Raw genomic sequence first — 72,089 nt, forward strand, 5'->3', positions numbered from 1 at the left:
TAACAAGTGTAGCTTCCATCACACTGGGGCTTGCAGGGAATTGCATTGCATGAATTGCAACAGAAAGGGACACACTACCCGTTTCTGTAAGGCACTGGTACGACCCATCAACCAGGTCCCCGGCGTTGGAGCAAGCCCAACTTGTTATGAGTGCGGTGAAACGGGACACTTTAAGAGAGACTGTCCAAGGATAAGGAATGTTGGTGACGGTGGAAGGGTACTTATGATCACCGCAGGAGAAACTTCCCCAGAACCACCCGTGAATAATGGTACGCGCTCCCAACCACCACATGTAGGATTTAAATTTTACTAAAACTAGGGTCAATTTAGGGTTTATCAACCATAAATCTCGCGAACACGACGAACCTGAATAAGTCTTATCACGTATATAAAAACATAGGGTTTTTACTAGTGAATCTATGATGGCTAGTGTAAACGTTATGGTCATATATCATTAAGATTCTATGGACTTAGAATGTATAATTTCGCCTTACTTCCTGTTCCTTGTTTGGTTGTGGGCTTAAGGCGGAGTTACTCATTCGACTGCCCTTGCAATCTTAATGATATACGACCGGTTTACACCAAGCGATTATAAAAGAACTGGTAGGACTTATACTATAAATTTCGTCATAAATTATTGAAGCACTCGTACTGCTAGTACTCACTAATTACAACATAAATCGTTTGTAGTAGTAATAACAAGAATAAAACGGAGAGCCTAAAGGCATACATAGAATACACTATCTTTCCAAAACAATCACTCCTCTCTAGCCGACTTCGCTCAAGTTACGACAAGAAATTCCAAGATCGTCATTTAACATAGGGTGGATTGGACCTCACCATATCAATTTCTGGTACTACGAGGAGTACCCACATCTTTTCCCCCAAAAAAAAACTCTTCAGGTCCCTGTCAAAATGCAAATTTCGGGACGAAATTTCCTTCTAACGGGGGGATGATGTGACAATCGTCAAATTCCGGTCAAGTCAAAGGCAAATAAAGTCAGCAAGTCAAACCGGTCAACTCAATTAGCCCTTGTATACTAGGGTTTACGTTATGTAATTACTGTACAACTCGCTATTTTAATAAGAAATCATCATTTGGAAAATTCGTATTTTTAGATTTCTGTAACCCTAATCGGGGTAAGTGAGGTAACGAAACGATAAAACAATATTGCATACCCATCGGGGGTGTGTAAGATCCTTAAAGATGACTTAACGGGGTTTACGGACCTTGCGTTGCGAAGCCAAACACTCAAAAAGGTCACAAATGAAGCCTTTCCCAATCCCTTTCACTCTATATCTCTCTATTAAAAATCTCTCCCAAAATCTCTCTCAAAAGTTCCTTTAACTTTTTGTAATCATTCAGGTCATCCCGACCCTTAACCGGGTCAAAAACCACTTAAAACGGGGTAAAAATGGGTAAGATAGCCTTAAGGAACCGAAACCCTCTCTTAAGGGGCGAACCCTCTTAAGAATCGAAGTCCCCTATAGGGACCGAACCTGCTAAGGACCGAGACCTAAGGGACCGAACTGCTCAGAACCGAAACTAGCCTCTTAGAACCGAACCCGAAGTTGCTGAACCGAAACCAGGAGGACCGAACCTGAAGGTCCCTTCGGACCGAACCTCCTATCGGTCTATTTCGCTCCTCGCCTAGGTTCGCTTCTGACACTTCGCCTTCGCTCCTAGCCTCACAAGCCACTTCGGTCCCCACCTCCTTAGGACCGAAACTTGCCACCTTCGGTTCCCCAATGCGAGAAGCCTCACAGGTTCGCCATTTTCACCCGGTTTTCGACTAGTTTTGCGTTTTAAGCCCGATTTTAATTATTTTAACGCGGGATTTTCACCCAAAATCATATTTTAACATATAACACCCCATATTTCATAATTAATCACGTTTTTGGGGCATAATCCTTATCCAAGAAGAGTGGGTGGGATATTATTGGTGGAGTGTTGACTTTGCTTTAGTGTATGACACAAGCAACCACCCCATGCCCACTCCATGACCAACCCTTGTCCTTCCACCATACCTTGTCACTTCCATCGTCCTTCCCATCATTTTCTTCCAGCCATACACTTGAACAAAAGGTAGAATCATTATCTCTCCTCTCTCATTTCTCTCATTTTCCACCAAAGAACAAACACCTTTCTCTCTCACTTCTCTCTCTCTCAAATTCGAGGTTCAAGGGCTGATGATCAAGTTTTCTTCCAATTTTGGTAGGTGATATTATCCTCCTTATGATTATTTCACTTCCTTCTACCCAAATTATAGATTACTTACACAAATTCCATCACATTTGTGTTAGATCTTCGAACCTTCAAGGCATCTTCTAAGTGTTCTTGAGTTGAACACTTCTTTTCTTCAACATCCATCCACTAAGAATACACAAGGTGAGTTCATACCCCTATCTTTTCATGTTTTCTTAAGTTTTAAGGGGGGGAATACAAGTTAAAACACCAAGAACACAACTAAACGTTTCCAACAGCTTTCATCGGGAAAGTTTAACTCCATTCACGAACTGTTTTGGACAACTTAAACATTTTAGTTTTCTAAACTGTACTAGGTGCAAATAGTTCAAGTTCATAGCTTTAAAATGACTACTTGCACATCCCCATACGATGTTTGTACAATTTATGGTGATTTTGACAAAACTGCCTATCATTTCAAGAACAAATCCGGACCAGTCTGTGATTATGAACTTTTTCACACAAGTTGGAGGTCACTAAAAATCATGAGAAAATTTATGAACAAACTAGACATATTTTCTAAACTCTCAGAATTTACGGATTTTGATTTAGACCTTTGATGATTTTTCTATAAATTTTCTAAGAACAGGAATAGAAATGTTATCACTAGAAAAATGCCATCAATTTCATTCACACCTTGTAACTTGTTGAGCAAGGTGTGTATCATTATGTGATTATATATTATTACATTATATGTCATTTTATCTTGGTATGTAGACATACATCAGAAAACTAATGGGTTTTTACTATATTAAGGATGGTGAAATAATAAATTGTCATAAACAAAGTTTACATCCGTTACATACAAACATTTGGTAAGCCATGACAAGGATAGTACTAATTGAATACATGTGAATGATAATACATATTATTTACCTTATCTTGAAGGTATGAATCATATACCAAGGTTTGCCACTACTACAAGTAATTACAATAAACTATAATAAGTGTACACTACCAACAAATACGCTAACTATAGTAGGTATAGTTAGGTTGCATTACATTACAAACAATATGATAAACTATAATAGGTATAGTTTATGTTCTCTACCACCACCACTTTTGGATAAACTATAATATGCATAATTCATGTTCACTATCACTACCACTATTTGGTGAATTATGATATGTATAGTTTATGTTCACTACCACTACCACTATTCGATAAACTATAATATGCATAATTCATGTTCACTATCACTACCACTATTTGGTGAATTATGATATGTATAGTTTATGTCCACTACCACTACTTGATGAACTATGATAGGCATAGTCTCGGTCTTTGGTTTTTAAGACTACATTCTATCTAGAACTGTTAGTTTTCAGCCATAATTACTAAGTGTATATGCTAGAGTTATATAGAATTTAGTCGTGATGGACTTAGAATTGTTGGGTCCGCTTTATTTCCTGTTCCTTGTTTGGTTGTGGGCCTAGGGCAGACCCATTACATTCGATGGTTTATCTAACTTTAATTTTATATAACTTATATATACTTGGAGATTATAGAAGGAAACTATAGGAAATTCTAGGATGCACTATTTCAGAGATTCCTTCATCGTTTGACTCTTGAATCTCATCAAGATCATTTGTACTCCCACTTTCCTCTTTGGATATGAGCTCTCTCTCGCAAAGGACTCCCCTTCGTGCAACAAAAACCATGATGTCACTATGTCTGTAGAACAAATTGATGGGTTTTATACATAGCAAAAAATTCTATGTGTGCATGCAACCCTAATTTGAGGATCTATGTTTTCACTATTAGACATACAAGCATTGAACACAAAAACTAGAAACCCTAGGAGGCACATGTAATTTTCTAAATTAACATATAATTAGGGTTAGGATACATACCTTTATTGTTATATTATAATAACAAATAAATCCTTGAAGATCTTGAACTTTGGTAGCAAGCGCCACAAGTGTCGCGCCTCTAATGGCTCACAAACAAACCTAGCAACCAAGGATTACTATGGAGAGAGAAGTGAAGTGGAAAATTCGGCTCTAAGCCTTTCTTGGAATGCATGGGACGAAATCCAACCCTATAGGGGTTTATATAGTTGATAAGGAAGGTGTAGGATAAGGCAGGTGTATCTTAGATAACCCTAATCCCTTAACTTCCTCCCTAAGGCTTCCAAGGCACCCTTAGAGCCCAAGGAAACCCTAGGACACTCTAGATTTCGTTCCCCACCTCTAAGGGAGGTTCTAGAATTCTCAATGCTCAACTTTTGAACATTGTCACCTTTAGTCCCTGCAGTTTCAATTAATTCCTTTAATCCCAAAATTAATTCCATATTAATTTCAGATGAAATATTAATTAAACAATATGATTTCTAATTAATATATACATTAATAAATCATTTATCTTGATTTCAAATTAATTTATTAACCAAGTAATAAATTAATAAATCATTCTTCTCTTTCTAACATTTATCATATTCAATTGCCAGGTTTGAAGGCAACCCAAAAGGACATTGCTACTATCAATTCAAGTATACACCAATTATAGTTATGGGCTTAGATACCTAATCCAACAGTCTCCCACTTGGATAAGTCTAATAACTATAGTTCCAAGTATAACTTCAAAAATTGACTAGCAAATTTTAGCTACCAAAAGTCGCTGTCGAACTCTGACCTAGCCAGTGACGTGTCCTTAGATAAGGGATCAAATATTCCTCCATTCCAAATATCGTATAGACTGAGACATGGATTTTAATCATTCTCTCTGTCTATGTGTTGTTTCCCGATTTCCGATTTATGAAAACTAACAACAGACTACAATTGAACACATCAACTTAGTCCAGGCTTGGCCAAGCGCTTTTGGGTGTCATCACTAAATCATCGAGGGGCCCACATATATCGCTTTTATCCCACATTGGGTAAAAGGAACGGATAAACTTCGACTCAAATGCTCGCTTGTACCTACTCATCAAATCACACACAACAATATGTTTTATAACACCAAGTTACTGGTGCGTTTACATATTATCAAGGTGCAACCGACTTGTAAATTACAACTCACACGTCTCAGTTTCAAGAATATAAGATATTATCGTCTCACCAATCACTAGTGATAAAATCCATGAAGCGATCCAAGTGAGTGTGGGTTTAATCCAATGCTTAAATATTGATTCATAAGCACTCATGAATGTTGTAGCAAACTTTTGCTATTTATAATACACTTTAGACAATCTACAAGCCAATTCATGACAGTCTTCTTTCATACCTACTTCCAAAGTATGAGCGACTGTGGATGGTTTGAATAATCTTATTATTCGGGAAGTCAAAACATGCAAAGTGAAACACAATAATAATCGAATCCAATATGGCCCTAAACTTTTGAGTATAAATAAAACTCCTTTTATTTAGTCACCATATTGATTACACATCATTCATTGTATAATGTTTCGGTTAATCAACTTATTACTTGAATTATAACAGCAGTTGTCCCATGCACCAAGAATGCACACTCTGTTTACCTATGGTCCATACTTTGTGAAATAGATCAATTGAAAACATTTCCAATGATGCTCATTTCACAACTCCTAATCCTTATCGTTAGTGTAAGAACACAAAATTCTCGCCACTACTAGAATATGTTAGATTCCAACATTTTATGCAACGATCCTTTCGTAATGCCACATCACAAAGTCACCAAGACTCGGCCAATGGAATTACAAAGTGCTCTATTATGAAGTCTCACATTCAAAGTATATTCCTTTGAACATCCTTCTTGCATAAAAGTTTCTAATCTATACATAGATTCTTAACGTCCAACTCCCAATATGGAAACATTTCCATATTTGCCATATGACAACTCATTCTTAATAGAGTCTTATCTATTCATAATAATGTCAATATGTTCCATTCAATACTTTACTTCCAACTGCGCACAAGCGACCAATCCTTAGCGAACCTCAGATTGTCCTTGACAGTTGTTTAATCAATTTAGTCAAATCCGGTTCTGATCCTTTTCCCTCTTAATGCCCTAAGCATTTGGAAAATCAGAACAGTCGGATATTATAGCATATGCAATCGATCCTATGCCCAAAGCGTATGGGATGCGATTCATAATGTCTTACATAAAGACGTGATACTTTACCAGTCTCCTGCTATAATATTTCTAGTTGCCATATTCTCATACTTTTGATTATGTAGAGGGATGCCGTAATCATAACCAAATTTTGAGAACACAATTATCCTTTCCATATATGGAATTTCCTTACGCTGTATCATTTCAACATAACATTCATATATATTTGACTAAATTTGATTAAAATTTCTCGATCCAAGCTTTTAGATTTTGAAACGAAGTATAATATTCTCTCCCTTAATTTATAGCAAAACAACTATTCAACCCCTGCAACTTTGCAGAGTGAAAATTTTGTTTTCTATAATTAATATTGCTACATTGCAATCCTTGACATAATGATCATGCTCCTACTAACATGATGATTATCTTCTTACCAGCATAACACTTATGCTCCCACTAGCTTTGACACGTATTCAGAAAACAACTGGACTTCTAGAAATCAATACTTATTGACTTCTGAAAGTTCATATTTCTAATACGAGATGCTATGATAAGCCTTTATCTAAGCTTCTCAAGCTCATACACCTTTCCTTAGATATATCATACGTGTGTCTAAACAATTTCAGAACTTACAACAATAAGTCTTAATTGTTCAAACTAATTGCCAAATCTCACAATTCGAACTATGAAGAGGGATGCCGTAATCATAATCGAATTTGAGAATGCAATTTACATAATCGCTATCTCCTTAAAATCTCTCTTAGTGAAAGTGTTTCCTCACAATCATTTTTATGAAGTAGAGAAACCTTATGACACTTAGATTTTATGGTGTATGTGTTCCTATCCATGTGAATTTGTCATAACCATAATCATAAGATAATGTTTGTGACAAATTCAAACTCTTATGGACAGAACTTGTTCATTCTTAATTTCTTGCCATCAAGGGTCCTACCATTGCTTCCAAGTTATTTAGCAGCTCACATATACTAGTCAATACACTTTCATTGAACAAGGTGCTAGCCTTTATGCAGTCAATTGAGAACTCGTAGAACTTATATGCATAAGTAACTTTATTGGAATGGCATAGAAACAAGAATGTGTCAACACGATAGGTCACAAACCTCAAGTCGTGTGCTAGTGTTTAACAATAGGTTTACTCTTGATTAGTTCTTGAAACTTTTCAAGACCATTTAGACTCCCACTGACTTCTTGACATATAAGATTCTCTTGTCAAGAAACATTCATTGACAAACAAATATTCAAGATTTAGTGTGGGTTCTTATCAAGACAAACACTTCACACAATTGGTCCTAGTTGGTCTTTATCTTATCCAAGACATCACAACTTACTAATTTCAAATGCGCAGGAATAAGAAGGCATTTTCTATTCCACATTTGATGAGCGTGTTATAAACCTTCTTAAGATATGTCACTCAAATTGCAATCTTGGAGTATGACTCTAAGACTTGATTTTGGAACGAAGTATGATCCACCTTTTGATTAAACCATTTCAACAAATTCTGATTCCTCTTCTTAGCCATACTAGTGCACTAAGGTGTCCTTAGAGGATCAATTGTGATACGGTTTCATAATCACTAAGTTAATCATAAAACACGATACTTAAGTACTCTCCCATCTTTTCAGATTGGAGAAACTTTTATCTTTCTGCCTAATTGATTCTTCTTATTCGTTCTGCTATTCATTGGAACTTTTCCAATGAATCAGAATCATACTTAATCTTTTAAGCATAACCACATTTACTAAACTTTTAGCAAATCATGACGAATATTCTTATCGTTCTTTGTGGTGGACTTGTCCAATGCACAACAATGTGTACTAGATCTCCTAGTCCTTCACTTGACTCACATCTACATGCGAACAAGGAATTAGTCTCAATTTCCCAAATACGAAGGTTCCCATTCATCACACATTGCCAGTTGCATGATTCCAAGTTTCTGTCCAGTTGAGACTTAGGTGATGAGAATCTTTCCTTATTTTGGTAAATTTCTGACATTACCACAAATAACATAACTAAGAATCAAATCCATTCACAGTATTGCTAACAATAGAAACATTCAAACACCAATTTTTCATAAAATCCATCACAAGGAAACATAAATAAGACAAAAACAAAATTTATTTTATTGCGGAAAAATATTGTCCTTACAATGCGATTACAAATGAAAACTATGTAAATATTATTTAGCAATCTATCCTAACTCTAAAGCAGCAGCTAAAAATCCGATCTTTGAATTATGCGATCGAAATCCATTTCTTCGTGATCAGACTTAGCACACTCTTTCTTTAAGCTTCCTTTCTTTTCTTCGATCCTACAAAACATCAAAATGTAATCATATCACATCATGTAGTAAGAATCTATAAACAGGAACTTAATAGAGTTAGATAGTGGATTTTACCTGAAGCAGAATCATACATCTTGACTCTCCCATCTCTTAGATCTCTCAGGTAGTCAGGACAGCTTCGTGACTAATGCCCCTTCTTTTGGCAATAGAAACACACAGATTCTTTGGGAATGGCACAAGGGACTATCTCAGACTTAGCCTTTCTCTTGCGTAGAGAAAACTTTTCTGGACTTCCAATGTTGCCATTGTCCATGGACGGTTGAGACATTGATTTACCAAACAAATTTGCTTGACCAGTCCGCCAGATCATTTCTGATTCATCAGCAACAAGCAAATAAGTCAAATCAATGAGGGTCATGTCGTGGTCCATCATATAGTACTCTCTAATGAACTCACTATATGAGTCAGGAAGTGACAGAAGAACCAAGTCAACAGCCAGCTTCCTAGAGACTTCGACGCCCAACATTCCCAATCTGTCAATATGCAACTTCATATCCAAGACATGAGCAAATACAGACTTTCCATCTTCGTGCTTGCTCGCCAATAGGGCTTGAGTGACCTTGAACTTTTCATGTCTTCGAACACGTGGGTCAGGGAGAACTATTGGAGGAGGTGGAGGAAGTGAAGCATGATTTCCATTTCCACAATTCAATCGTGGAACATCATCTTCAAGTGGAAAACCTTTTCCAATGGATTCAGGATGACCATAGTTGTTAGATTTTAACATCTACAAAACGGGAGTAATTCAAGTTAGTTGATTGAGTCCTTAATAAAACACCCAAATGAGATATTAAGGCTAGGACCCAACACAATGTTCTACAACTTGGAAGAGGGATGTCGTAATCCAAATTGCAGAACATTTGAAGGTAGGTAAATGACGATTTACCAATTTCCACCATGCAAAACGAAAATTAAAGGTTTAGGTTTTAAATGAATTGAAACTCCTAGATCTTTTTGAGATTCATTGAACTTTTCAATGGCATGTTTAATCTCGATTATGCCCTTCATTTGTGACTGGGATGCCGAGGATCACAAATAAGGTGTGAATAACCATGTGAATGCATGTGGTGCCCTCAATGTCATTATCACCTAATCAATGTGTCGGTTAGCCACACACGCTCCATTGATCTATGACAAACATCGAGTCACCCTTTGCCACCAATGCCAATCCCAACTTAGTGTGTCGGTTAACCACACACGCTCCACTAATTGTCTCGGCAAGGGTACAAAGTGTCATTCCATGGAATTGCATCAAATTCACTTTTTCCTAAAGTAACTAAGATTTGGGAATTTATAAAAGCGTTTAGTTACTTCGTATTTCATTATACTTATAATGGAAGGTTGTGTCCTATCCTACCCATTCGGCTAACGACCCTCCACTAGTCAAGAGTGCGGTGGGTAAGAGTGGATACCCAATGACGGTCATTTTATAGACCGCTTCCTTAAACACCCCTTATAGACCAGCTTCGTGAATGAGGCATACTAACGGTAAGACTGACTCTTTACTCATACATATATGATATTAGACATTTAATTTTATATATAGTGTAAGGGTGTATTTTACACTTTTAAAATACTAGGTGGTCTAATTCAATAAATTATACTTTTAATTTAATTAAATATAAACCAAATTATTATGGATTTATTAACTCTCTTTTAATTATACATTTAATTAACTTAATAAAACCATAAGGGTGTAATTTGAACTTTTCAAAAAACTAGGATTTTGAATAATCATTTCAATTTCAAAAATTAAAACATTTTAATTTAAATTTAAAAGAAATTGATTTAATAATTATCTATTAATTAGATGTTTAATTAATTTATTAAACCAAATAACGATTATCCATTAAATTAATCAAAATAATTTAACCTAATCCCTATCCCCTAATTTTCGAAAAACATGGAAGGGATAATTCAAATTTTATAATTATCCAATTTATCACATAAAGAGATAAATACCAAAAATAAGAAACCCTATCATGAACCCTAAAATTTCGACAATGACCTATCCTTGGGGAGGAAGGCAAGGATTTCAATCCTTATCATAATTTCGAAAATCCCTAGGGTTAGGAAACCCTAAAATTTCGAAATTAGAAGGCCAAAGGGACGGGTTCAAAAACCCTAATCAATTTCGAACCTAGGGTTTTGAAACCCTAATTTCGAAAATCCAAGCCCTAGGGTTTATTTTCCATAAAACCTAATTTGTCAAATTCATACTTTTGTATCAAATCTAATTGAAAAACAACAACCAAAGGCTCTGATACCACTGATGGGTTTTATACATAGCAAACAATCCTATGTGTGAATGCAACCCTAATTTGAGGATCTATGTTTTCACTATTAGACATATAAGCATTGAACACAAAAACTAGAAACCCTAGGAGGCACATGTAATTTTCGAAATTAACATATAATTAGGGTTAGGATACATACCTTTATTGTTATATTGTAATAACAAATAAATCCTTGAAGATCTTGAACTTTGGTAGCAAGCGCCACAAGTATCGCGCCTCTAATGGCTCACAAACAAACCTAGCAACCAAGGATTACTATGGAGAGAGAAGGGAAGTGGAAAATTCGGCTCTAAGCCTTTCTTGGATTGCATGGGACGAAATCCAACCCTATAGGGGTTTATATAGGTGATAAGGAAGGTTTAGGATAAGGCAGGTGTATCTTAGATAACCCTAATCACTTAACTTCCTCCCTAAGGCTTCCAAGGCATCCTTAGAGCCCAAGGAAACCCTAGGACACTCTAGATTTCGTTCCCCACCTCTAAGGGAGGTTCTAGAATTCTCAATGCTCAACTTTTGAACATTGTCACCTTTAGTCCCTGCAGTTTCAATTAATTCCTTTAATCCCAAAATTAATTCCATATTAATTTCAGATGAAATATTAATTAAACAATATGATTTCTAATTAATATATACATTAATAAATCATTTATCTTGATTTCAAATTAATTTATTAACCAAGTAATAAATTAATAAATCATTCTTCTCTCTCTAACAGTTATCCTATTCAATTGCCAGGTTTGAAGGCAACCCAAAAGGACATTGCTACTATCAATTCAAGTATACACCAATTATAGTTATGGGCTTAGACACCTAATCCAACACAAATATCCAAAGGACTTTGGTGGGTAGCCGATGAAAATACATCTCTCACTTCGAGGTTCAAGCTTGTCGTGAGTCTTTTGTCTAACGAAAGATTCATAGCCCCAAAGCTTGATATGTGCCAATAAGGGAACCTTCCCCTCCACATCTCGTGAGGTGTTTTGGCAACCTTCTTTGTTGGGACAAGATAAGCATGTGGGCGGCAGTCTCTAAGGCATACCCCCAAAAAGAGATTGGAAGTGAACCTCGACTCATAATGGAACGAACCATGTCTAACAAGGTTCGATTACGCCTCTCAGCCACACCATTGAGTTGTGGTGTTCTAGGAGGTGTCAATTGTGAAACTATTCCACATTCCTTGAGGTAGTCGTGGAACTCGACACTAAGATACTCACCGCATATGTCAGATCTAAGCATCTTTATCTTCCTGCCCAATTGATTCTCGACTTCTTGTTTGAACTCTTTGAACTTTTCAAAGGTTTCTGACTTATCCTTGATCAAGTAGATATAGCCATATCTGCTATAATCATCATTAAAAGTCACATAGAATCAATTTGCATCCCTTATGGTGGATCTGAAGGGCCCACACACATCTGTGTGTATGAGATCCAACAATCCTTCACCTCTTTCCCAAGAACCAGAGAACGGTGATTTTTTCATCTTTCCAAGTAAACAAGACTCGCACACATCATCCGACCTTAAGTCAAACGATTACAACACTCCATCCTTTTCGAGTTGGGCAATGCATTTCTTGTTGACATGTCCAAGACAACTATGCCACAAGAAGGCTTTGTCTAAACCATTAGATGAATCAATTTGAAGAACATTATTATCTAAATTGTCTACAACCATCGCAGTTTCATACACACCATCACAAGGTAAAGCTTCAAAATAAAATACACCATTTTTATAAGCATAAATAGATCCATTCTCATTGTCAAACAAATATCTTAAACCTTGTCTATATAAATTATAAAGCATGAAATGAAATGTTGTTTCGTGTCATCTCTGACGAGTAGCAACAATTATTCAAATCTAAACAGTACTAAGCACTAAGTTATAAACTTCAATCTTGGTAACAGGTGACGATATCCTATTGCCCATGATCAGGTTCATTCTCCCATGCTCCACATCCTCACTTTTTCTTAGCCCCTACAAATCAGAATAAATGTGAAAACCACGTCCTATCTCAAGGACCCAAGAATGAGAATATGATGAGTTATTAGATAATATAGTGTAAATACCTGTTGAGGTTGGCTTCACTTTGCTAGCCTTAATATCTTGCAAGTATTTTGGACAGCTTCATTTTCAGTGCCCTTTATCATGGTAATAGAAGCAAACTGCCTCTTTGGGATCGGAGGCAGGGGGTGCGTCAGATTTGGACTTGTCTTTGGGTCCATTGCTTGATGACCCGGCATGGGACTTTCCCTTCCAATTCTGTTTGGGAGGACCTTTTCTCTTCTTACCATTTCCTTGCCCAATGGTCAACACAGGAGCAGATGTAGCAGGCGTGGAGGAAATACTTTTTCCCTTTAGTCCACTTTCAGCCGTTCGTAGCATGTTCTGAAGTTGAGCCAATGTGGTCTTTTGGATGCTCAGATGATAAATCATGATAAACTGATCATAACAACTGGGCAATGAGTGCAAGACTATATCAATACCCAATTCCTCATTAAAGTTCACATTAAGCTTCATCAAGCGTTCCACGTATCGCTGCATTCATTGCATGTAGCTACTGACGAACTCTCCGTCTTTCATCTTGCTGGTGATGAGGGACTTTACTACCTCGTATTTCTCTTGACGGGCTCGTTGGTGGTACTTTTCCACCAAGTCCTTGTTCTTCTCCTACGACCAGTAATCATCGTAGAACCTTTGTAGCTCAGGATTCATAGTCACCACCATGATGCAAGCAACTTTTGCTGCATCATTTTAGTGAGTCCTATACTCAGCTAGTTCTTCAGGAGTTGCTTTTGTTTCATCAATCTCGAGAAGTTCCTTTTCGAGCACATACTCCTTGTCCTTGAAACGTAGAGCCATCTTGATGTTTCGCATCCAATCATTATAATTGGTGCCATCAAAAGTAACCCTTGAGCAGATGTTCAAGAGTGAGAAGTTGTTGGAGGAGTTGTTGTTGTTGGAGGAGGAACCAGAAGCATCATTGGGAGTTGACAACAGAAAAAGAAGAAGGACAAGTTTTAGTTAGATAAGAGTATTCTTCAATATAACACCCAAATGAAATATTAAGGCTAGGATCCAACTAGATATTTCACAACTTAGAAAAGGGATGTTGTAATCTAATTGTGAAATAAATAAAGGTATGTAAATGACGATTTACCAATTTCACCACGAAAAACGGAATTTAAACAAGAACAAATTACTGAAATCGTCCCTGTGGTTTAGTTAAAATTGCGTGTTTGGTCCTAACTTTTATTTTGCACTCGGACCGTCCTTACTGTTTGATTTTGTTGCATTGTTGGTCCCTCGTAAACATAAAAAGACTATAATACCCTTTATATTTTTTTTTCTTTTTTTTTGTTATTAGTTATTAATTAAAATATGTATTAATATAATAGGTCCCACCATTAATACCACGTGTCAATGCCAGAATCACCCACTACCATTTGAAACCCACCAGCCATCGAAAAACCACCACCGGTGACCGCCAGCCACCACTTACCTATCCTTCACTCAACACCTCCGGTAACCACCATTCCCTGACATTGCTTATAGATATATGGACCCACTCCCATCACTACAACCAGGAAGCCACCAATCACCACCGCCAGCACCCACCTATTCCGACACCACCACCACCCACCTATTCCGGCAACACCACCACTTGCGTATTCGGTCCGCCCACGTCATTGATTTCATCAGGTGACACCCACCCCCATTTACCTCCAACAACCACCATGTTCACCGTCAACAATAACCATCATTTACACTCTGCAACCACAATCGATCACCACCTGGACCAAATCAAAATCTAACCAAAACCAAGATCAAATCCCAAAAATTAAAATCAAACCAAGATCAAATATCGAAATCAAAACCTAACCAAAGTCAAAATTTCGATGATGAAATCCAGAACCTAAACTGAAATCAAAACCAAATCTGGAAATGAAAACCTAAAACATAAAACCTAACCTTAAATCGATGATGAAATCCCAAAAAACAAATACAAAAACAAATGGGGTTAAATTTTGTTGTATTTGAAATCGATGAGGTCGCCGGATTAACCACAACGGGATTAACCCCAAAATGCAACACCTCACCTGATATCCCATAAATCAAAGACCATTTTTCTAAATGATGAAATCATTGGAAGATGATTTTCCATATGAAATCGATGATGTCGGCAGAACAGGTAGAAATGAGGTTAGATGGGAACGTGCGAAGATGGAGAAGAGTAACAGAGTTGTAGGTTTCCGACGGCTTTACAGTTGCAGGTTTCCGGAGGCGTTAGGGTTGCAGTCTTCTAAGGTGTTTCTCATAGATGATGGCGGCCGCCACGACTTTAGAATTGCAGGTTTCCTGAGGAGTCAGCTCCGACGAGGAGTTAAGGTGAAGATCAATGCTCTAGGGTTGAGTTCAGAGGGAGAAGAAATGTATGGATTGAATACGATCGACTGCTTCTAGTTGTAGAAGGGAAGGGCTCAACTGGGGGTTTGGAGGTGGAGGTGGTGGGATGTGTTATGTATGGGACCCAACTTTTTTAATAATATATAAAATACTTTATGAAATAATCTTTAATACTTTTTAAAATATAATTAAAATCTGGTAAGGGTATTATAGTCTTTTTATGTTTACGAGGGACCAACAATGCTACAAAATCAAACAGTAAGGATGGTCCGAGTGCAAAATAAAAGTTAGGGACCAAACACGCAATTTTAACTAAACCACAGGGACGATTTCAGTAATTTGTTCTTTAAACAAATTAGGTTTTTAATGAAATTCCTAGATCTTTTGAGATTCATTGAACTATTTACTGGCATGTTTAATCTTGATTATCCTCTTCCATTTGTGATTGGGATGCCGAGGATCACAAAAAATATATGAATAACCATGAAAATTAGTTTGGTACTCTTGATTTCATTTATCATCTAATCAATGTGTCGGTTAGCCACACGCGCTCCATTAATCAATGATAATTTACGAGACACCCATTGTCACCCTTTATTAGTCTTATTAGTGTGTCGGTTAACCGCACACGCTCCACTAACGATTTATATAAAGTGCAATGTGCAATTTCATGGATTAGCATCAAATTCACATTTTTCCTAAAGTAACTAAGATTGGGAATTTTATAAAAACATTTAGTTACTTTATTAATTTCATTATACTTATTAATGAGAGTTATTTGTCCTATCAAACCTGTTCGGCTAATGACCCTCCGCCAATCAAGGAAGCGGCGGGTGAGAGTGGATACCCATTCAACTACCATTTTATAGGCAGTTTCCTTATACCCCTTATAGATCGGCTTCGTGAATGAGGCGTACTAGCGGTTCGACTAACTTGTATTATACATATAGTAAATATTAAACATTTAATTTTACATATACTATAAGGTGTATTTTAAACTTTTTAAAATACTAGGGTTTTATAATCTTTTAAATTTCGAAATTAAAACAATTTAATTAAATTTAAAAGAAATTGATTTAATAATTATCTATTAATTAAACCTTTAATTAATTTATTAAACCAACTGAGAATTATCCAATTAAATTAATCAAAATAATTTAACCTAATCCTCTCCCCTAATTTTCGAAAAACATGGGAGGGATATTCAAATTTTATAATTATCCAAATAATCACATAAAGAGATAATTACAAAAAATAAGAAAACTCTATCATGAAACCCTAATTTTTGAAAATCTCAGATCTTGGGGAAGAAGGCAAGGATTTTAATCCTTGCCTATTTCAAAAATCAAGAGGGTTTAGGAAACCCTAATTTTCGAAACTTGTAGGAGAAGGGGAAAGGGTTACAACCCTTTTCCAAAATTTTGAAATCTAGGGTTAAGAAACCCTAATTTGCGAAAACCCTAAGTCCAAAGGGTTTATTTGTCATAAACCCTAATTGATCAAATTCAACCAATTGTAATCAAATTCAATAGAAAAGAAGCCAAGGCTCTGATGCCACTAATGCGTTTGGAGCATAACAAACAATCATATGTGTGCATGCAACCCTAATTCACTTTGGTCTATGTCTTCTCTATTGAACATACAAATATTGAACATCAAAAAGAAAACCCTACTTGCACTAGTATAATTTCAAAAATCATAACTAGAGTTAGTAAACATACCTTTGATTGTTATGTTGCAATAACAATGAAAGTCCAAGTCTTCTTAAACCTTGAGAGGAAGCGTCACAAGTGTCACGCCTCTAATGATTCACACCCAGATGCCTCTAATGAAAATCTGGAAGTAGCTAATTTCTCGATCGGTCCCTCGTACCAATCTTCTCCCATATGTAGCATTTGTAGCTTAGTAGACTTCTCGGTTTTTGCTCCACGACGATTGTATACCCTACACTTATTTTTGTGTCATGTTTCATGCCTTCTTTTCGCAATACTCCACCCCATTCTTGCATTTTTGCCCATCATCAATTTCTTAGCTGAAAATTTCTTGCAACAAAAATAAGAATCATCAAAAGCATTTTTTTTCAAAATAAAACTAAAACCAAAAATTAAAAATAAAAACTAAAATGAAAAGAAAATGCAAACTAATTTAAAATTTGGGTTGACTCCTGATAAGCGCTTCTTTTTGTGCGAGTTTTGAGTTGGACTCCCAACTTAATAAACTATTAATCTGCTCCTTGTCAATCCATCCATCGCATTCCATATTCTTTTTGGACCGATTCGTAAGATTTGACTTTTTGTTTCGAAAATCAGCCAAACGAGCGTGAATCCATAAAATCTAAGAATTTTGACAAAGGTCGGAACCGGTTGGACACTCATCAGAAATGGTTCGCACATCAGAATTTTTTCCAAAGTTGGCATCGTCACCCCATGCTTCGAAACACAAACCGGAAAAAATGGAGGCCACATCATGGAAATGGTCAAGCCACGACGTGGTTCCTACATTTCAGCTTGTTCTTGTTCTTCGTCCCAGTCTTCTACTAGCAACCTCTCCAGCTCCTCCAAATCTTTTTCTGGATCGAATAGATCATCAAGTGCCTACAACTCACGCTCAAGAATAGCATCAAGAGTATCCATTTAAAAATAAAAATAAAATTTAAAAACTAAAAACTAAACTATAAACAAAATTTAATCAACAAATAAAAAAATCCAAACTAAACGCAAACCGTTATTTGGCAACAGCGCAAACAACTTGATGTATTTTTTTTATATGCACTAGTTATTTATTTACAAAGTCCTATCTTATATCAACTAGTCTTAGCCACAAATATACAGTGTACCTAGTCGTAAAGTAATATAGTTTAAGGTAAGAAAGGGTGTCGAACTCAGGGAACGGGAATGGTTTAGATCAAATAATTCAAATGTTAATTAAATTAATAACAGAAAAGTAAAGATGAGGTTTTTGTGTAAACTAAATTAAACTAGTTTTAACGCTCTATTAATCAAACAAAGTAAAGACCTAAATTAAAACAAAAGATAATAAGTACTTCCACTAGAATACGAATCCCCCAAGTTTCTATTTTTGATTTATTAGAAGTGCAATGGATTAATGAGTTGATTACCAAATTGTAATATTACTAGTTATGATGTTCTGAATCCTAGTGTTTACCAATTCATGAACTACTATGTAATGGTCAAGCACAGGTTGAACACTAAATTGATTTTAGGGATTATTTGGACTATGAATGATACGATCTTATGATTACCTATCTATAATCAAGACAAGCAATACAAGCACATAATATGGGTAATTAATGCTCTCTAATACAGTCAAAATTACTAACTAATATAACATAACCCTAGGATTTGTTCAATCACTAGATCTAACTATTCAATGATCATAAATAGCTAAATATCAAGTTCATGCACTTGGAATGGTCATCTAACTACACATAACTTGCAAATACGAGATAAAAATCAGAACTTTAACATATTAGGTTGATGATCTATCAAACACAAGTAAAAATAAAACTCAATTAATTCATAAATAACAAAATCAAAGCATATAAACAAGGGTTCATCAATATCTAGTGTAAGTAAGTTTTTACAACATATTCAGTAAACTAAAGCAAAAAAAACATCACCAAAAGATTGCAAAACACGATCGTCAAGCAAATCCAAAGTGAAATCTCGATGTATTAGCGCTTGAAATTTCAAATCCTTGCTCAAATCGACTCTCTAGCTTCAAAATTAACCCTTGGAGTGTTTCTGGACTTCAAAATGAAGTAAAAGTCGCACAAATAGACCCCCAAAGGTTACACTCTAATTAGGATTGAAAATCCCGTGTTTTTAAAAAAATTTCGGCTCCAAAGAGTGGCTAACAACTTGCCACGCCATGGGAGATTGAAACTTCGCGACCATGGAATTTTTTGATTTACCACGTCGTGGAAACGCTTTGCCACAGTGTAGGCAATGGGAATAAGACTTTTCTCAAAATACGAAAGTCATCCGAAATATTGTCTAGTTTTCATATCATTTTGAATTTCGTCAATCGGAGTTACGAGTCATGAGATATGGTAAAAAAGACTGACAAGGGGTCAAGTTGCCAGCAACATTCTTTTTGTATCTTTTGTGTCTTTTTCGGCTCTGTTCTTTTCCTTTTGCATCCCAAATCCCATTTTAACTATAATTAAACATTTTCAAGCATATAAAGTATCATATATCTAAAATGTAACATTCCATTTAAAATAAAATAAATAAAATAAAATAAATAAAATAAAATAAGTAAATAAATAAATAGTAAGCCCTAAAACCCCGAGATGTAATTTATATTTTTATTTTATTTTAGCCCTAAATCCATAATAATTTATCAGTGTTAGCCACAAGGAGTTAAATGTTATAATTTATGGAAATTGGGGATTACTTTGTAATATTTGGACTTGTAATGTATAGTTTTTACAGAGCAGGGGGCTGTTTTGTAACTTTGTACCTAAGCTGAAATAAATCTAGGAGGGAGGGACAAAAGAGTTTAAATGCAAATATTGTTTGAAAAGTCACGGAACTTAAACCCGTGCCTTCCCCTCCTCCTTCGTTCCTTCTATGCGACACCCCAAACCCTAAACCTAATATACCAGCCGCCACCTTATCCCTCCACGTCCCCAACCGCCACCAACCTGTTGTTGTGAACAATCGATGCTGCCACCTTTGTTCCTTGCTGCACCGAACTGCCGAGCATCGCGGCTGCCTTCCCTTCCGGCGAGAACGAGTGGCGACCGTGAGTGCGTCCGCTGCCACCATTCCTCCACTGTCTTCTTCTTCTTCTTCTTCTTCTTCTTCTTCTTCTTCTTCCTCTTCTTCTTCTTCTTCTTCTTTCTGTCGCCATCCACAGGCGCAACACGACAGTTGCCGATGCTACTCCGACTGCCCATCTCTTTCATTCTGTTCCGCATTAGCTAGCCCGCCGCCGCTCATACGACCCTCCCATCCGCTACTCTGGTCGTCGCACCATCCTCGAAGAGGATTGCTATGGACGCTTTTGTGTATGTGTTTCACGTTTACGTGTGTGTTTCAGTGTTGATGCTCATTATAGGCGTGTTGTTGGCCGGAAAATCGAGTAGAAAACCACCATGGTGGCTGTCACTTAGCTACCACCCCCTACCGTCGTTCTACCACCACCAGCCGCCACCTTGGGTGGATGTATGCATATGTGTGTGTGTTGGATGGATGTTTTATGTTTACCGGATTGCTTTGATAATGTTTTGGGGTTAAAAATTATTAACCACCACCATCAAAAATGGTGACTGTCGCCATGGACCGCCGCAACCACCACTGCCCGAGGTGGCAGTGGGTGGTGCCCGACCTATTTAGCACTGAATTATCTAAACAATTAAATTTAATCCGAGTGGCACGAGTTTGGGGTTATAAACCCTAATTAGGGTTAAGAAAACCCTAATGTCATGAAACCCTAATTTTGGAATTGATATGGACCCGTATTAAAACAATTAATTAAACTTAAAATAATACTTAATAATTATCTACTACTAACTTAATGCAATATTGGACTTAATGGATTAAGTCCTTAAGGGGTTATGTGTGGAATACTAACCCTAGTTATCATTTTATGTGAAAAACCCTAGAATCGGAGAGCTCTATCTGGACAATGACCGGGCGTGTATTCGGGCTATTGATTGGATTGTTATTCGCCCGAGAATGACTAAGTCAAACCTTAATCAGTCATACCTTAAGTGATTAAGTCCTTGATGGGTTAAGTGTTATTACTTAACCCTAATCGTCATTTCATGTGAAACCCTAATCGTCATTTCATGTGAAGTGGTCACTACTGCAAGTGACTATGAATTGTGATTGGGTATTGACTCAAGTATCTTCCCGTAGGTGATTGAAAGTGAGTTGAAACTGGTAGAGTTCTTCATTGCTACAGTGGTTATCTTCGTGCTTATCGAGGTGAGTCTCGCCTCACTATACCCGTGGGTCGAAGGCACCAATGCCGGCCCACTAGCTTTGGTTATATGCTAGTAGAGGGATGCCCTAGGGACTGTATATAGTTATGTAGGATAGACTGGGGACTCTTGATCTAAGTTCTTTTACCTGTTCCTTGTTTGGTTGTGGTTCTAGAGTAGGATCACCTGTCCGAGTGACTATCTCACCTATGAGTATATTCGGCCATGCATTCCTTGGATTGTTGATATTTAGTATGTTGTTATGCTATAGTGATCTGTTAGATCTGTGTTCTGGTGTCGAGTATGCTGTAATGCTATAGTAATATGGTAGATTTGTGTTCTGGTATCGAGTATGCTGCTATGCTATAGTAATCTGGTATATTTGTGTTCTGGTATCGAGTTTGTTGTTATGTTGTAGTGATCTGTTAGATCTGTGTTCTGTATCGAGTATGTTGGTTTGCTATAGTAATATGGTAGATCTGTGTTCTGGTATCGAGTATGTTGCCATGCTGTAGTGATCAGTTAGATTTGTGCGTGTGTTTTTATGATTACCGGGTACGACCCGATGCCGAGCGGGGCCTGGAGACTAGTCTGTATGCTATTGAACTTTGGGATTATGGCATGTGTTTGCATGTTATATAATTATCTGTTATGTGTTTACGTTATTTGAGTGTGGGCGGGGCTCGTATCTCATTATTATTTGAGTGTGGACAGGGCCCGTATGTCATTGGTCGGGGACCGTTATTCGAGTGTGGGCGGGGCCCGTATCTCATTATTATTTTAGTGTGGGTGGGGCTCGTATCTCATTGGGCGGGGCCCGTATCTCATTGGGTGAGGCTCGTTATTCGAGTGTAGGCGGGGCCCGTATCTCATTGTTATTCGAGTGTGGGCGGGGCCCATTATGCGAGTGTGGTCGGGGCCCGTATTTCATTTTGGGCAGGGCCCATTATATGTTATGTTTGGTATGCGGTATTTTGGGGGAAAACTCACTAAGCTTTATGCTTATCCAGTTGTTTATTGTTTCAGGTATCATTGGAGTCTATGGGAAGGCGAAGGCGGGCGGTACACACGCATCAACAGTATTGAGGATTCCACATTTTCTATAAAACTTTGATTTTGAACAAATGTAATTTGGAATAAACGGTTTTCTTAATAATGGATTCATAAATTTGAAAGTTTTCACCTTAATAAAATGAAAAAATGTTGGTTGTGAAAATGGGACGTTACATAAAAATATAACATTTTAATCGAATATATTAAGATAATGACCTAAATTATATAGTTGAATAAGGTCATATCAAATACCACTTTCTCTATGGTCCTGTACTAATATCTCGTTTCTCTTATGGTCGCTCGCTATTATCTCATTTCTCTTATGGTCTCCCTCATTTCTCTTATGGTCTCTCGTCATTATCTCTTTTCTTTTATGGTCTCTCACCATTATCTCTTATCTTATAGTCTCTAACTGTTATCTCATTTCTCTTATCTCTTTCTACCCATTCTACCTAATGTATTATGAGTACGGTAAAATACATATACAATATTTTAGGAAAAATCATTATCTCATGTAGCACATATATCAGGAACTCATATAATAATCACATATAGCATTCAAGCAAATTAATACTTGATATCTATGTGTAAGCTGAAGGTAACTATGCACTCACGAGATAGAGGTAGGTGATTCGCGGTTAGGGCAGCGCTTCGCCTTAACACTTTTCCAAATGACCTAGATATACATAATGTTAAGTCTTAGTCTAGTTTCATCCTCATGGTGACTATATAAATAATAGTCTAGATTCCTCGATAATCTCAATGTCTACATCAAGATCTATCAAGTAAGGAATAACCAGGTAGGATCATATCGTAGGTAGGGTCCGTTTGGTATACAAAGTATACTGTTTGGAAATCTCACTTTAAACACCTCACTAAATCCAGCCTAGGCATCACTCCCATAAGTAGATCATTCAGTATAATGACTTGGAATTACTTATAAATCTTATTTATATGTTGATAATAACGACTTATGACTATAAATATAAGTTACACTGAAAGCGATATAGTTTAGCTTAACTTATAGAGATTTTAAGCGAAAACCAAGAGATTTTGCGGACAAAATTCCGAAACCAAAAGTTTTTACTTAGTGGGGCTCTCTGATGCTCCAAAGCTCCGCTATAGACCCTCAAAAACTTCTAAAATCGATCTCAGAGAAGTTGGGAGATTTAGGGAGAAAAAATGTGACAAATGAGCAAGAAAACAAGGGCATATATAGCCTGACAGCTAGGTGCGCCACGCACACGCGTCTGGGTAGCTCCTCTGGTCACTTTCCATGTGTCGGAATATTGATGGTCCACCTCACTCCCTTCTAGAATCAGCTACGTGTCCGCTTCTTATCGTGCTACGTGTTGCAACCTCATGGTGTCACATCGTCGTATCTCTCGGAGAACTCGACCTCCCGACAATGCCACATGGCGCCCTCTCATTCTTCCACGTCATCAGCAAGCGTCGTGCGCGAATTTCTAGATTTTCGAAAAACATAACATCTTCATACGAGCTCCATTTTCAACGTTTTTTATATCCCCGGAATCCCATCGGCGAGACCTACAAGTTTTCTTTAGACCTCAACATCTAATTCTTGATCTAACTAAAATTCATATTTTAGACTGGTTTAGAGTGTTACAGTTCGTGCGAAATTCATATTTCCTTCATACAAACTCCGCTCTTGACTATCTTTATACCGACACTCTCCTATGGACGAGATCTTCGATTCTCATGTAGATTGTTTAGGCTAACAATCATTCGATCTGAAATTTGATTTTTGTGTCGCACACTGCTATACCAAGTCGTACAGAATCTTCAAAAAATCATAACTTCTTCATACGAAGTCAGATTTAGACGTTCTACCTATGCACGAGTTCTCTTTCTCGTTTTCTATGACTTTTGTTTAGATTAGTTACGTTAATAAGCAACCTATCTCCAATTCACTATTTACGACATAATGTTTGAATGCGAAACTCTGGAAGGTCGTAACGTCTTCACTCGAAGTCGGATATGAGCATCCTTTATGTGTACGAAATCCTCGTCGCATATACTATAACTTTGGTTAAGATTATTTATCCTAAATAATCTTCTACCGAAAAGTCATTTTTATTACTTATAATACCTTAATTGACTAGACCGGATCTGCAGGTGTTACATGATGGGCTAAAAAGATGTCGTTGCCCCATATCTTATGACTAATTCTCAACTATGAGCAACAATTTTTCAGTGTAAGAAGTTGAGATGAGGCATATATGTAAAGATTATAAATTATGAATCATGAACACTATGAACACATAGGACAAAGAGATAGGAATCAGTAAATATATAACAATCGAATTCATCAACATCTATTGAAGAACACAGATAATGCATTTTCTTCAACTTTACACTAAAAAAGACGTACATACCGTCGGAACCTCAACGAACATCTACCTGACATCAATCTATGAATAAATTAAATTTTAGGGCAAAAGAAGCTAATCAGAAGACGAATTGTATTCATTAATTGAAATTTTGGAGAAACCATGTTGAAACACGTTATCTGAAATGGATTTCGAGACTGGCCAAACACAAATTTTGAGACTACAATTAGCTTTGCTTAGTGACTGCTTAAATAGAACCCTAAGTTTCGTTTGAGCCATAATATTTCGGGCTCAGAGTAATATGAACGTTGGGAAGGATTTAGGGGTAGCTAAGAGGATTTCGCTAATTGACTTCAGATATACCAAGTAAGAACCCTAATATTGATGTTTAACTCGATTACAAATCAATTTGGTACGATTTTCTTATGTTTAACAAAGCCTAATCTAATGTCTAGATATCGCTTTTATCCAATTACAGTAAGATTTAGCCTTACTACAATCCTTATAACTTATAACCCAAAATTAAATCAATATTGGTACGATTTTTAGTTCTCTATGTATATCAGTATTAATGAGTTTGGATTCGATCTAATTTCAACCAAATGGATATCCTTGATTGCAAGCCTTTAAAATAATTGCCTAACTTCAAACAGAACTTTCGGAAGTAAAAAATATATTGCACCATTAATCTGAATATTAATTTGAATTAATTTGAGAAATGAGCATAATACAACCCAACATTGAATTAAACCAATAATCTTTTAGGATAATTAGAAACCATGTAAATATGACAGAACTGGGCTTTCATGGAATATAGCCCCCATGACCACCACCAGCCCCATTTCCACCACCACCACCGTATCCACCTCCATGTTCACCACCACCTCCTCCTCCTCCACCACCTCCTCCCCCACCACCTCCACCGCTACCATATGCACCACCGTATGCTCCTCCTGCACCGCCACCTTCTCCACCGCCACTTCCATATCCACCTGCGCCACCACCTCCTGGTCCTCCACCTCCTGATCCTCCACCACCTCCACCTCCCTGTCCACCTCCACCACCGTACCCATGACCATTATCCCCACCGGCTCCATACCCACCACCGCTACCACTTCCCGAACCTCCACCGTAACCTCCTGCATGCTCCCCACCAGCCCCATAGTACCCACCACTACCACCGCCACTCCCTCCACCACCTCCACCTCCATACCCACTGCCATGTTCTCCATACCCACCATACCCTGAACCACTTCCCGTACCACCACCACCTCCTCCTCCATAACTAGGAACATGTTCATACCCACCACCACCAGCATATCCACCTCCACCACCTTGGCCCCCACCACCACCACCACCATATCCTCCGCCATGTTCACCTCCTCCTCCATACCCACTACCACTACCACTCCCGGAACCCTGACCACCACCACCATACGAACCATATCCAAGCCCTACATGTCCACCTCCACCTCCACCACTACCACTACCTCCTCCTCCACCACCACCGATACTCTCATAACTGAAAAGTGATCTGGTGGCTGAGCAAATGCCAATGCAAAAGAAGACAAAGAAAACACTAAGAACAACTTTCCGAGAAGCCATTTTAGGAAAGTTTGAGTAACTACAAAGATCTTGAAATGCTATTTATAGGAATTCCGAGGAAGCTAGACGTCAAAAACTATGAATGAGTATGCACATGGTGACTTGAAAGTGGGTGTATCGATCCCATATTGGGTCCAGGCTCCACCTACCTACGGCGCACTTCACCGAGAGAGCTAGCGCACCACGGATCGACATATATATATGGACCAATTTTGCTGTCACCCACATCTTATCATCATTTTAAACCATTTTAAAATACACGTTACACTAATTTTAGCTAATTTACTTAATTTAAAAAGATTATTTGATTAAAAACCTATATCTAGGGGGTTAAATAGGTGGCATTTTTTAGTTTTAGTTAAAACTGAAACAACTAATCATTATGGTGTTTTCAAATGCTTAAAATCTCTTTGAGCTTTTTTTTTTAACGAAATGATCAAAATAGAAGGATTCATATGTAACACGTATGAATTGAGGTTAGCTTTTCGACGCATAAATACCTTTCCTGCAATTATTTTAGTTTATTGACATGAGTATGTCAGGTTTATATGTTTGTATAAGGGCTTTGGCAAATTGAGAAAGAGAAAGTCTCATATGGTTAAAAATCTTCAAGTACATTGAAATTTAGGGTATTTTATGTTGGTGGTTCAAGTGGAAGGACCTAAATGTAACTAATGAGAGTTATTTCATTTTTTATTATGATAATTGAAACAATGTGGATGAGTTCATGAGGTTAATGAGTATAAAAAGGAACAAACCCGACTTCGTGATGAAGGGTTTGCATGGAGAAGAAGGAGAAGGTGATTTGGTTGCAGTATTCACGTATACCAACTATGAGAAGGGTGTACTAGCGATTATTGGTGTTTTCGGTTTAATGTTATATTTGTGAGAATTGGGATTTCATTGGACTGATCTTGAGGGACACTTTGGAGGATATTATAGATTGGATTTTCCTTTGTCTTAATACATGTTATTTTACATATTTGATAAATTTAATTGACAATCTTCAAAACCTAAAAGACAGCTTTTCAATAATTCTTTAATATTACTAGACCACATACCTTTTGATTAATTAACTTACATAAATACATTCACTTAATTAAAAATGTTTAAGTCTCCCATTGATCACATTAGTGGGTTATCCATGTGATAAGGACCACCACTATTACAATTTTTTGTTACATGAAACATATATTCATTCTTGATCTCTAGTATATATGAAAGACGTAAATTCACTCTTTACTTCACATTTACTTATTCTTGATTCTTCTTTATATGCCCCCTATCATGCTTGTCTCCAACAACCAATGGGTTAAAGATAAAAAAAACAAATATGACAATGGTAACTTGACACATGATTTTAACTTTTTTATATTTTAGTGGATGATATTATATTTATAGGAAGACAGCTAAATACCCATTTCATTTTCATTGTGGGCACTATGCTTCCTCCCCATGTGATATACTCAAATCATTAGTTTCATCCAAAAGGATGCCAAGTCAACCCTTGTACATTACTCTTAAATGGAGCCAAAACTTTTGTTAAAAGCATAGCATATAGCTTATGTCACATACTCTCATCAGAACTTGCACTTGGGCCAATCTGCAAACCCTAAGCCCAACCCCAATCTTCAGGCTCAGGCCCATACACAAGCCCATCTTAATCTCTACCCATAGACATCAAAGCCCAATTCTGAGTCCAAGTTCTAGGTTAGGTAATGAAAGCCACATGATACAAAAAGACAAGTGTGGCACAAATCATTTAACATAAGTGGACAAAAATATAGTGGGAGATAAAAGTGAGATTTTCCCACCACTTTACCATTGATTACACGTTAGGTATTTGACAACCACAAAATAATAATAAAATATTATGAACACAAAAATTATTAAAAATGGACAAAAATTATTAACTTAAAGCTAAGCGATAATAGTATTATATAGCAACGTCAAGAAAAGAAAGGTTCAAGATTTGCTTGGCCTAAGTATGGAGTCTAAGAGTGTGAGCCAACCTTCTCCCAGGTTTTGCTTCTTCATTTAACCTTTTCAAACTAATTCTATAAATTTTTTAATCAAGATTAATTATAAAATTAATGAATTCATGTTTACTAAATACGGGCTAGATTAAGTGATTTACTACCTTTTGTGTAAAGCAATGAAAACAAGCCGAATTTCAAGTGCCCAGAAGGATGGACATGCACCATCACCAAAACTGAGCCTTCTAAGATCGGTAAACCATTCGCAATATGTGGTGGCAATGGTTGCTCATGTATCACGTATGTTCTCTTATGCTCACACTTTACTTTCTAGGGCTAGTTTTGATGATCAGGATGAGAAGGGCATTCTTGTCTTTTTGCACAAACATGAAATCAAAAACAAATCCCCGTCACCCCTTTTTGGGTAAGATAAATGATTGCAACTTTTGTCTTCGGCCTGAATCTCAGTCCAATGCATATCAATGATAATACAATCAGTCATCATGTAATTTGTCCTATCATGTCATGTCTTGTCCTGAAGCGCGATATGATGTTGCAGTGAGAAAAGTGTTAAAGAGACGGTGGAGAGTACAGAAGGAGCTAAAGTATTTTGCGAGTGTGGTGAAGGTTGGTCTTGTGTTGTAACCAAAACTGAGGGGTCTGAAGCTGGAAATACATATTTCGAGTGTGGTGAAGGTTGCATATGTGTCATAGATGAAACAAACACTGTCAAGGTTGTATGTGCTTGAGTTGCACTATTATCTTAATGGTTGCAACATGAAGGATCAAAGATCACATAAATGGTGTAATCCGCTATTAAGTTTCTTCCAAATATTGTGTTTGTGTTCAAGTTTGTATTTAAGCTAGTATGTGTTTGTTATGTAACAAGTATGTGAAGTTTGTGTTTTTATGCTATTTGTACACCTTGTAGTGTAAGTATATACTACTATATAGTAATTAATATATCGTGTGTAGTAAAACAGATATCAATGGAGAACTAAAATAATGTCATTGTTGTCCCTCAATTATGGAGTTGCAAATGCATAATTAGTTAATTACATGGGTAATTGGGTATATTACCACTAATCAATGAGCTTAGTTTCAAACTTTTCTGAATCTGTAATATCTTACACTGCAATCTGGATGAAGATTTATTCAGACCACATAGCAACTTCAGTTGCTTCAAGAAATTGTTGAAAAGGGAGTACAGATATAGCAGGAATAAGCACTCTCTTCTGCAAATAACACATTTTTCAAGCATCAATAGGCCAAATTACCAGAAAGAGATCAAATTCAGATTCGTTTATAAGATATGGAGAACTTATGATTGCACTAATTTCATAAAGTTATACCAAAAACAGTGAATCAGTTGGGAAGAAGTAATATACTTACGATAAACAATGATAATTCGAGTACCAATTACAGTAATCTCGAAGCTAATACAATCGCAGTTCCTTAATGAAATTGTAAGGCCATGAATTCAGGAATTAAAATCAAACCTTCAGGATTTTCATCTAAATTGATGAACAAAACAATGTAATCTGCTCACGGAAAGTCCGATCCTTCGGCCTCAAATCCCTCCGAACGTAACCCTTAGCCACTTCCTGACTAAACGACTCAAATCCCTCCTGTCCGCTCCTCCGCCACATATCCTCCGCAAAACTCCGGTGCGCATAATACGCCTCAGCACGTACCGCCACTCGACGGCCACCGCTACCAGCATCACGAATTTCCGGAGAAACAGTAATCGGAAGCCTCTCGTAATGTCCAAGGGTAATGCCTTCAAGCACATCGAGGCGTTGAAGTCCAGCATCCGAAACAGAGTAAAGCTCGCCACGGACACGGTGGCGACCCGTCCCAGGGAGGTTGAGGAGGAACGGTACGCCATGGGGACCACGGACGAGAGGTAGGTGGAGGTCGGTGATGTAATTGCCGATGAAAACGGCGTCGTTACTAGAGATTAAATCCTGCATCAAGGTGTGGTTAGCGAATCCTCGTTTAAGAGTGCCGTAAGAAAAGATTAGGGTTTGTTTGGGTGGATCGACGGCGTTGCCGGAGATCGTCATCTCTTTCCGGCGACTACAAAGCTGCTCAGATGGGGTGCCGGCGAATAACAATAAATGAGTGGACAAAAATTGTTTGGAGTTGCCTGATGTTTTTGTGTTGCCCGATATTGTGAGCTTTCTAATCCAGGGTTACATACAAGTGTTTATGCATTGCGTACAAGTAAAGCAATAAGAATTATTTAATCGAGAAACACAAATTTCAGCTTTTCAGAATGTGAAAAAGTAGATTTTCTATTTTGTTCTCGTTTTCCCATACATCCAATAGTCACCCGAGTATAATATTCGGATACCCACATAAGACTACGATGTATGTTCACAATTCACACATCATCATAATCATATGCGCTTCGACAACAAACTCACTATATTTTGGGATGGTATGAAGAACCAATGAAAAAGAAAAAGAGAAAGAAAAGGAAGACAAAGAGATAGATAAAAAGGAATTGGTGAACGTCCATGATAGCCACCACTCCATAAGACAACCATAACCATTAGGTGTGGGGTAGTTTTCGCTAGCGAACAGCTCCTCTACACAGGATTCCTACGCGTGTAGTTTACAATTATATAAAAAAAAAGACAAAAATTTATAAATGGGTCTTTGTGGATTTTAAAAACGTACTTATTAAGATATCTTTCAAAAGCATTACATCAGTGGTTTTTGTGGTTTTAAAATCAAGAACGATTAGTTTTTTTTTTTAATTAACTCTCTTAAAAATATGGAAAAACTACAATAAAGTCCTATATATAGGCTTCATAATCGATTTAGTCTCTATATATTTTTTTTATTCAATTAAGTCTCAAATACCGGTAATCGTATTCAATTTAACCCTTTAACACGGTCAACAGGTTATCCAACTTTCAAAAATTACATTTTTGGCCCAGATTTCAAATTTTATTACAAATTCAGTCCAAAATTTACACTTTTGGCCCACATTTTAAATTTTGTTACAAATTTGGTCCAAATTTTATCCTTTTTGCCCAAATTTTAGAATTTTATTATGAATTCATCCTAAATTTAGTTTTTTTACAACTTTTTTCCTCAAATAATTGTTTTTAATATGTTTTTTCTTTATAAAATCATATTTATACAAAAAAAACATATTTTCACATAAAAATCTTATATTTTCTATATAAAAAGTTTTTTGTATATGAAATATCTAGTTATAAAAATAGGTATTTATTAAGTATATAAATATATACAAATCCGTTTTTATTAAAAAAAATGTATACAAAAACGTATTTTACAAAAAAATGTATACAAACACGTATTATATAAAAACGGATTTGTATACATTTTTTTGTAAAATACGTTTTTGTATACATTTTTTTTGTAAAATACGTTTTTGTATACATTTTTTTATAAAAACGGATTTGTATAAAATCATATTTATAAACAAAAAACGTATTTTCACATAAAAATCTTATATTTTCTATATAAAAAGTTTTTTGTATATGAAATATCTAGTTATAAAAATAGGTATTTATTAAGTATATAAATATATACAAATCTGTTTTTATAAAAAAAATGTATACAAACACGTATTATATAAAAACTGATTTGTATACATTTTTTTTTGTAAAATACGTTTTTGTTTACATTTTTTTATAAAAACGGATTTGTATATATTTATATACTTAATAAATACCTATTTTTATAACTAGATATTTCATATACAAAAAATTTTTTATATAGAAAATATAAGATTTTTATGTGAAAATATGTTTTTTTTGTATAAATATGATTTTATAAAGAAAAAACATATTAGAAACAAATTTTTGAGAAAGAAATTTGTAAAAAAACTAAAGTTATGATGAATTCATAATGAAATTCTAAAATTTGGGCAAAAAGGGTAAAGTTTGGACCAAATTTGTAACAAAATTTAAAATCTGGGCCAAAAGTGTAAATTATGGACCGAATTTGTAATAAAATTTGAAATCTGGGCCAAAAATGTAATTTTTGAAAGTTGGATGACCTGTTGACCGGGTCAAAGGGTTAAATTGAATACGATTACCGGTATTTGGGACTTAATTGAATAAAAAAAATATATTATGAGGCCAATATGTAGGGACTTTATTGCAGTTTTCCCTAAAAATATTAGCTAAATACTTGTGAAATAATATATATGACCTTCTTTATTTTTTGTCATTTATTTAAGAAAACTACAGAGACCATTAATGTAAATAAGAAAAAACTCAAATAAACCACCTAAATATATGTAGGCTTTCTCCACATCATGTCTCTCAAACATCTCGTTCCCTTTCTTCTCACGACCTACAATGGCTGTCGGAACAATATATGTTGGCCTCCTTTCCACCCTCTCACCGGTGTTATTAGTCTCCACCAACTCTTTCCTATACCAAACCCTCACCCCCTCAACCCACAAAATATCCTTCTCATTGATTCATCAAATTCCCAAACCATAACATCACCCACCATCGAAAAATAAAAATTAAAACACAATATGTATAGATTACACCATAAAAGGTAATCGGTGTCCTTTATGTGAGGGGTCGTAGTCAATGGAGACACATGAAAGTGATCTAGAGTCGATTTTGTGATGCGTGTAAGGGCAAAGAAAAGGGTAACAAAGACAACCAAATTTTTTAGAAAGCCATAATCAGGTGTTTAGTTGTATAGGAGTTGGTAAGGTGATTTATAATTTTGGTTAGGAGTGATGGTTTGATTGTGAAGATAGGTGGCGGTGTGAAAAGCATGTTACCAAAAAAGTTGTGGAATTGATGAGTGAGCAATAAAAGTAAGACCCTTTTCAACAATGATATGATTTTGACATTCAACGACTCCGTTTTTTTTCGAGTGTGTGGGGACATGAAAGTCTATGGGCAATATCATAGGTGCATAAGAAGGTGAATACATTACGGAATTCACCACCCTAATCGGTTTGAAGACATTTTATATCACAATTAAATTGGGTATTAATCATTTTTCTAAATTGAACAAAGCTAGAAAAAAAACTTGAGATTTGTGAGATAAAAAGTAAATCCATACAAACTTGGTGCACTCATCAATAAAAGGAACAAAATAGTGATGACCATTCATAGAAAAAACCGGGGAAGGAACCCAAAAGTCCGAGTACATTAAATCAAAATATTTATGAGATGTAACATGAGAAGTAAGAAGATGAAAATGATGACTCTTGCCAAGTTGACAAGAGTCACACACGGGTAGAAGTATATTTGAACTAAGAGGAAGTTGGAAGGAAGAGACTAGGTGTTGCAAGATCGGTTCATGAGGATGTGCAAGTCGTTTGTGTCATCCGTGTAAGGTAGTATGAACATCGAAAAGATCGACCTTGGGTTTATTGAGTGAAGAAGGAAGCCGGTATAAACCATATTTAACGTCTCAGCGGATAAGTGTTTTTCCCTGAAAGATCTTAACAGAACAAGAGTGAGGCCAAAATTCAATAAATAATTGATTGTCATTTGTGATTTTATAAACACTAAGTAAATTTTTTGTGAGTTGAGAGAGAACAAAAACATTAGACAACTTAAGATGATGCAGTGAACATGAACCCACATGAGAAATAGACAAATGTTTACCATTACCCACTTGAAGCTTGTCTGATCCTTGGTATTCATCCGCAACAGTTAAACGTTGTAGATCTGGTAAGGCATGATTAGTGGCTCCAAAGTCAAAGTACCAGGAGGGATCGACAAGGGTTGGGGGTTGTTGTAGTGGGCAAGATTAGCTTGGCGTTTTGGAGGTGGCCGTTGGGATGGGTTGTAACACCTTCTTTCGATTCATTTCACAATTTAGGGTCGTGACCCGAAGATCAAGTATCATAAGGTTTTGGGCTTTGTGGGAAGATAGGTTTAGGCCCATTTGGATGTGGGTTATGTAGCTATGTGATCCAATAGTTCGATTTGGAACGAAGTTCGCTTTGGGGTCAAAGGGTTAAATGCGAAAGTGGTGTTTCAGACTTCTTTTATGAATTATGGATTTTAGTTCGATATGTTTTAAGTCAAAAGTAATTATATAGGATTCTATATTTCCTCAATATCTTTATGTGGATATAAAGATCTTCGAAAACAGAGTTGGAACGAAGAAGTTATGACCGTTTGAAGTTAGGGCGGTTTTGGGTGGAGCCGCGTACGCTGGGCGTACTCAACGTGTACACTGGGCGTACTAGGGCATCCTTAGTACACTGGGTGTAAATTGAGTATGTCGGGCATATGCGATCAGTGCCTAAACCCTATTTTCATGGTTTAAGCCCTATTTAAGCTCCTTATCTCCCCCAAACCCATTCCATTCTCAGCCTCCACCTCTCCAACACCCTCTCTTGTAACCCTAGCCCTAGATTGAGCCTTGTAAGCAAAAATAAGGTGTTTTTAAGTGTTTTGGAGTGTTCTTGGTGTACCTTGGAGAAGAAGGAACTCATTGAAGAAGTGTTGGTTGCATTGGAGCATGTAGATCCAAACCTTGTTCACCTTGATCTATCTTCTAGAGGTATAAAGTTTGAATCTTGATGATGCATTTGTTAGATCTAGCTAGTTTTAGATGTTATGAGTTTTTGGTCATTTTAGTACATAAAGTTTAGATCTTGAAAGTTTGCGACCTTGTTATGGATGAAGTTGGAAACTTTATCCATCTAAACATCATTGGGATTCAAATATGAAGGTTGGAGACTTGGACTTAATGGATTAAGTTGAAAAAGATGCACTTTTGGCCCCTTTGATACTTAAAGGCTAGATCTTGGTGGTTTGAACCATTATAATAGATAAATTTGGAAACTTTATCCATTATGAAGCTTTTAGGATCCATAAAAATGTGATATTTATCCTTCTATTCCTTCCATGAAAGGGCCATGATGTCTTAATGGATTAATAAGTTAAGGTTTTGGCTTTTGGACCTTTTCTAGACATGGAAAGTCATAAATGTGGAAACTTTATGACTTATAATGATGTTGCGGGCTGGGCCCATGGGTTTAGTGGTTAGTTGACAAGACCATGGGATGGGCCCATGGGTTTAGTGGATGTATGGAAAGACAACGGGCTGGACCGTAGTATCCACTAGGATGAGTTTGGTCGTTGCGGGATTGGTTGTAAGACTGTGAGGGGATCACAACCTTCGTTCGGGTTGATTCGGGCTCATTGTTGTTATTTAGTCGCTCTATGTTCAGGCGGGAGGACTGTTAGAGTCGTATCGGTGGTTAGACTAGTATAGATCCCGATTGAGGGCGAGGCCCGTTTGGCTATGCTAACTTAGGTGAGACCCACGGGCTAGGCCTGTTTGGTTATGCTAGATGGGGTGAGACCAGTGGTGTAACAACCCAAATTTTATAGAAAATTTTAACTTTTATAATCATAAATACCAACCACAAATGTTTCCAGAAAATCCCATTACATAACCATAGTGTTTTAAAAGATCAGAGTATCAAAACTAAATATGAAAACACTAGAGAATGCACGCCACGCCATCAAGCCGGGCCCTTGCCCTTAGAACTAGAAGTACCTGAAACATCCAACAAAACTGTAAGCACACGCTTAGTGAGTTTCCCAAAACACGCAAAACATATAATCACATAATGCCATGCATTCATACATATAAGTTTGCCATGGACTCCCTCCATGGTCTTCATTTGGAATGCCATGGGCTACCCCCATGGTCTTGTATCCCCGAGCCATGAGCTCCTCCCATGGTCTTGTCAAGTGTCATGGGCTCCTCCCATGGTCTTCACATAAGTTCACACATATATCAAATAGCAAACCATTTCATACTCCATTACTAATCATATCATATCAATTAACGGGCCAGCCTTGGTGCCTTCGACCCATGAGTGCGGTGAGAAGACTCACCTCGAATACTGAACGATAGCTGACTAGGTCTTGGCTTCGGATATCAGCTCTACTCAATCTCTAAAACAGAAACAATTGATTAAATACAACCCAAAATGCCCCAAAAGCCCTTATAGGTCAAACTTGGTCAAAGACTAAAGTCAAAGGTCAAAGGGCAAAGTCAATGGACTGCGTTGACCCAACACGCCGAGTTGTCCTTCAACTCGCTGAGTTTCTCCATCAACTGAAAATATCGGGAAAAATCTTATCAACTCGCCGAGTTCACTAATGAACTCGTCGAGTTAGCCAGAAATCCAACGACTTAATGCATTAAGTTGTTTCCAACGAATCTAGGAGCTCCAACTCTCAGATCTCCTCCAAAATGATGTCTAGAAGGGTAAATTTTCCAAATTTACCCTTAGATACCACCAAAATGATGTCAAACCCGAACCCTAGACTCATTAGAGTGAGATTTAACCCATTAAGCCCTTAAAATCCAAATGCATAGTCCCAAAACACAGATCTGACATCTAAAGGCTGAAAAATTACGTAAAGTCTCCAACTTTACGTCCATGCATGCTAAAAAGAAGCCCTAGGTCTCAAGATGGGCTTAATAAAGGACTTATTGCATGAATGGGACCTAGATCCTAGCAAAGCTTACAACTTTAAGCCAAATGAGGCCATAAAATGGTCATATCTAACATAACAACCCCTGGAACACTCAACTCCTTGGATAACCCAACCATGAGCCAAAAATCAAGATAAAACCCCAAAAAAAAAGATCTAAACGATAACAAAGCAAGGTATAAACTTGATACCTCCAAGAGACTGCAACAAGTGGGGAAATTCTGGATATAAGTCTTCTCTCTCAAACTAAACACCTGCAACTTAAAAGCTTCTTCAAAATAGTACAAAAAGATCAACACTCAAGGCCCTCCACAAGCTCACATACTCACAAAGGAAGATGATTCACACTTTTAGGGTTTCTGGACAGAGGAGGCTGGTAAGGAGGCCATCCAAGGGACTTAAGGCCTTTGAATAGGGTGCAACACTCTAAAAATTAGGGTTTCCTTCCCAACCGCCAACACGCCGAGTTGTGACACCTCAACTCGTCGTGTTGGTGCATTAATTTTCGCGGCCAAAGTCATCTTGACACGCCGAGTTGAAGCTTCCAACTCGCCAAGTCCCAAAGCAAAAATAAACAATTTGGAGAATAAGCTCATATCAGAACCACGCATTACAAGTGGGAGAGGCCCAATTGGTTATGTTATCTTGGGAGAGCGGACCTTTCAGACATTTGAAGTTATATTCAGGGCATGTGGTGTTGGTGGTAAGTGTAAAATCACAAAAATTTTAACAATTTTTAACCTTTCAAAACAACCCTTTTTCTAAAGAAGTGTTTACAATAAACCATTGTTCCCAAAATATTATTTAAGAATCACTTTCGACATAGTTTTCAAAACATTCACGTTATCAGAGTTTTCCAGAAATCATAAGTCCAAAACACGAGGATGTGTACGATCACGCCTTCACTTTGATACGATCCACTGAAGTACCTGAAACCATAAACCAAAACTGTAAGCACGAAGCTTAATGAGTACCCCCAAATTACCAGTCACACAAACGATCACATATATAAAATAACAACATGCAATGGGTCCACAGCTAAAAGACTGGATTACCCCTGAGCCCACAGTATGAGTCTGGCTTGCCTATCGGGCCCATAACTCACATCTGCCTTGCTCCTGAGCCCACAACATAAGTCTGGCTTGCCCTCGGGGCCCACAGCTTATGTCTGGCTTGCTCCCTGTACCTATCAGTCATCAAACTGAATTATCAATGTTCATCCCTCAGTACGAGTCTGGCATACCAACCGGGTCCTCAGCTCGTATCTGGAATGCTATTGAGTCCTCAGTATGAGTCTGGCATGCCCTACCCGGCCCTCAGCTCATATCTGGATTGCTCCAATACCATCAAGCCCTCAGTACGATTCTGGCATACCACCGGGTCCTCAGCTCATATCTGGAATGCTACTGAGCCCTCAGTATGAGTCTGGAATGCCCTACCCGACCCTCATCTCATATATGGAATGCTCATGAGTCCTCAGTATGAGTCTGACATACCCTTCCTGACCCTCAGCTCATATCTGGCATACTCCAGGGTTTGTTGGCTACAACACAAAGCAGTACAACCTCAACCCAACCTACTCAATATGTCAACATATAACATACAATATCACATATAGATAAAAAGGCAGTGTCACAGGTAGTCCTACAGATCTACCAGACTAGCATATCAATGAATAACATACTCATGCATATTTATTCCATACTCAACATATCAGCAATATTAGATTATCAAACCAAAGGGCCGGCCTTGGTGCCTTTGACCCGAAAGTACAGTGAGGAAAACTCACCTCGAAATGTCGAATCATACTAAATATCTCCGACTGCTAGCTCACGAAAATCCCGAACTAACAAAGCAAAACAAACATCCAATTAACAATTGGATTACCATCCTTGACTAATGATCCATACTTAGGGTAAATATCCATTTTACCCTTTTCCCAACTGGGCTAAGGATCAAGCCCAAATCTTCGATCCAAAAGGCCCAACTCACTTCAAGGCCCATGATTGGCCCAATTTTCCAAATTGGGCCCAACTCCTTATTGGGCATTATCCTAAGGTCCAATTATCCAATTAGCCCAGAACATAACTACTCGGATAGTCCATTAGGGCCCAAGAATCAAAGCCCAACAGATGGCCCAATACCCGAAGCCCAAATGCGAAAACCCAACAGATGGCGTACGCTGGGCATACCCCGAAGGTACGCAGGGCATACGCGAGCCTCACATTGACCACATACGGGGACGTTGACCAAGTACGTAGGTCATACTTCTTCCTACGCGGGGCGTACCCTCGCAGAGCCGAAAACCTTGTTAAGTGCTTGATGGCTTAAGCACTTAAGCCCAAACTTCATATCCATGGTTCAAAAGTACTCCCAAATCAAAAAGTCTCAAACTTTAATACTTTAAACATCCAAAAAGTCCTTAAGATATAGTCTTAACCCATTAAGACCTCCCACAAGGAACAAGGGACCAAACTAGCTCAAGGGACCTCATTTTTATGCCTTAGGACCCATCCTAGGGTCTAAAAGGATAGCCCAACATGACCAAAACAAAGCATGCACAAAATTAGGACTCTTGGGACAAGAAGAATACCAAAAGCAACCAAAACAAGATCTAAACAATCCAAGCATAAAGGTAGAAGCTTTATACCTTCTGGAGCTTCCCAAGAAGATGATAATCCCAGATCTACAAGCTTGCTTCCTTCCTTGACTCCTTTGATGCACTAACTTCTCCTTTTTGGCACATAAAATCACACTATAAGCTCAAGATGATCACTATGGGGGGTTAGGGTTCTCTGAAAACGGCTAAAGGACTTGAAAGCTGAAAGAGTGAGTCAAAATGACCCATAATGGTGCTTAAATACTCCACAAACCCTAAAAGTTAGGGTTTCACCCAGAAACACATACGCCCAACGTACATATGTGTACGCCCAGCGTACTAGGGCGTGCCCTAGTACGCTTAGCGTACTCACATGTACGCCCAGCGTACTACTCATGTTCCCATAATCACCATTCTGCCACTAGGGCTTCCCATGGCCACATCTTTCCAATCCAAGGACCAAAAATGACATAATTAAAACCCAAGGGATGAATTTGAAATTACTTGAAACCTGGAGTGTTACAGTAAGTCCCCAGACCAGTGATGGAATGTTGGCAAGATCAGGGTGATCTATGATCTTAATGTTCAATTGGATTAAATGGTGTCACGGTATATCGTAAATATGTATTGTATGAATCATGAGGGTGGGACCTAGTAGTGTCTGGCATGGTTTGGGCATTAGAGTAAGTTTGAAGTAGGGAAGCTCAGTGATCAGCGGATTGGATCTGTATGGCAGATAGGCTAGGGAAGCGTTTATCAGTTAGACTCTTGAGCGGGGTCTTATTGTGCGAACGAGTGTGAGATTGTCAGTCTCAGCAAATGGTTAAAGATTCTACATCCCAGTTTATTAATAGTTCATCATGATAATTCAATATTGAAGGGATTCGTTTGGTTTGGGTTGTAGATTGAAGCCTTTAACGGTGTGGTTGGAATAGCTGTCTGTCAAGAAGTCAGGAATGGTATCGGGTTTTTGGATTTCGGGTTGAGTAGTGGTGGTTACTCTTCATTGGTTAAGGTTGGTGTGCAAGGTTCGCTTCTTCGTCAGGCATCTGATGTCTATTAAGATTGGGCTTTGGTAGTAGTGTTGGAAGGAGGTTGTCTGTGTGAGATGATTTCTCAGTTCTATTTTGTTTTTAGGATTTTCAGACAGGGTTGGCTGGTGCAATAAGAGTAAGTTGTAAGGAATGATTTTGAGGACGAAAACTAATTTAAGTGTGGGAGAGTTGTAACACCCGTTTTCCATAATGGATCGTTTTAGGGCATTAATGAAAGAACCCCTTTCTCTGAAATTTATTATTACTTCAAACATGCTACATGCATATTCATAAAAATATTTTACATATATGGTTTTTATTACAAAAGACTGGATACAAACCGACTAACGAGTTTTTACAAAGTTTTATATATATTACATAACTTCCCAGGAATTTATACACTAAATACAAAAACTATAATATTATCTATTCTACATCTTCTACCAGTACATGACTATACCGGATGCTTATCACCTGCAATAGTTTAAACATTGAAAGGGATGAGCGGGTGACGCTTAGTGAGTTCAATAACAGTTACAATATAACGTTATGCCATATACATATCAATGTGATAGAAGCACAGAGGGACAAAGAACAACAAAGGCATATGTGTATCATATGACATGCTTTCCATATCAACCAACAATCTGATTCAATGTTTTACAATCAATGAGACATAACAATTTCAACTTGATATACATCAATAAAGCTTCAGCCCAAATGGCACAGAAAATACAATTTCGGATTATCATTTTGCTAGACTATACAGGCTTTCAGCCCTACATAGCCCTATGCCAATACCAGAAGTTATACGAGTCATGCTCTACATGGCCAAAGGCACAAAGCCAATACCAGAAGTTATACGAGTCATGCTCTACATGGCCAAAGGCGCAAAGCCAATACCAGAAGTTATACGAGTCATGCTCTACATGGCCAAAGGCATAAATCCGATACCAGAATAATACAGGAAAACACATTGAACATATAACACATAATTTTCCCTATATTGAACTCACCGTGAAATAACTTAAGGGTAAAATGATAATTTGGGCAGCACTTCGTCTCTAAAAATGACTTTCTTTGACGAAACCCGGGATTTTAGCTGAAAACCGGGCCTTGCGCGGGCAGAGTTTCAACTTGAAAAGATTATTTTCTCGGGTCTTCGGAGCGTCGGGACTTGCTTCGGGTGTCGGGGATGTTTTCTAGGCTTCGGGGAGTGTTAGGGTAAATTGAGAGAAAGTAGAAGGTGTAAAAGTGTGAAATTCTAAACAAAATTTGGGCAGCCTCGCATCCTATTTATAGGGGACCGAAGCACCTGATTACGCTGGGCGTAATTCCTCGGTACACGGGGCGTACTGCCTCGCGCATCTCTTCGTTGGGCGTAACTTCGTACGTTGGGCGTACAAAGTGGATGAGATCAGACGCTTCAAGGCTACGACACGTGGCACTCATGCGAAGGAGTAGGGAGGGTGACGGGTTCCGGATCTCTTACACGAGTACGATGGGCGTACTCATGTACGCTGTGCGTACTTTGATTTATCAAACTTCAAAAATTCGTAACTTTCGCATACGAACTCCGTTTTGTCGTTCTTTATATTCCCGTGTAGGTATGACCGTGCTCTAAAACTTTTGTTTAGACTCCGTCGGCTAATTTTGACTTTATTTTTAATGTTATATTTTAACAGGCCGGGACAGGAAAAGTCCGTTAAAAATTCATAACTTCTTCATCCGACGTCCGTTTTTGTCTGTCTTTTTACCATTGTACTACTATTGACGAGATATTCAATTCTTGTTTAGGTTGTGTCGGCTAAAAATCACTCGATCTTTATTTCGAGTTTCGGGCTGTGTACCGCTATGTCGATTCTTAGAAAAATCATAACTTCCTCATACAAAGTGAGATTTGGACGTTCTTTTTATGAAAATTCTCGGTTTAACGAATACTACAACTTTCATTTAGATCACTAAGGCTAAAAAGTAGTTTATTGAAAACTCACTTTTTACGTCATTCGGCGTTTTGCCGGTTTTGTCGCGAATCTTTAAGGAGTCATAACTTCTTCGTTATAACTCGGATTTCGATGAGGTTTTAGCCTAAATGTTTCTAACGAGATAATCTACAAGTTTCAATAACATTATTTTTACTTATTTCCAACTTTATATTTTCGTTAATTTCGATAATTGACTTTTGATTGGAATCTAATAAGACTTCCAATACTTTCCGAATGATTCTAAACATAGTTTTACTTCAATCTCATAAAACTATCTTGTTAGAACTTAACACTTAAAATCATATATTATTTAATAATATTCATTTTTAAACAAAACACGATAACTGAACGTGTATGTTACAATTAAGAAGTCAAAATCTTGTTTTTGGGGAGAACCGGGTGTCACGACGTGACCATAGAGAGGTCACGATGTGACAAGCAAAAGTGAAGAACGTGTTTCAAGATTGTGGTCATGACGTAACACATAGGTGGTCATGACGTGAGGTTGGAGCCCAAGCCCACGATCTTTTAGCGTTTCCTTCGTATTTACACCCCATTAGCTCGATTTTAGGGTTCATTAGTAGCCTCCATCACCCTCAAGACCTCAGAAAACCCTAAACCTAATCCATTTTGGTGGTTCTTGGCTTGGTGCTTTTGGTAGCTTGAAGAAGAAGAAGAGTTCTAAAGTGTTGATCCATCAAAAAACATCATCATCGTCCTCTTGTTCGCTTTCTGGACCTTGGTAAGTGCCCAAGATTCAAACTTTATGCTTGTAGATTGCTAGATCTAAGCCCTTGTCCCTTTATCTTCAAGTTTGAGCAATTTAATGTTGGGTTTTGAGCATTCTAACACTCCTATGGTGTACATGCAACCCTATAAACCTTGGATCTATGTTTTCTCTATTATACATGCAAATATTAACTATTCCAAGGTTTCATCCTAACTAGCATATTATGAAGCACCTATACTACAAAGTTCTAGTTAGATGACATACCGTTTGATGTAGCTTGATGTCTTCAAGCTTTAAGAGCTTAGCCCCAATAGTGTGGAAGCCTCAAATGGAATCACAAATCACCAAAACACCTTGGAAGAACTTGAGAGAATATGTATGCACACTAAAATCGGCCCACTCTTATTTTCACACACTTGTGCCAATTTTGTGAGCCAAGGACCCCTTTATATATTATGGAGGATTAGGGTTACATCCATGTAAACCCTAATACCCATGACCTTTCATTTACATAGGATCCATGGGTTAAAAGCTCCATGGACCATCCATGAAAGCTTAGCCCAACCTAAATGAACTTGGCCCATTCCATATATATAAGAGTCCATATTTAATTAGTTCTTTTTGATCACTTAATTAATTCTAAATTAATTCTTGATCAATACTAATTAAATAATATGATTCCATATTAATATATTAGAACTTATAATATATTAATATAAATCATAAATATACTATTCTCAAAAGACTATCCATATAAATTGTGCCGGTGAAGTGCAACCCTTTGGTAATGGGACTATCTCAGACTTAGCCTTTCTCTTTACCATTTGGTCAACCGGGTTGACTATGGCCAATCCCTTTCCATTGGGAAGAGAATGCTTTTTCTGGATTTCCAGTGTCACCATTGTCATTGTCCATAAAGTTTTTGGGAAGTTGATCTTCTAATCAAAATTTGCTTTACTATCGTTCCAAATCATTGCTGATTCAGCAGCACCAAGCAAATAGATATGATCATTAAGGTTCATGTCATAGTCTGTTTCATAGTAGTCCCAAAGGAACTCACTATGTGACTTAGAAAGTGATTGAACATCCAACTTTCTCAAGACTTTGACACCCAACTCTCCCGACTTGTCAATATGTGACTTCATCTCTAAGATGTGATCACACATAGACCTTGCTTGCCATTAGGGCTTGAGTGACCTTGAACTTGTGGGTTAGGGAGAATAATTGGAGGAGGTGGAGGAAGATAAGTATGACTTCCATGAGCCAAACTCGGGAAGTCATATTCATTAGGAAAGCTTGGTTTGGGAAGATCATTGTTGTCTAAACCAGACATCAACAATGGGAGAAATTCACGTAAAGTTGATTTAAGTCCTTAATATAACACCCAATATGATATATTAAGGCTAGGACCCAACACACTATTTTATAACTTGGAAGAGGGATGCCGTAATCCAAGCTATAAAATATTTGAAGGTAGGTGAATGACGATTCACCAATTTCCACCAAGATAAACGAAATGTATTATTAGGTTTTAATTGGTTTTGAAACTCCTAGATTCTTTTGAGATTCATTGAACTTTTCAATGGCATGTTTCAATCTCGAGTGTGCCCTTTAGGTTTTGTGACTGGGATGTCGAGGATCACAAAACAAGGTGTGAAGTAACCATGCAAATATACTTGGTACCCTTAATATTTACCCCTTAATCGATGTGCCGGTTAACCACACACGCTCCAATGATACTATGATAAACATTAAGTTACCCTTTGCCTACCTTGTTAAGTCCAGGTTAGTGTGCCGGTTAACCACACACGCTCCACTAACAGCTTAAACAAAGTGCAAAGTGTAATTTCATGGATTAGCACCTTATTCACATTTTCCTAAGTAACTAAGATTGGGAATTTATAAAAGGTTTAGTTACTTAGTATTTATCATTAATACTTTTAATGAAGGGAGAATTATAGTCCTTGTCCTACCTGTTCGGCTAACGACCCTCCACCAGTCAAGGAAGCGGTGGGTGAGAGTGGACACCCATTAAATTGCCATTTTATAGGCAGTAACCTTATACCCCCCTTATAGATCGGCTTCGTGAATGAGGCCTACTAATGGTAAGACGACTTGCTCTTATACATATAATATATTAAACTTTTAATATTATAATAGTATAAGGGTGTAGTTTAGACATTTAAAATACTTGGTGGTTTAATCTATTAATTAAACTATACTCTTAATTTAATTAAATTTAAACCATGTCATTATGGAATTATTAATTCTTTTAATTAAACACTTTAATTATCTATTAATAAAGTCCATAAGAGTTAATTGAATTATTCAATAAAAACATCATAATTCCAATTATTAAATTCAAAATTAAAACCATTTAATTAATTGTTTAAGTTATGAACCCAAGAGTTTTAGAATTCAATTCTTTTTTTTATCATAAAAAAACTTTTTCCAAATTCCAAAACTTGAGGGCAAGTTTTGTAACTCCTGAAAACTTTTGGATTCCATAACTTATGGAGTTAAATACTTGTTTTATGATGAAACTTTTCATGTTCCATAACTTAAGAACAAGTTATGGAATTCTTTAAAACATTAAGACTAAGTTTTGTAACTCCATAAAAAACTTTGAATCAATTTTTTTAAAAACCTTTTCATATCCATAACTTATGGAGGTTTCAAAAAACTCTTTAGATCAAACTTTTAAAACTAATAAAATAATCATATCATTTTATCTTTTACTAAATTTGACCTAATTCAACTCATATAGCAAATGATTCAAATTTTACAAATAATTAGTTTTTCACAAAAACATGTAATTATCTTAAAATTTGACAAACGTCATGTTTTTTTCCTTTTTTTTCCAACTTTGAAAATAAAACATTTGCATCAATATAACAGAAAACAACCCATGGCTCTGACACCACTGTTGGGTTTTGAGCATTCTAACACTCCTATGGTCTACATGCAACCCTATAAACCTTGGATCTATGTTTTCTCTATTATACATGCAAATATTAACTATTCCAAGGTTTCATCCTAACTAGCATATTATGAAGCACCGATACTACAAAGTTCTAGTTAGATGACATACCTTTTGATGTAGCTTGATGTCTTCAAGCTTTAAGAGCTTAGCCCCAATAGTGTGGAAGCCTCAAATGGAATCACAAATCACCAAAACACCTTGGAAGAACTTGAGAGAATATGTATGCACACTAAAATCGGCCCACTCTTATTTTCACACACTTGTGTCAATTTTGTGAGCCAATGACCCCTTTATATATTATGGAGGATTAGGGTTACATCCATGTAAACCCTAATACCCATGACCTTTCATTTACATAGGATCCATTGGTTAAAAGCTCCATGGACCATCCATGAAAGCTTAGCCCAACCTAAATGAACTTGGCCCATTCCATATATATAAGAGTCCATATTTAATTAGTTCTTTTTGATCACTTAATTAATTCTAAATTAATTCTTGATCAATACTAATTAAATAATATGATTCCATATTAATATATTAGAACTTATAATATATTAATATAAATAATAAATATACTATTCTCAAAAGACTATCCATATAAATTGTGCCGGTGAAGTGCAACCCAAATGGACCATGCCGGGTCGGGTCAAGTACATACCAAATATAGTTATGGACTTAGACATTAATCCAACAGTCTCCCACTTGGATAAGTCTAAAACTATTATTGAGTATGACTTCAAAACCTAACTGCCAATCGTAGCTCTTAAAGCCGCTGTCGAACTCTGACCTTGTCAATGACTTGTCCATTAGATAAGGGATCATATATTCCTCCATTCTAGATATCAGATGGACTGAGACATGGATTATAATCATTCTCTCTGTCCATTTGTTGTTTCCCGATTTTCGATTTATGATGACTGACTGATTGAACAAATCAAATCAATCCTGGCTTGGCCAAGCACTCACATGTGACATCGCTAAATCATCGAGGGGCCCACAGATATCGCTTTTATCCCGAAGGTAAAAGGAATGGATAAACTTCGACTCATATGGCTTGTTCTACTACTTGTTGAATCATACACAAATGCACGTTTTATAACATCGAGTTACCAATACGTTTTCGTGCAATCAATGTATAACCAACTCATAGTAACAACTCATATCTCTAGGTTTTAAGAATATAAGATATTATCGTCTCATGATCACTCGTGATAAAATCCATGAAGTGATTCAAATGAGCGCGGGTTGAATCCAATACTCAGAACTTATGAGCACTCATGAGTGTAGTAGCACCACTTTGTCCACCAACTTGGACCTCTACAAACCAACCCATGACAGTCTTGATTCATATCTACTTCCAACATATGACCGACTGTGGATGGTTTGAATAACTTAATCATTCAGGAAGAGCGACTTAGTTATTCTGGAAGTCAAAACATGCAAAGTGAAACACAAGAATAAATGAATCAAATATGGTATCAAACCCTATGAATATAAATAAACACTTTTATTTATCACCATACTGATTACTCATTATTCATTGTTTCGGTTTTATCAACTTTATACTTGAATTAAAAACACTAGTTGTCCCATGCTCCAAGCATGTACACTATGTTTTTCTTAAACAATAGCTTTGCCATACACCAAGTATGCACTCTATGTTTGTCTATGATCCTTACTTTGTGAAATAAACCAATTGAACATAATTTCAATGATTCTAATTTCACACTCCCAAATCCTTATCGAAAAATGTGAGAATTTCAAATTCCTATCATTTATTGAAATCTGTTTAGATTTTAAACTTATATGCACTGACCCTCCTATAATGAATATGTACAAAGTCACAAAGACTTGTCAACAGTCATTATAAGGTATTCCAATGGAGATCAACTCCATGGAAACTAAGTCTCATATTCAAAGTACATTACTTTGGACATGCTTCTTGCATTAAGTTTTCTAATCTTACACAGACAACTTCCACCTGTGGAGACAACTCCATATTCTCATTTTGACTATCAATTCTGAATAAGAGATGCCTCTTTTCAGAATATGTCAATATGGTCCTTCCAAAATTAGCACTATACTTCCAACTGTCCCTGAGCAACCAATCTTTGGTAAACCTCAGATTGTCCTCGACAATTGCTTAATCATTTTAGTCATGTCCAATTCTAGACCTTTTCCCTTCTTAATGCCTCTGGACATTTGGAAAAATTTAGAAATGACAAATATTATAACACATGCAATCGATCCTGTACCCAAAGCAAATGGTACACGATTCATGATGTCTCTCATAAAGACATGATTCTAGACCAGTCTTTTGCTACAATATTTTTATTTGCCATGTTTTCAAAATTTGACTATGAAGAGGGATGTCGTAATCATAATCGAAATTTGAGAACGCACTATATAGAATTTCCTTAAGTTGAACCAATCCAACATGAAATTCATATATATATTCTTGACTAAAGATGATTAAGGTCTCAATCTAAGCTTTTAGAACTGAAATGAAGTATATCCTCTCCCTTAATTATAGCAAAACAACTTTTTCAATCCCTGCAGCCTCACGAATTGAAACTTTTGTTTTCTATAATTAACATTGCTAACTTGCAACACTAACAATAATTATCATGCTCCCACTTACATGATGATTATTAGCATAACACTTATGCTCCCACTAGCTTTGACATGTACTCAGAAATCAGCTGGACTTCTAGAAATCAATACTTTATTGACTTTCTTACCAAAGTTCAGATTTCTGATACGAGATGCTTTGATAAAACTTTATCAAAATCATACACCTTTCCTTAGATAGCATGCATGTGTGTCTAAACAATTTCAGAACTATGAAAAGGGATGCCGTAATCATAGTCTCAATTGTTTAGACCTTTTGCCATCTGCTTCAAATCTACTTGGTGGAAGTGTTTCCTCACCATCATTTTCATGAATCGGAGAGAAACCTTATGACCCTTAGATTTTATGGTGTATGTGTCCTTATCCATGTGAATCGTCAAAACCATAGTCACAAGACAAGGATAATGACAAATCCAAACTCATATGGACTGAACTTATACAATCTTAACTTCTTGCCACCTGGCAGTACAGGGCCTGCCATTGCTTCCAAGTTGTTATGCAACCAATTGAGAACTTTCAGAACTCCTATGCAAAGCCAACTTTAACTGGAATGGGCACAAAATATGTCAACACGATAGGTTATAAACCTCAAGTCGTGTGCTAGTGAAGAACCTCAGGTTTTATTCTTGATTAGTTCTTGAAATTCTTTTTAGGATCTTTAAGACTCCCACTATCCTCTTGACATATAAGACTATCTTGCCAAATATTCAAGAGATAGTGCGGATTCTTTATCAAGACAAACACTTCACACAATTGGCCTTAGTTGGTCTTTGTTTTATCCAAAACATCACAACTTACCAATTTCAAATGTACAAGAGTAGGACACTTTTACTCTTACATTTGACAAGTGTTTTAAACCTTTCTTTAAGATATGTCACTCAAGTTACAATCTTGGAGTATGACTCTAAGAATTGTTTTAGAACGAAGTATGACTCATCTTCCTGATCTAACCATTTCAACAATTCATGACTCCTCTTCTTAGTCATAAGAATGCACTAAGATGACCTTTAGAGGACTAATTGTGATATGATTTCTAAATCATTAAGATGATCACAAACATGATACTAAAGTACTCTCCCATCTTTTCTGATTTGAGAAACTTTTATCTTTCTGCCTAATTTGATTCTTCCCATTCGTTCTGCCATACATTAAGACTTTTCCAATGTTTCAGAATTATACTTAAACTTGTAAGTATAACCATATTTACTAAACTTTAGTAAATCAAATAGTCTTAACGAGCTTTGTGGTGGACATGACCAGTGCACAAGAATGTGTACTCGATCCCTTTAGTCCTTCACTTGACTCACACATCCATGTGAACAAGTAATTAGTCTTGATTTTCCAATGCTTGAAAGTTCTCATTCATCATACTATTCAACTTGCATGATTCCAAGTTTCGGTCCAATTGAAACTTGGGTGATGAGGAACTTTCCTGATTTGGTAAATTTAGACACTACCACAAATGAAAGAATCAAATCCATTTTCCAATATTGCTGTCAGTGGAATCATATAAGCAACAATTTTCCATAAATGCCATTGTAAGGATACTTCAAATAAATAAAATTAAACAATTTTCTTTTATTTTAAAACTTTGCGGAAAAACTTATCCTTACAATCCACATGGAAAATTGTTGTTATCTATTCCTTAGCAATATATCATAACTTCTTAAGCAACTGCTCAAAATTCTGATGCGATCGAAATCCACCTTCGCGATCAGAATCAGCATATACTTCCTTTAAGATTTCTCTCTATTCTTTGATTCTTAAAACATCAACATGTGACCCAGTCACATCATATAATGAGGATCTCAGAATAGAACTTAACAGAGTTAGATAATGGGCTCTACCTGATGTAGAGTCAAACTTATTGACTTTAACATCCTTAGGTAAATTTGGCAGCTTTGCAATCAACGCCCCTTCCTTTGGCAAAATAAACATATGGACCCTTTGGTAATGGGACTATCTCAGACTTAGCCTTTCTCTTTACCATTTGGTCAACCGGGTTGACTATGGCCAATCCCTTTCCATTGGGAAGAGAATGCTTTTTCTGGATTTCCAGTGTCACCATTGTCACTGTCCATAAAGTTTTTGGGAAGTTGATCTTCTAATCAAATTTGGTCAAGATTTCTGGATTCTTTATGTAGACTAAGGTTGGACCTTGTATGTTTTGGTAGGAGTGTTGTAGCATCACTTGTGAGGCATTGAGTTTTGGTTTTGCTAATTTATTGAGTCAGATGAGTCTTCTCACTATATTGTGTAGGATGCTAGTTGTCTTTGTGACTCTTGCATTGTGTGTTGGGCTAGGCCCATTGGTATGCATGTTGGGTTGGGCCAATTTGCATGTTGGGCTAGGCCCATTTGCATGTTGGACTTAGCCCATTGATATATGGGGTTGGAACGTTATGATAGGTTGGGCCCAATGTGCGGGTTGGGCCCGTTGATATGTATGGTATGTGGTATATTGGGGAACTCAGTAAGCTTTGTGCTTACTGTTTGTGGTTTAAACATGTAACGCCCGCAGATTCAGGCTAGTCAATTTAGAGACAATAAGCGTTAAAAATGACTTTTTGATAGAAGATTATTTAGAGTAAATAATTTTAACCAAAGTTATAGTATATGTCACAAGGATTCCGTACATATAAAGAATGCTGAAATCCGACTTATAACGAAGAAGTTATGACCCGTCGAAGTTTTGCGATTAAACCGACATGACTCCGCGTATCGTAAAAAGTGAATTTTCGACAAAATACTTTTTAGCCTTAGCAATCTAAATAAAAGTCGTAGTATACGTTAAACCGAGAGCGTGGGTATAAAGGACGTCTAAATATTACTTCATTTGTGGAAGTTATGATTTTTTTTAAGATTTTGCATAGCAGTGTATAGCCCGAAAATCGAATTTTAGATCGATCAATTTTTAGCCGAAACGACCTAAACGAGAATTGAAGATCTCGTTAATAGGAGCTCAACGATATAAAGACAGTCGAAAACGGACGTCGGATGAAAAAGTTATGAATTTTTAACGAACTTTAACTGTCTAAGTCTGTTAAAAAAACCTTTAAAAATAAAGTCAAAATTAGCCGACAAAGTCTAAATGAGAGTTGTAGATCATGTCGATACCTACGCGTGGATATAAATAACGTCAAAAACGGAGCTCGTATGCGAAAGTTACGGATTTTAGAAGATAATTAGTTTTTGGAGTACCAGAGAGTGACACGTGGTGCGATCTGGGCCGCACCTTCTTCCCCACGGCTTGGAATGAGATGGAAACACATGGCAGCGAATGCCCCACGTTCGTGAGATTTCCAGCCTATAGATAAGTGGCGTTTTTCCCTAATTTCTCCACACCTCTTCACCCATTTCTCTTTCAAACACCTCCAAACCCTCTAAGCTTTTCCCTAGCACCTCCTAGGTGTTAGTAGTGAGTCCCGGAGCACCGGAAAGCCCTGAGAAGAAGAACTTTCAGCTAAGAAGTTCTGTCCGCGCAAAGCCCGGTTCCTCGCTAAACTCCCTTGTAAGTGAGTCATGCTTACCCTACTTTAAGTATAACTTATGTTTAAGTTCATTATCGTTATTATGAACCTTTAAACAAAATTTATCAGTGATTCAAAGTCGTTATACTGATTGATCTACTTACGGGGATGATGTCTAGCCTGTGATTTAGTGAGGTGTTTAAAGTGGGATTTCCAAACAGTATACTTCGTATATCAAACGGACACTACCTCCGATATGATTCTACCTGGTTGTTCCTTACGTGATAGATCATGAAAGTAGACTTTGAGTTAATGATGAATCTAGACTAATAATTAGTCGCAATAAATAATAAACTAAAACTTAGTGATAATAATACTAGGTTTCGTCAACAGAAAAGACAATTGTTAGAAGCGAAGCGCTGCCCGAATTTCGAGTCGTCACTTTAACAAGTGAGTGCATAGTCCATTTCATGAACATGATTTTAATACAAGTATTAATAAAAGTATTAAATATACGTTGAAAGTTTATATGTGAGTTATATGCTTATTATCTTGAAATATGTGTTATATGTATATTTGATGATATATGCTATGCGAACCATACATGGTTCTATATGTGTTGAGATGTATTTACATGATAATAATAATAATAATAATAATAGAAGTATTATAAATGAGAAGATAAATATATCTTAATACTTAATACTATGTACAAAATATTACACTAAATTAGGATAGTGTTGCCGGAACAGAGTTGGTAATGAATGATGATTATAAGCATAGTAGGCTTGCCTAGTGATAAAATAAGACTTAAAAGAGATGCTTAGTTCAATTAAGTTTGGATATTGGGTAGCATCTTATTAAGGGTATGCGTGTGATCGGAATACAGAGTAGAAACTATGTTCGAGAAGATTGATGATTGATGGAGTATGTCCTACGTACAAAAGTACTTTCTATGTACCATGTCTTTTTCAAAGCTCTGTATCTCAGGTGCTACTTGTGTCGGGGTATTATTATGTTCTGGGGTACGAGTCCTACTCATACCAGGGTACTATAATGTGCCAGAAGTACTATCATGTACGAAGTCCTTTTTGACACTATTATGTGTCGGAGTACGGGAGCGTACGGGAGTACTTTATTAGTATTTCCCCATACCTTTTCTTTTGACGAGCTTTGTGTGTCAGCGTTTCCTTTCACGAAGTAATTGAGGGAAATTCGTAGTCTGCATAATAAAGTGTGTCAGTAATAGAGCGCTACTAGGTATGTCTGATGTTATATTGTCGGATAGGGTGAGTCTGGGGGTAAAATACCTCACGGTATCAGACCACTGCTAGGCACAATTATCTAGATAACCACCCTTGACTTATTTGTCTTGTTGTTTTTACGAACGGAGGTTCGTGGTGAAACTTATTCCATTCCCCTCATTTGATGTATTTATTGATCCTCCTTTGCTGCCAGGGAATTTCCGAAGCAGCGTCGTCAGTTTGTTGTTCATATTAATCCTCTAGGCTAGATCTTTTAAGATCGTTGTATAGAATCAGTAAGTGGGAATCAAGGGAATGGGATAAATTGTTATAGAGATATGATATATTAGTGTTAATGATAATAGTTGGTTTTGCAGGTTTGAGATATACATTATTATCACATCGTGAGATTGAAATCTCTATGTACTCACCATGTTTCTCAACCTGGCTCACTCAGTTTATTGTATCACAGGTGGCTATATGAAAGATACAAAACTGCTGAGAGATTCAAGGAGTATTAGGTCACTAGTTTAATTACTGTAAGGCTTGTAATAATTCGTTATGCTTATGTTTCTGAATTGACGATTACATCTCAATGTTTTAATATAAATAAAATACATTTCTTTGGAATTGATTTGATAATATCATTATCATGTTTTCTGGTAACAAATTCCGCAATATTATTCTTCAAAAATGATACTCTGGTTTTTAAATAAGCATAAACAAATCGGTCTTTTATGGCTGTGAAATTGGGGATGTCACAAAATATTTTTCAGGTACTTCCAGTTCCAGGGAGAAGGGCTCGGCTTGAATGCACAACATCCCCTGATGGCTTTTTCGCACTAATTATTAATGCTTACTCTGATGTTTAAAAATATACATTTTACTCTTATTGGTTTTGGAAAAAAATGTTTGTATGAATTTAATAATTTAAAAATGAAAATTTTACTACCATTTTTTGGGACGTTACAGAGGTGTTGAGGAGGAGCAGTAGGTCGATTTTTGCTCTTTAATTTCTTCAATTTTGCTTTGTTCTTCTCCTGACAGATGGTGTCAGTCTCTTGATGGCACATGCAGTTTTCCAGTGGGGTCGGCTAGATCAAAAATTGATAAAATTCTTCTTCTTGGCTCTACTTTTGTCACGAGATGGTGTCGTCTCATTCCCATAAAAACAAATGTTTTTGTGTGGCGTCTTATGTTGAATAAGATTCCTACTAGGTTTAATCTTTCTTACAAAGGTATGAAGATTAATTCGATTTTATGCTCTATTTGTGAGAAGGAGGTGGAGAGTGTTGGCCATCTTTTCCTATGAAGTGACTTGGCGCTCGATTTATTGCATCTCCTTTATCGTCGGTGGAATTTATCAATGCCATTTTTCCTTTCTTTCCTTGATTGTATTAACTAGTTTGATTCTTTGTGCATCTCTAAGGTTTGTAAGGAGTTTTTGGAGACGATTTTCTACACTTTGTGGTAGTCTATTAGGTGTTTTCAAAAATTTTTGGTTTTTGGTAAAGTCAAGTCAAACAAGTGTTTGTTGTTTGATAAGGTGGTCTCCCAAAGTTTTATTTGGGCTAATAGTAGGTATCGTAAAACTTATATCAATTGGGTTGCGTGGTTACATGATCCTATTTTGTCTATTTCCTCCATGTAATTGTTTTTTTGTTTAGTTTTTTTGCTAGTTTTTTAATAAAATTCTGTAGTTCTAAAAAGATATTAATAAAATTGGATTTGCGAAAAAAAAATGAAATTTCTATCCTATGCATGGGTTAAAAGAAATTCAGCATAGGATACTCCAAGAGGACACTTACGATTCTAGGCACAAAAATCGTAAGCCAAATTGCTAGAAGAATTCTGTGAGTGTTTGAAGAAAAACGAGAGCTAATTTTCGTATCTCTCTACTCAAAAGGAAGAGTCATTTATATAATAAACGAGATTAGGGTTTCATTAGGGTTGGGCCGTCATAAGTTGCTTTGGAAGCAAACGAGATTAGGGTTTCATTAGTGGGACCCCAGCCAGGGGTTCTGCCCCTTGGACCCCGCTAGGGGGGCTGCCCCTAAACCTCGCCAAAGGGGTGCTGCCCCTAAACCTCGCCAAAGGGGTGCTGCCCCTTTCGAAACCCCGAACCCAGGGGAGTTGCCCCCGGACCCCCGACTTGTCGTCGAACCGACTTTTAATTCGATCTTATACATGTGTGCACTCCACAAAAACTCTTATATATATATATATATATATATATATATATATATATATATATATATTAGAGTACAAATTATGAAGCCCCTTAGCTCACATGTTAGTTCCAGTTACATAAAATGATATAGTGACACTAAAATTACCAACAATCACGTGATGAGCAAAAACGGACTTAAAAAATAATATATGTATTATATGGAAAAATGTTAACTATATATAATTTGGTGATACACATCAATTGTTGAGGAAATTTTATGTATATAATAATATATTTTTGATCTATGAAGATGAACATGTGAAAAAATCTATATGTTCTACAATTCTATATGAACGAGAATCAATATGTAAAAATGAAAAATGATCACCAATAACCAATGGTGAAAAAGAAACAAGGAAAATTACTTAAAATAACAATAAATAATATAAAAATTGTTTTTTAGGTTATTAAACTTAATTGTCTTAAATAAGAAAACTAATTTCTTATTTAGGTTTTAAAATACTAACGGTTATGATTTTTATCGATTAAAATGGAAACGAATACCGTGTAAACCTACCTTTAATAACCCACCCACATCCTTCTTTTACGAAGTCCATCTTTCTCTCCTTCACATTCCACTGAAAAATTGTTCATAGTCCACAGAAAATTGATTTGCCATCAGTGCAACCCTTCTTATCGAATCACCATTGGATACCTGTTCGTCCGACTACTGTCAACGCTACCATCTTTCTTTCTCTTATGCTACTATAATCGCACCTCTCTCTTTTGCCGCTATGACCACCGGAGCCATCACCATGCTTGTCGGATGCAGCAAGGGCTTTAGAGCTGTTGTAAGTTGACGTTGACAAAGGCGGTCGGATGACATTAACAGAGGTGGCTGGAGGATCAGTTTACAAAGCCACCCCATTCTCAATTCGTCTTCTCCGGTAAGATCAGTTTACAACACTGTCGCCACCAACGATCATACCACCATAGATCATTCTATTTCTAGATCAGGAAACCCTAATCCACCCGTTGTCGAAAACCGTTATCCACCTACCACCTCCAGAAGACCCTAGTCGATCATACCTTTTTTTGTCGCTTGAGGCATAAAAAACTCAAGGGTTTTTAGCGCCACCTTCATCGGAACTACATATCTGGTTTTCAACACCACCAGAGCTATAGTTCTAGATTCCTTCTTCATCAAAAATCGAGAGTTTTCCAGGAGGTTCAACAACGGTGGTGGCATTCACATCTTCCATCCGTAGGTGATGGCATTGATCGGCGGCTATGGTGGCGTTCATATCTCCGCTCGGTAGTGATAGTGGTGGTGGTATTTTCTCTATGTGAAAATTAGGTGAAAGATAGGTACTACATAATAAAGAGTGAGGAGTGAGAATTGTATTTTTTTTTTTCAATTTCTGTAATAAAAAAGTTAAAAAAAAACATAAAAGAAAGGCAGAATAGTGATTATTTTTTTTTTCAAAATTTTCAAGACTAAAACTACAACAAAAAACATATTTCGATCCAGTAATGTTAGTCTAAAACTTTTTGAACCAAAGTAGTAATTTTCAACGAATTATGGGCACCTTTTTTGCAATTTAGTCTTAAAAAACATAACTTAGTTGTACAAAGAAATTATGAAATTTTGTAAAAAAATGGATGAATTTGTAACAAAAAAAATAATAAATAAATAAATAAAAGATTTATACGAAGTTTTACAAAAAAAAATTCTAAAAGTGTAAGTTTTTATAAAGACAAACTTATAAAAATAAGTTGGGAAAAATTAGTAAGCTACAAAACATATGACCAAATTCATAGAAATATTTAAATTATGCTAAAATTGTAAATGAAGTAAACAAAATTCGTAAAAATAAATTGGTTCTATATTTGTCAACGAGAAAAGTCAAGGGACTATAATTGGTTCTGGAACTTGGTCGGATCCAGTTTATTCCAGATTTGGAACATGGCTGCTTCAGGGCTTTTTTTGACATGTGTGTATAAAAAGAAAATTATGCCTACAAAAAAATGGAACCCTAGTCTCTTGGCCGAAGGGAGTCTCTGTATCGTTGAGCTAGCAGTAATTACACGTAAATCCTAACATGTAAATAATGTAAACACTTAGCTGGAAGTTACTGTTAAGCTTAGTTATCATCGTACAACGAATGATAGTATAGACTATATAATGTGACAAGTCTCTGGATCGTTGAGCTAGCAGTGATTACGCGTAAATCCTAACATGTAAATAATGTAAAAACTTAGCTGAAAGTTACTATTAATCTTAGTTATTATCGTACAACGAATGAGAGTATGAACTATATAATGTGACAAGTCTATGAATGTTTTGAAACGTGACAAGTAAATTTGAAATCTAACATTCTAGATATTATGTATGAACAAATGTTATTTATCTGACATATTACTAAGTGTAACGCTTCATACTCTTCACTCCAAAATTTTGGACTTCACATTTCGGAATATACATTATGAATCAACAAATAGTTATCAAAATTTGTTGGTGTTGATTGATGATTCAAACCTATGTCCACATGGAGGAGCCGTTGGAAAATTATGAAGGTATAGCTTACCCCGGTAAGGATCATTCTAATCACAATTATTCTATTAATGATAATTATGAATTTTATTAATCTGATGATAAACCAAAAACTTATTTCTAAGGAATGACTCATCCAATACCATTACCATAAACTGTTTACAAATCTACCCCAACACTACAACACACATTAAACTATTTCAAGTGTTCAAGCATAAAGAATATATTAAACTATGATTAGGAATAAAATGTATTGAAGATATATTTCAAATTGAAACCATAAAATCTACGAAAAATAGGCATAAAGTTGTATGTTGTGCTAGAGATCGTAAATGGAGAATCAGGGGAACAATAGATGAAAGTACTAAACCTTTTCATGTTCATAAGCTAGTGGAATAGCACACTTATTCAAGAACACATCTAGTTTGCAAATTCATTTTATTTGAGTGTCTTGATTGATGGTCCAATAATTTGAAGATTCAAAATGCTTGCAACCGTTAATCATAATAGATAGTTGGGAACCATGTTCGTAGTGGTTTTCAAACTGCTTGCGACCACCAATCATAATAGGCAGTTGGGAACCATGTTCGTACTGGTTTTCATGGACATAAACAACCAAGTCTTAGGCCGGAGGGAGTGGTAACATCTTTAACATGTTGCCACATAGGATTTTTTAAGGCCACATAAGAATTTTTTTGAGCCATGTAGGATTAAGAGAGTGATAGCAAAAATGTAGGGAGTGGTAACACCCTAATCTTATGTTATTTTTATTTTGAAAAAAAAGGAAAAAAAAAAAAAAGAAATCAATCAGAGGCCTTCATCTTCCAACTTTTTTCTCTTTCCTACCGCTAGCAGGTTGGCGACTTTCTTATAGTGAGATGCTTAACACTTTTGTAAGGAGTGGACTTAACACTCTTAGCGAGCTGGAGGCGAGCGTGGCTAGCGAGCCACTCCCTCCAGCCTTATCGTCGCCTTTATAGTAAGAAAAACATAGAGTGGACATGTTATTGAAGACATGCAAGATGTACAAAATATCTAATCTCTAAGAAAGTTTGCATGACCAACAGGGATGAGCATAAGCGGGTACCCGCCCTAATTGTCTGGAACCGGAACCGGCGGTTCTCGGAATATTGGAACCGGAACCGGAACCGAGTACACCGGTTCTTTGAATTTTGGAACCGGTCCCGGAACCTACGAAACCTGTTCCAGTTCCGATTCCGGATACCCTTTTGCTAAACTTTTTGAATTTTATTACCATGTAACTATTCTGTTCATTCATATAGTAAGCAAAATTTAATTTTATAACTGTGTTGCTTTGCTTCAGATAAAAAGAAAAGACATACAACCACCAAATAAAGGTGATGATACAAAGAAAATATCTACAGCCCAGTGGACTTCATATTTACGCTTTACTGGAACAAATATACATATCTAATAGATCACTTGCTTGTTTTATATATGAGAACTTAAGTATAATGGGAGATGATACTTCCACGTTACTTTTTGATTCATCCACATATTTCTAAAGGCAATGGACAATTATGCCCCTCATATTACTTAATCCTTTTTTTAATAAATAAAATAGGAACCCTTTTATCTCCCCCAAATACATTCGCTTTGAACATTTCACTATGGTATTGGTTGAAGGTCTTCAAGGTGGGTGTCAAGGAAAAGTGAAGTGCTGAAGGCCGGAGTGAATTTGCCACATTGATCACAAATCGATACCTTACATCAGATTTCAAAATCCTTTCCATGGTTGTGTTCACATAATCTATCAGTATCACCTCTACATCTGCCGTGATCCTATGCTCTGCTGCAAAATCAAGCATCTCTTGAGTCTCCTCCAACCCTCCAATGTTACTACCAACAACAATCTTCCCCCTATCAAAATCCATAAATTCCACCACTTTTATCCAATTTGACAATTTCAAAAGCTTAAAGCAAAACACAAAATACTTACCCATAATCAAGAAAACCTACTACTTCAAGTGACTTCTCTGGTACACCAACAAGCACAAGCTTTCCTGGACCTTTCAGCGCATTCAACAATCGCTCAATTAGATGAGTTGTAACCATTTACAAAGAACAAAAAAAAACTCACATGCATCTGTTTTTCGTCTTTGCTAACAATGAAATGGTCAGCGTTAAGTCCTTGGAGTGATTCTTGGTTCTTAGCAGGAGTAGTGCTGAAAACAACAACTTCTGCAGCAAAAGCTTTCGCCATCTTCTCAGCAACATGCCCAACAGCCCAAGTCCACCAAGACCAACAACACCGATTTTCATCCCTGGTTTATCGGGTCCGAAGTATCTGAGAGGTCTGTAAGTGGTGATTTCGACACATATAAGCGGTGCACCGACATTAAGCGGTAAATTTTCCGGCCACTGGAGGACGAAATGTTTATCTGAAACCATGTGATCAGAGCTTTGTTCCATCAAATTTGGGAGCATAAGTGAGAACCTGTTTAGGAGAGTATTGTTCTAAATCAATAGCACAGTTTTCACATGATTTACAAGATCCCACCAAGCATCCAACCCCAACTTTGTCTCCGATTTTGAAATTTTCCACTTTGCTGCCTACTTATGTCACTATACCCACAATTTCATGCCTATATCATGAGCGAAAATGAGAATGTACCATGAGCGAAAATGAGAAAAGATTTGTTCGAATCAAACATACAAAGAAGAATTAAGAGATTAAGTGTTTTGATTCGTAATTTCGTAACCTAAGGTAATTGGGTAAGTGATAATTCCCCATTCGTTCTTGATAAAGTAAAGATCCGAATGGCAGATTCAGCAATACAGAACTTAGAACTTTGAACCGAACATCTTTCTCCCCAGTAGCTCTGTAAAAAAAATATCATTGTTATCCATCAACAACAACGAAATTGAATCATTTTCGGAAGAAACCAAGACAAATAAACCCAAGGTATCATTGAACTTTAAAACAATAGAAATAAATGAAGGGTATAATTGTAAACTTACTTTACAAATCCGTGGAAACATCAAAAGCCTCCGTGGAAATATCATTACCCAAGTATAATAAATAGGGGTGTAAACGAGCCGAGCCAAGCCCGAGCCTGACCAAGCTCGAGCTCGACTCGTTTAATTTTGAGGAAGCTCGAGCTCGATTCGAGCCTTAAAATAAAGCTCGAGCTCGGCTCGTGAACAATTTAGTGGGCTCGCGAGCCTAATCGAGCCTAAACGAGCCTATATATATATATATATATATATATATATATATATATATATATATATATATATATATATATATATATATATATATATACATATGTGTGTGTATGTATGTATGTATGTATGTATGTATATATGTATGTATGTATGTATGTATGTATATAGGCTTGTTTAAGCTCGTTTAGGCTCGCGAGCCCATGAATTGAAGCTCGGCTCGAGCTCGTTTAATAAACGAGCCTCGTATTTAGGCTCGAGCTCGGCTCAGGCTCGTTTAATTCGATCTCGAGTCGAGCTTTTAACGAGTCGATCCCGAGTAGTTCACGAGTAGCTCGGCTCACTTACACCCCTAGTCCGAACGAAAAGATTTGCCAAATGTGAGGGGTTTCGATTCTTCGGAAAAAAAATTGAGTGTTTTTTTTGGAAAAAAAATTATATAAAACCGAAAGATTACCGGTAAACTTAGAAGCTAAATAAAAAAATAAAAGTAAAAAAATAAATAGAAAAAATCCAAAAATATAAGATCTTTTATATACACTATTAACCCTTGACAAACCGAAAGAAAACTAGTCATATTAAGTTCCACATAGAAAATGTGCAAACATAAAGGGCTAAAATGAAATTGGTATAAAAAGGAAGGCAGTTATTTGAAAGGTCAACAGCACGTGGGAAGTGGTCATATGCGGTGTGCCGTGGTGCTTGGGGTCAAGTCCATATTGCCATTACCTTTTGACTCTTGATTTTACATTCTCTAGAAGATTTCAAAGTACAAAATATATCAACTTTATAAACGATGTATTTATATTTTTATTTATTTATAATAATTATACTTTTCTTTATAATAAATATAATTTTATTTTTTAAATGATAAAAATATGCAAGTCATTTTACTTATAACAACAGTAAGTAATGAATAAGCTCAGTTATTCGTATTAGATATCAAGTGTTGTTTTCCCTCTTTAAAATCGAAGGTTTAAGTCTTGTTGTAGACATAGTGAAATTAAATATTAGCTTAGGAGTAGATTAGATTTGTTGTTCAAAAATTTTACATTGCTAAATGGTTACAAATATATTGTAATTATCTATCCAATATAAAATATATTGTTTTCAAAAATATGCTTTGTTGTTATTAAGTGTAAAAAAAATATAAAATATATCAATATTATAGGTAAAAATTAAATGGATTATGGATTAACATATAAGTAGTAAAGGTGAAATACATTGTTATTATATGCAACCTTGTCCTTTTTTATTGATCGGTTCCAAATAAGTTGATAAATAAGTTGATATATATATATATATATATATATATATATATATATATATATATATATATATATATATATATATATATATATATGAACATAAAACTCCGTTCATAATAATAATCTAAATTTTTATTTAACAATTTACAGGGTATATACTTGTATACATTAACAAAATAATGCCTTTGACGATTTTCACTTGTGTGGCTAATTTGGTCCTTTTATGTTATATTATTTGATTATTTTGGTTTGTTAAAGATAAAACTTAATCAAAAGTATTATTTATAAATAATCGATTGTATATATATCATGGTTGTTAAAATCGCGATCCTGATCGTAGGATCTTACGATCCTACGATCCTAGGTTTGAAAAACGATCCGGGTCGTAAAATGATCGTATTTGTCGTAGGATCGCAGGTAGGATCGTAAGATCGTAGGTAGGATTGTAGGATCGAGATCCGATCCGATCCTACCTTCCCTTGATTTTTATTTATTTATTTATTTTTATTTTTTTGCAAATGAATTTTTTTTTTACCTTTTACCAATTTACCAATTTACCATTTATCATTTTGTATTGTGACTTATGACTAATATTTTGAAGTTTTTATAACTTTTGAACGAAAAATTGAATGTTTAAAATATTTTTCATGATTAAAAATTAAAAATTAAAATTATATTTTATTTTGTGGGATCTTAGGATCCCGATCCCGATCTGAAGATTCCGATCTTGGAAACCCAAAAACGATCCTAGGTAGGATCCCGATCTTGACAACCTTCATATATATATATATATATATATATATATATATATATATATATATATATATATATATATATATATATATATATATATATATTGCTGTTTTTGTTTTTATATTTGGTTAACTGGGCTTTCCACTATCGTACACACATTTATTTTCAAATGCAATTTGACCCCGTTATAGGTTAAAAGACAAAATTACACAAATGGCCCTTGTAATTTACAAAATAGACCAAAAAAGATCCGTATAGAAGTTATGTTATACTGGTGGTACTGATATTTGAAATTCTTGCACCTTAAGTCCTTATGGCTCGCTGTTAAAAGTAGTAAGGTTCGAATACATATGAGATTGCCAATATACAATTTCTTAACTTTTTGTCTATTTTAAATATCTATTATAAAAAAAAAATTCCCCCACCTTGTCTCTCATGAAAGGAGAGAAAAGGGATAGCATAGGCCTTCTTAGATGAAGCCACGAGGAATAGAAGAGTGCATGAATTAGAGGGATTTCTAATGGTGTCATGTTGTTGTTATTGTCTTTGTTCTTGGGCTCTTGGTGTTTGGATTGCGTTGTTTGTTAATGGAGGATGAGAGGATCAACAAGTAGTTTTGAATTATCTATCCATATGTCTTTTGACAATGACATGTTTAATGCGCCTCTCGTTTATAATGCGCTTAAACATGTCTCGATTTCCACTGAGATGAGCTTTGTTTAATCTAAGAACCACATTTCCATTTTCATTTTAGGATAATTTTGATAGGGTTTTGTTTAAGAACACCATTTCCATCTTGTTCTATTTTATGAGATTAATCTAATGGTTTTCTTTAAATTTAGGAACTTTATTTATAACTCATTTGCATCTACTTAAGAACCTTAGTAGGTTGCATTATGTGGTATCTCTATCATTTTAGTAGGTTTGACTGCTTCTAAATGATTTGTTACTCGGATTTAGTTTTGTCTCATATGTATATAAAACAGACTTTCAAATCTGGACATTGCTCAATGGTAGTGCAATGTTATATTTGAATCAGTTTCATGATCTTGGTTCTCTCTAACTCAAAAGTATGGAGTGGAAGATGTATTTTTTTTTTGTTTTTGTTTTTTTGGTTTTTAGTAACAATTTATTGTTTTAGGTATTACAAGTAATCAATGGTCTAATAGTCGAAGATAATAGTCTCGTGATTGCAATGGAAGAGATGGAGTGATGGAAGTGAGAGATCGACGACAAAGTAGATAAATGGTCCGACGAGAGCTTTAGACGGACTAGGGTACCTAGTGGTGTAGAAGACGATGTTCATAAGGCTAATAAGAGGCGTACGTGCACACACACATGTGTGTGTGTGTGTGTGAGAGAGAGATGTGGGACATTTTTTATCATATATCATCTAAAAAAGTAAAGTAAGTGTATGCGTGTGTGAGAGAGATAGATAGATAGATATTTAGGGGACATTTTTGTTTTGTTTTTTTTTTTTAAATTATATATCATCTAAAAAAGTTAAGAAAAACTATATTGGTAATCTTACATAGACATAATACTTACTTTTTAAACACATTTAGCCATAAGATTCAGATCATCTCTACCTTCACTCTATTTTTGTCATTACACTCTATTTATATATTGTAAAATAGAGTAAATGTTTCAATCCAACTTTATTTTACACTCCATAACTAAAGAAATGAATAGTAACACTTTAAATTTGAAGTATAAACTATAAAGTTTCCTACACATTCTATTTTTATAGTGCAGAATAGAATTTAGAGTGAGGTTGGAGATAAACCATTCTTAACTCTATTTTATATTAGACAACATAATATTAGTATAGGGGCTAAATTGTAACTATATCTATTATATATTTATCTCATATACATGTTACACGTGATTACACACACAATACAATTACCAAAAGCTATTTTGGTATCAGAGCCAAAAAATACTTCGGCCTCCTTAGGGTTACAACCCTAGCCGTCAATTCCAAGAACACACCCACACAAATCAATGGCGATTATCACACCCTTCTCCACAACCGAGAAGACTTCACATAACTCTCATAAATTCCCTTTTACTCTATCTCCAACTAATTATGGTTTTTGGAAGACAATGATCCAACCGTTTCTTGTTACCAACGGTCTTTATGGATATATTGATGACAGTATTCCATGTCCCAAAGCAACTCTACCAGTGGCAGACAAAGCCACTACAACCGAACCCCAAGCAAACCCGTCACATGCAGCCTGGATCGCCAATGATGCCCACGTCCGTATGCTTCTTCTATCAACCATCTCTGAAGCTTCCTATCCTCATTCACAAGGTACAACATCCAAAGATCTATGGTTTTCTTTACAACGAGCCTATGCTCCTCAATCATCCTCTTGAGAATACACACTCAAAACGCAACTCCTCAAACTCGAGATGAAGCCTGATGAAACACCTTCCACCTATCTCTTACGAGCCCAAGAGTACTCCGATGCTCTTGCCAACATTGGTGAACCGGTTAAAGATAAAGATTTAGTTATGATTGTGATTTCAGGTCTTCGTGAAGAATATAATGGACTCAAGTCTAACCTCCTTGCTCGACAAACCCCCACCACTTTCCAAGATCTTCATGGCCTACTTGCTGATCATGACTTCATGATTTGGAAGTCTATACCCATTGTACCTCCGGTTCAAGCATTTACAGCTACCACCGCCACCCGGTCCAACCCCACAAGTTTACCTACTTCTCCTGATCAACTACAAGCTCTCCAACAACTCTTATCTCAGCTTGGTTTATAGCCGAACCAGGCTCCTCCCTCTAACCCTCAGGCTTTTTATACCACTCGTCCTCCATCATCCTCCATCATCTGGGGGAAATCGGACTCAATTTCCTTGGGTTTCTACACAAAACACAGTCTTTGGCACATGTAACCACTGCGGTATTGGACACATTCCTTCACAATATCCCAACTGAGATCCTACCACCATGCGAACCCGTTCACATCTCACTGCCAATTTTGCTAAAAATCGCTCTCACACTACTACCTGGCTCCCCAATACCGGCTCCAACAGCCATGTCTCTCATGATTTCTCATCCCTAGACAGTCAGACACCTTACTTGGGTAAGGATGCTCTTCACGTCGGCAATGATATGGGTCTACCTATTCTTCACATTGGTTCTACTCGTTTTTACTCACCCTCTAAAACGTTTTCATTATCCAATATTCTTCATGTTCCGGAAATCAAAAAAAATCTTCTTTCTGTTCAAAAGTTTTGCTTAGACAATAATGTTTTCTTTGAATTTCACTCTTCTTTTTTTGCTGCGAAGGACAAAATTACCAAAACTACCCTCCGTACAGGTCCAAGTGACAATGGTCTTTACTCCATTCGTCTTCCATCCTCCCAGCGCCTTCCCAAAGTTGCATACACTTCTATTAGAGCTTCTTCTGATATTTGGAATCAACGGCTGGGGCATCCTCATACACAACTTTTGAACTTTATGTTTTCTAAGTATTGTCTTCTTGTTTCTAGCAAATCTTCAGATTCTTTTTGTAACTCGTGTCATATTGGCAAATCATCAAAACTTCATTTATCTACTTCAAGTTTTAATAGTAAACAATAGTTAGATCTTGTTGTTTGTGATATCTGGGGTCCGGCCCCTATTAACTCAATTGATGGTCACAACTATTTTTTATTATGCGTTGATGATTTCTCTCGCTTTATGTGGATTTTCCCTCTTAAACGTAAATCTGATGTTTTTGATGTGTTTAAACAATTTGTTGCTGTGACTGAACGTCAATTCTCTACTAAACTCAAGTCGGTTCAAACAGGCTGGGGTGGTGAATTTCGCAAACTTACCCAATTTTTTTACCTCTATGGGCATTATCCATCGTCTCTCTTGTCCTCATACTAGTGAGCAAAATGGTCTCGTTGAGAGACGTCACCGTCATGTTGTTGAAACTGGCTTGACTTTACTTGCTCAATCGGGGGTCCCGACTACTTATTGGCATTTTGCCTTTGATACGACGGTCTATCTCATAAACTGGATGCCCTTTCGTACCACCTCTCATGTCTCTCCATTTGAAACTATCTTTAAGCGTAAACTGTATTTGTCATTTCTTAAAGAACCTTGTTTCCTGGTCAGCAAGGAAACAGAAGACTGTCTCTCGGTCATCCACCGAGGCGGAATACAAAGCTCTTGCCGATACTGTTGCTGAGGTTTCTTGGCTTGAAACCTTATTACGTGAACTGTGCATTCCATTCATGACACCCCCAGTTCTTTGGTGTGACAATCTTGGTGCCACCTATATGTCTGCTAATCCTGTATTTCATGCTCGCACAAAACATGTTGAGATTGACTTCCACTTTGTTAGGGAGAAGGTTGCAGCAAAGTGTCTCTCAGTTCAATTCATATCCACAGATGATCAGACCGCTGATATATTCACTAAACCATTATCTTCACAAAGATTTGAGGGGTTACAATCCAAGCTCAATGTCCTTAACCGACATTAGCTTGCGGGGGAATATTAAACAACATAATATTAGTATAGGGGCTAAATTGTAACTATATCTATTATATATTTATCTCCTGTACATGTTACATGATTACACACACAATACAATTACCAAAAGCTATTTTTTTACACTCTAAAAAAAGAGTGAAAAAATAAAGTGTGGTTGGAGGTGCTCTTACGTTGCAAAATTTTCAAATCTCAATGACCATTAATGTAACAAAACTCCCATAAGGACCATTTGTGGCCACTTTTGTAAACCACAAAGACCAATTATGTATCTTTGTCTAGATAAAAAGTAAAGTTAATCATAAAAAATTAAGGCGTATTTATTAAGTATTTATTAAACTAAAGGTTATGTTATGACCCTAACTATTTTTCGATAAATGAGCAACTAGTCCAACAAGCCATTCGGGAGTCTTCCCCCATTCTAAAACCCGTTCCTGACTCAGTGTACATCTATTTAATGGAATTTCGGATTGCAGACCAAGATACTTGACACCTTGGACTTATATAGCAAAGTAAAAAATGGCATGCGATCGTGATGACATTGAGATTTTACATGTTAGTTTTTGCTTCTTTTACTTGTTTATGTGTTTTTATGGACTAGTAACCAAAAAAACATAGATTGGAATACAAAGAACATGTCTAGAATGCGAAAAACATGTTCGAAATGCAAAAAGCATGACCAGAATGCGAAGAACATGTCCGAAATTGAGTGGTACTTCATACCTAAATCCTTAGAAAGCTACTTACTAGTCATTAGTAACCCTATGGTAATTTAGAAAAGTAGTATTTGGTGTTTTTCCTTGCATTTATCCTTTTCACTTCAATGAAATGAATTTTCATATTTCAGAATCCGAAGAACAGTTTTGGAATATGAAAAATAGTTCACAATGCCTGTAATAGTTTGGAATACTAACATCTATTTTTGAAATTAAGTAACTTGCTCGATATTCAGCATGATGGCCTATTCGATGTTTCTCTTACTTTGCCAATGAAATAAGCCATTGATGCCGATATTCTTGGTAAGCTAAAGCACCGACTGACATGTGAGGCTATCTTCCGAAAAACATGCTTTGGTAGGTGGCTCGATATTCCTGCAGGTGTGGAAGGGGACCATTTGCTTGTGTATCATATGTTTCTACAAAGAAGTTGTCACAAACCCACAAAACAAAATAGAAGATATGTTTTTTCTAGATCGGGAACTACAAATTGACTTTTGAGAGGAAGGAGTTTGGCATTGTTATCGGGTTACAGTTTGGTGATTATTCCAACTTCGTATTCCATTTATGTCTTCTAATTACATGTGTTTCCTAAGGTTGTTCCAGCCGACCGGACAATGTTGAAACATGTAAAAAGCGTATTTGATAATTCCCCTAATGATTTATGAGACGAGGATATTGTATGAGTGTGTTTGTTTTACTTGTTAGAGAAGGAATTTAATGGTTGATTGTCTCGTTAGCCCGTGAAGGATGAGTTTTTATGCTTGATATACAACTTTCTAACCTTGAGGATTCCAACATCATGTTGTTTACCATTTATAATTGTTTTTAAAATATCATTTGTAATTGTTTTGATGAAACTAAACTTTCTTTTATGACGTGGATATCCTTGGGGAAAATTAATTTAAGAACAATTATATAGTCAATTTAAGACTATATTTACAAAAGTTTATGAACTTATTGATCCCATCAAAATAAACAAAAGTAAACAAGAGAAATTGACATAAAAATTAAGAGGATTTATATACACTTTCAATGTAATTTAAATTATTTGTAACTTATCCTTTTTAATGTAATTTAAATTATTTGCAACTTATCTTTTTTTATGTTTCTTGTTTGCTAATATCGTGATACATGAATTTGGAAAATATGGATTTTGGAGAATTTGCAAATTAGCCATGTATTTGATATCCGAAAACTCAATGTGACCCCTTAGACCATTGCATGGTCAAAGCTTAAACAGTTATAAAAGATTAAATGTGAGATGGTTGTTGATGTTTATCGGGTATGATTACTTATTTAAAATTACCACTTTTACAATCCAGTACTATTGTACCCAACTAACCGATGCAATCTCCCCTAAGAGTTTCGCACTTACACTTGTGAAGGTAACAGACGTACTACAACAGTCTGACGAAAGAGGGAACTATAAGGTTTTTGTATGTTAGTTCTTAGAGAGGTTGACAATTGGTCAATCATTTAATATTGCAACACCCAATAGACCGACACATATCATAGGCAATTTATATGTATAGCATGGGTACACGTCGCAATTAACTGTCCATTTAGACATTGTATTATATTTTTAAAGTTTTTACTTTTCGGTTTTTTGGTTGATGTGGAAAATATGACTTGCTTTTATCTATGATCATACACTCAAATTTGTTTAGTGAAACATAAAAACATAAAAACGACATTCATTCTTGTCATTAACAAAAATGATCTATCTCATTTTTTATGGATTGAAATTATGGATAATTGTACAAGAATTTTGCTTTCTCTTTATCAGCTCATGCTTTCATACCATCCATTTATCATAAAATTTCCAAAACTCATCATCGATAATATCATGGTCACATTTAAATTTCTTTATCCAACGCTCAACGAATTGAATTTCTTTCTTCATGCCCGCTATCCATTTTTTCTTATCTTCAATGACTTGTCGCTTATTCTGCAATTGTTGCCCGAGTAACTTAGATTCCGATTTTAGTTTTTTGTAGTTCGATTTTATGGCTTCTACCATCTTCCTCGTACATTTATAGATTCACCAAGACTTTATATCATTGTTGAAGGTTGAAGGACAACTAGCATTGTGAATGAATTTCGACCATTCGGAAGACATTTTAAAGAATGGATTAATGGCTTTTGTTGTGGAATATGTTATTATGTGTAACACTCATAAAAATCATGCCAAATTTAAACTTTTTAAAACATTTCAATCAAATACCAACGCCCAAAATACCAACGCCATAAAACATATCAATAACATATAAGCAAACCGCATGCGTAATGAGCCTTCAGCCTGACTGGACCGCCCCGCAGGCCTTCAGCCTATCTGGACCGCTCTCCGATCCTTCGGCACGTCTGGACCGCCTCGCAGGGCCTACAGCCAATCCGGACCGCTCGTTGGGCCTTCGGTCTGACTAGCATGCCCTCCTAGGCCTGTAGTCTATCCGGACCGCCCTGGGTATGTTGGCCTTCAGCACAAAGCAGGACCGCCTCAACCCAACCCCCAATCAAACAAACATGTGCACATAAATATCATACGCTAGCACATATAATAGTCAAGCCGATCTAACAGATCATTAATCATAACAACATCCTATAACCAGGATACAGACCTAACCGGTCACTACATAGCATCATCCTACATACCAGGATACCGACCTAACCATGTCACTAAGCATATCACAATCCTAACTATCAGGATGTAAATCAATAAGCATATCATGCAATAACCCGTATACAAATCCGAAAAGGGCCGACATTGGTGCCTTAGACCCTGTTGATATAGTGGGGAGAACTCACCTCACAAGTAGCTCAAAGTGATAAAGTCAAACTCCACCAAATGCAGCTCCGAATCCAACACCTACATCCACTTATGACCCACTTCCATAAATTCCCAAATTACCAAATACCCCCAGATGTCAACCCGGTCAACCCTTGGTCAAAGTCAAAGTCAACAGTCCATGTTGACCAAACTCGTTGAGTTCCTTACGAACTCAGAAGGTCATAAAACCCTTACTGACTCGCTGAGTTTCCAACCAACTCGTCGAGTCCATGCGTGTCCAAAAGTCGGGGAAAACCCTTACTGAGTCGTCGAGTCCCCTTATCGACTCGCCGAGTCCATGCAGAACCCAACCACGGTAAATATTCATCGGACTCGCCGAGTCGTCTATGCGACTCGTCGAGTTCATGCAGTCCATTTCTTATACAAATGTTTTTAAGCCACCCTAAAGCTCCATATTGCAAATCCAACGTCCTAAGGCATGTTTTCCACGTAAAGTTGCAAACTTTACGTGCATGCATGGTCCCAAATGCCAAAACTAGAATAAAGGAAAGGTTAACTCAAAGGGAAGGACCCAATCTTGCCAAATCTCATAACTTTATGGCTAAAGGGACCAAGGGGAGTCCAGATCTGAAGTTGCAACTTCAGATCTTGCCCCAATACCCGAAATGACTCCCAAATGTGCCAAAGATGGCCTTAAACCCACACATGAAG

General features: G+C 36.5%; 1 protein-coding gene, 1 long non-coding RNA gene and 2 pseudogenes across 3 annotated transcripts; 1 reads left to right on the forward strand and 3 right to left on the reverse strand.

The window, feature by feature from the left end:
• Window positions 1–25,379: 25,379 nt before the first annotated feature.
• On the reverse strand, window positions 25,380–26,454 carry LOC145120337 (uncharacterized). The gene has a single exon (XM_079056166.1). It carries the CDS (start codon window positions 26,298–26,300, stop codon window positions 25,500–25,502), a length of 801 nt encoding a protein of 266 aa, XP_078912292.1. The 5' UTR covers window positions 26,301–26,454; the 3' UTR covers window positions 25,380–25,499.
• Window positions 26,455–28,171: 1,717 nt separating this feature from the next.
• On the forward strand, window positions 28,172–29,301 carry LOC145122857 (uncharacterized). Its single transcript, XR_013714766.1, has 3 exons — window positions 28,172–28,322; window positions 28,454–28,576; window positions 28,836–29,301. It is a non-coding gene; the product is annotated as an uncharacterized LOC145122857 (long non-coding RNA).
• LOC145122856 (putative gamma-glutamylcyclotransferase At3g02910 pseudogene) lies at window positions 29,267–30,792 on the reverse strand (annotated as a pseudogene). The gene is made up of 2 exons (XR_013714765.1): window positions 29,776–30,792; window positions 29,267–29,511 (listed from the first exon to the last, which is right to left on the reverse strand). The product of XR_013714765.1 is annotated as a putative gamma-glutamylcyclotransferase At3g02910 pseudogene (transcript).
• Window positions 30,793–56,795: 26,003 nt separating this feature from the next.
• On the reverse strand, window positions 56,796–65,657 carry LOC145122142 (mannitol dehydrogenase-like; annotated as a pseudogene).
• Between the last annotated feature and the right edge of the window lie 6,432 nt (window positions 65,658–72,089).

Source organism: Lactuca virosa, chromosome 6 (genome assembly GCF_052849685.1).
Source record: "Lactuca virosa cultivar CGN04683 chromosome 6, Lactuca_virosa_CGN04683_v6, whole genome shotgun sequence".
In the NCBI taxonomy this organism is placed as follows: Eukaryota; Viridiplantae; Streptophyta; class Magnoliopsida; order Asterales; family Asteraceae; genus Lactuca; species Lactuca virosa.

Bases quoted from the DNA above. Each gene is read 5' to 3' on its own strand.
- LOC145120337 (XM_079056166.1), bottom strand. From the start codon at position 26,300: ATGGCTTCTCGGAAAGTTGTTCTTAGTGTTTTCTTTGTCTTCTTTTGC.